The sequence below is a fragment of the Gossypium hirsutum genome, chromosome A13 (genome assembly GCF_007990345.1).
Source record: "Gossypium hirsutum isolate 1008001.06 chromosome A13, Gossypium_hirsutum_v2.1, whole genome shotgun sequence".
NCBI classification, from domain to species: Eukaryota; Viridiplantae; Streptophyta; class Magnoliopsida; order Malvales; family Malvaceae; genus Gossypium; species Gossypium hirsutum.
In genome coordinates, this window is record NC_053436.1 from 3,384,682 (window position 1) to 3,441,463 (window position 56,782).

Sequence of the window (56,782 nt, forward strand, 5' to 3'; positions counted from 1 at the left end):
GAATCTGTTGAAACAATAAATTTAGGAACTGAAGAAAAGAAGCAAGAAGTGAAGATTGGGACCTCCATTTCAGAGAACACCAGGCATAATTTGATTGCTTTGCTCCGCGAGTACAAAGATGTATTCGCATGGTCATATCAAGACATGCCAGGATTAGATGAAGATGTAGTGGTTCATAAGCTCCCATTAAAGCCAGAATGCAAACTCATTCAGCAAAAGCTAAGACGGATGAGACCTGAAATGCTGTTGAAGATAAAAGAAGAAGTCAAGAAGCAATTCGATGCGGGTTTCTTACAAGCTTTCAAATATCCTGAATGGGTGGCTAATATCGTCCCAGTACCAAAAAAGGATGGCAAAGTACGAAGATGTGTGGATTATCGTGACCTGAATCGAGTAAGTCCTAAAGATAATTTCCCCTTACCGCACATTGATACATTGGTGGATAACACGGCAAAACATTCGTTATTTTCCTTCATGGACGGATTCTCGGGGTACAGTCAGATAAAAATAGCCCCGGAAGATATGGAGAAAACTACCTTCATAATGATGTGGGGAACGTTCTGCTACAAAGTGATGCAATTTGGGTTAAAGAATGCTGGGGCAACACATCAGAGGGCTATGGTGACGTTATTCCATGACATGATGCATAAAGAAATAGAGGTCTACGTTGACGATATGATTGCTAAATCCCGAGGGGAAGAAGAACATGTAGTGAACCTCAAGAAGTTGTTCGGAAGGCTGAGAAAGTTTCAGCTAAAGATTAATCCAGCCAAATATACGTTTGGGGCTACCTCGGGAAAGTTGCTAGGCTTTATTGTCAGTGAAAGAGGTATCGATGTTGATCTAGATAAAATAAAAACCATTCAAGAGTTACCACCTACGCGCACGCAAAAGGAAGTCAGAGGATTTTTAGGGAGGTTAAACTACATCGCCCGATTCATCGCTCAACTTACAAACCAATATGACCCAATCTTTCGGCTTCTTCGAAAACATAACCCGAGAGAATGGGATGAGAAATGCCAGGTGGCCTTTGATAAGATAAAGCAATATTTGTCTAGTCCTCTAGTGCTAGTACCACTAACTCCAGGAAAACCATTGATATTGTATATGACTGTGTTCGAAAATTCGATGGGTCGCGTACTGGGGCAACACGACGAGTCAGGAAAGAAAGAAAAGGTGATCTACTACCTCAGTAAAAAGTTAACTGAATATGCGGCAAAGTATTCGTCCATTGAAAAATACTGTTGCGCTCTGGTTTGGGTAGCTCGGAGACTCAGGCAATACATGTTGTATCATACGACCTGGTTAATTTCAAAACTGGATCCAATAAAATACATGATGGAATCACCTGCACTCTCAGGAAGAATGGCACGATGGCAGATCTTACTATCGGAGTATGACATCGTCTATGTGAGTCAAAAGTCGATAAAAGGAAGTGCAATAGTTGACTTTTTAGTGACTCGAACAACGGAGAAATACGAACCATTGAGGTTTGATTTCCTTGATTAAGACTTGATATGCATTACAGAAAAAGAGGGCGAGTCATCAAAAGAAAAGCCATGAAAGATGAGTTTTGATGGTGCATCGAACGCATTCGGGCATTGGATTGGAGCAGTCTTAGTATCACCAGAAGGGAACCATTACCCACTCACTGCTAGGCTGAACTTCTTCTGTACCAACAACATAGTGGAATACGAGGCCTGTATTATGGGACTTTGTGCAACTATTGAACGAAACGTCAAAACTTTAGAAGTATACGGAGACTCAGCGTTGGTGATATACCAAATCCGTGGAGATTGGGAAGTGAGAGATTTGAAACTGGTTAAATACAGTGATCTAGTGGCAGAGATGATTAAAGAATTCGAAGAAATAACTTTTAATTACCTCCAACGAGAAGAAAACCAATTGGCTTTTGCCCTGGCCACTTTGGCTTCAATGTTCAAAGCAAACAGAGAAATAGAAATAATGCCTCTTCAAATGAGCATATATAAAGTCCCTGCACATTGTTTTAGCATTGAAAAAGAGCCAGATGGACGGCCATGGTCCCATGATATCTTAGAATATGTCAAGCACCAAAAGTATCCCGAACAAGAAAATGAGAACGACAAACGAACAATCAGAAGAATGGCAGCGGGATTTGTTCTTGATGGGAACATCCTGTACAAAAGAGGAAAAGATCAAGTGCTCTTGAGATGCGTGGATGCTGTTGAAGCCAGAAAAATACTTGAAGATGTCCATGAGGGAATTTGTAGGACACATGCTAATGGTTTCACTATGGCCAGGAAGATTATAAAACTCGGTTATACTGGCTGACGATGGAAAGTGATTGCATTAGTTTTGCACGAAAATGCCACAAATGTCAAATTTATGGTGATAAAATTCATGTAGCCCCTTCACCTCTGCATGTCATGACTTCTCCGTGGCCTTTTTCTATGTGGGGCATGGATGTTATAGGGCTAATTTCCCCAAAAGCTTCTAATGGACACCGATTCATTTTTATGGTTATTGATTACTTCACAAAATGGATAGAAGCCGCTTCGTTTGCCAATGTGACGAAGACTGCAGTTTGCAGGTTTTTGAAAAAGGAAATTATTTGCCGATATGGCTTGCCTGAAAGAATCATTTCAGATAACGCTTTGAATCTGAACAACAAGATGATGAAGGAAGTGTGTGAGCAATTTCAAATAAAGTATCATAACTCATCGCCCTATCGTCCGAAAATGAATGGAGCTGTTGAAGCGGCCAACAAGAATATTAAGAAGATTATTGGGAAAATGACCGAGACATATAAAGACTGGTATGAGAAGCTACCATTTGCTTTGTATGCATATCGCACATTTGTACGGGCATCTACGGGAGCAACTCCTTTCTCTCTGGTCTATGGAATGGAAGCTGTGCTACCTATCGAAGTTGAGATCCCATCTCTACGAGTCTTAATAGAGTCAAAACTAGAGGAAGCAGAATGGGTTTGAGCTCGATATGACCAGTTAAACCTCATTGAAGAAAAATGTTTAAAGGCAATTTGTCACGGACAGATGTACCAAAAGAGAATGATCGCGGCCCATGACAAGAAAGTACGACCAAGAGAATTCCACGAAGGAGAACTCGTGTTGAAAAAGATTCTTCCAATACAAAAAGACCTGCGAGGAAAATAGGCACCAAATTGGGAAGGACCATATGTCGTAAAGAAGGCTTTCTCAGGAAGAGCTTTGATTCTCACTGAGATGGATGGGAATGAGTTACCGAATCCAGTGAATTCAGATGCTGTGAAGAAATATTATGCTTAAAAAAAAAGATCAAGATGAAAACCCGAAAAGGGCGTTTTAATTAACACAAAAGGTTAGGATGAAAACCCGAAAGGGCGTTCTAATGAAGCAAGCACTGGCTTAAAAAGCAAGGCGTTTTGAATGGTGGGTCAAACAGAGAGACTACAGTATTTGAAGCATTTCTGAAAGCTCGAAATCTTCTACGCAAGGAGCCATGCTCGAAAAGATTCTTGATTGAAGAACGTGGAAGAGTTCATGCGTTGAATATCTAGAGCATTTGTATTTGTTGAAATGCGATCCCCTTTCTCTTTATGACATTTTTTTTTTACTATCATTGATTAACTTTCTTTGTTTGCTACATTTGAAATGAATAAATGTGAGGTATCCTTTTGTCCCTACCTGACCATTTTCATGCATCTCATTATGTGGTTCATTTACATGATAAATAGTGAAATGACATACTCTAAACAAAAGAAATGTTAAGCATTACCCGGATAAGAATTTGATAAATACAAGAGTCTCAAGGTAAGGACAAAGTTCAACCGGGGGCATCTGAGAAACGTTGATTACTTGTAAAGCTTGAGGATGGGTACAGGGCCTAAAGAGAAAGTCAAGAGCCAAAGTAATGAATGCGGATCATCACAAAAATCGTGACGAAGAAGGACATACGACAAACATGCCTAAGGCGCATAGCATAATCATGTAGGCATAAAGGCATTTAAGACAAACATATGCATATCATGATAACATCATGCATGACATATACAGATACTCCAGTAGAGTAAGAGGATGTGATGATAGCTGTACTGAATCAAAGAAAAAGACACATGAGTTCCACCAGATGACAGGTTTTGGTATTTTGATGTTTTTTTTTCCGTTTTCAAAAATCAACTCATATTGCAAGAGGTGAGTTGAGCCTCAAGACATGTTAAGTATTTTCAATTTTTGTCTTTCAAAAAAATCAACTCATATTGTGAGAAATGAGTTGAGCCTAAAGACACGTTGAGGTATTTTCAATTTCTGTCTTTCAAAAAAATCAACTCATATTGCGAGAAATGAGTTGAGCCTCAAGACACGTTGAGGTATTTTTAATTTTTGTCTTTCAAAAAAATCAACTCATATTGCGAGAGGTGAGTTGAGCCTCAAGACACGTTAAGGTATTTTCAATTTCTGTCTTTCAAAAAAATCAACTCATATTGCGAGAAATGAGTTGAGCCTCAAGACACGTTGAGGTAATTTTAATTTCTGTTTTCAAAATTCAACTCATATTGCGAGAAATGAGTTGAGCCTCAAGACACGTTGAGGTATTTTCAATTTCTGTCTTTCAAAAAATCAACTCATATTGCGAGAGGTAAGTTGAGCCTTAGGACACGCTGAGGTAATTTCAATTTCTGTTGTAAAAACAAATCAACTCGTATTGCGAAAGGTGAGTTGAGTCTCGGGCCACACACCGAGGTCTTTTCAAATTTCATTTTCAATTTCTGCTTTTTCAATTTATGCTTTTCAAAAATCAACTCATATTGCGAGAGGTGAGTTGAGTCTCGGGCCACATGTCGAGGTCTTTTCAAATTCTGTTTTTAGTTTCTATTTTTTAATTTCTGTGTTTTAAAAAAATCAACTCATATTGCGAGAGGTGAGTTGAGCCTTAGTTCACGTGCTGAGCTATTTTCAATTTCTGTTTTTAATGTCTAGTTTTAAAGAGTCAATTCATATTGTGAGAAACGAGTTGAGTCTCAGGCCACATGCTGAGGTCTTTTTAAATTCTGTTTTTAGTTTCTGTTTTTTAATTTCTATGTTTTAAAAAAATCAACTCATATTGCGAGAGGTGAGTTGAGCCTTGGCTCACATGCTGAGCTATTTTCAATTTCTGTTTTTAATGTCTAGTTTTAAAGAGTCAATTCATATTGCGAGAAATGAGTTGAGCTCAGGATCACATGCCGAGTAAAGAATAAAGATTAGAATTAATTGAAGACACAGATTTTATATCCCTGAAGTTACAGTGAAGCTAATTGAAGTTGCAGTGGAGCTGATCGAGGATATCAAATCTTGCCTTTCTAAAAGTTGCCGAAGAGAAGACCACAAACCTTATCTGACTAAAGCGATGGAAGAGCAGATTGAAGCTGTAGATCTTATCTTTTTAAAGTCACATTGGAGTAGATCGAAGCTACAAGGCATATATCAGAAGATGCAGTGGATTTGATCAAGACAACAAGATACAATGGATTGGAAAAAGACTACCCGAACAAGAAGAGTACCAATGAAGTCAAGACTCGGCAAAACGGGGCAAAATTGGCCTTTCATTATGTCTTTTCTCTATTCCCGTTACACGACAATGAGCAAAGAGGGGCAGCTGTTGCAGGCCAATTTTGGGCTACCACAAATTAAACCCATTTACAAAAAGAAAAAAACCAAAACCCATCTAAATTAACCCACACTTAGACCCACATTTAACCCTAGCCCTAACCCAAAAAAAAATCAAGAAACCCTAGCCACCTAGCCACTTTCCCACTTGCCCCACTTTCCTCCCATTTTTGATATCCATTGTCTGCCACTTGCTCCTCCACTTGCTCCATCTTGCAAAAAGAAAAGATAGCAAATAATAAAAAAATGTTGTAACAAGGCTATAAAAGCCATCATAAAACCAAATGTAAAGGGGAAGATTTTTGGGGGGAGAAAGTTATTGTAAAGGATTTTTTGGAGAGGTTTCTTTTGAGAGTAATCAAGGAGAAGAGTTATTGTAAAGGCTAGTTTTTGGAGAAGCTAGTTTTTTTGGAGATTAATCAAATATCAAAGCAAAAGAGGTTTCTTTGTCTATTCTCGTTTTAAGTTATTTGTTTGCTTATTGTTTTCCTTTCAATCTTATTTTGTTTCTTTTATACGAAAGTAAAAAAATAAAAAGAGGAAGCTTACCTATTTTTACCGGAAAAGTTTTTTTTTGAGGTCCGGCCGCTGTGTTCAGTGGCGCTGACGGTGGCCGACGGCAGTAAACCTTGTGGCCGGAAATCACCCACCCCCTCCCTCTCTCTCTCTCTCTCTCTCTCTCTCTTTTTGTTATTATTATATTTCTTAATATTATATTATATATTCTTTTAATATATTAGGTATATTCTAAATTCTATATTACGTATATATATTTTCTATACTATTTTATGTATATATATCTTTAATACTATATTATTTATATATATTTTTCTACATGTTATCTTATATATATATTTTAACTATATTATGTATGTATTTTTAACACTATATTATGTACATATTTTTAATATTATCACGTATTTATTTTTTATATATGTACATGTTTATGTAGTATTATTAATAGTATTGTTTTTAAACATCATTATTATTTCTAATATATATATATTATGTACACTTTTTTATTTCTATTTTATTTTTATTTGTCAATATTAATTATTCTTATTCTAATATTTTGATATTTTAATATTTTATATTTTATATATTTTGTTATTCACATCATTATTCGCATATTTTTTACAATAATATTCTTAGATTTTTTTACTATCATTTTAGAAACTTTTACATTTTAATTTTAAGAATAAGGCAATGTACCGATTTTAACATTAAGTCATCGATTTCATCGCTATGTTGGGTGAAATTAGTCGGCTCGTGTTAAAAACGGGACGTCCTTCTAAAAAACTAAAAAAATTTGCAACTTCTCATTTCCTTCAATCGGATCACACTTAGATGTCAAATTGAATTCGTATTTTTGAAAATCAAGACAACACGTGTTTAATAAGATACCAATTTTGGGCATCGCGAGGGTGCTAACACCTTCCTCGCGCGTAACCGACTCCCGAACCCAACTTTACTTTGGCTTTTGACGTAGATCTAAATTCGGCCTTCATTTTTTTACAAGAATAAGTTTTCTTTTCTAAAAAAGATGATTTATTAGGTGTCCGGTCACACCTAGAAAAAAGATCGGTGGCGACTCCCTTTTTTAATAAAATCGAAAGTCGGTTTTTAAATTTTCAAATAATCGCCTTAATTAGCGACTGAAAGCAAAAGAAAGCGAAATTTTTACGTCGCTACACTTAGTTTTTGTTATGTATGTATTAATTAAATACTCAAGCCTCATATTATATTTTAATCACTTATGTTTAAAATATTACGTTTTAGTTATTTACGTTATCGTTTTGTTATGAAGTAGTCACTCCGCCGTTAAGCTCCATTACCTCCCTAACAAAAATCCTACATGACAGTCCAAATAGATTTTAAATGCCAACTTGAATGTCTAATTGAGACGAGAATATGTTTTTAATTAATTGAAACTTTTAAATTAATTGAGGGGGTAAAGTGCAATTTTATCATAGATTAACTTATAATTTTATTATTTATAAAAGCACTCATTGGTGACAGATATGATTCAAAGCTGAATCCATTTGCTTGATTATAGTAGAAATCCCATAGTTCGAAGCATATCCACAAGGTAGATGTCATATTCCTGTAGGCAATACTTCAAAGCCTGCATTAGAAGAAAAAAAAATGATGAGCTACAGCATACAGTTGGAGACTAGAGCAACGGCTGAAAGTAACATTAGCAAATGATCAACATACTGATGGAAGGATATTTCAGTTTTATCGGCATCAGGATTGGCTATGGCAGCAAAAGCTTCTTGGGATAAATCAATGGTGCCTTGACAACCAGATGGGCAATAATAAACTATTTTCACAACCATATAATCCTGTCCTCTACATGGATTAGGGTCACCTTGGTTGGTTGCTCCTCTGCATTCAACTTTGTAATTTCTTCCGCAAGCTGATCCCCCAGCCCAAAAAGCATCACTGGCAGCAGCAATCATCACTCTATCATTTTGGTATCCATTACAAGCAGACGCTGCAAATTTCCAACCCCCAAAATATTCATTAGTCATCATACAATCAGCTTGCCGCTCTTAGATACATAGCTATTGAATTATTTTAAAGAATGAAAGTGAATGCAAAGGGGGACTTAAGAACGTATGGAGGAGTGTAAAAGGTGGCAGTCCCTGTATCTGCAACAACTTCCCAGGAAGAGAATGTGAGGATAAATGCAAGGGCTATGCAGAAAAGGATGCTAAGTTTCCTCATTTTTGTTAGAAAGGGCAGAATTAAGTTTAATGAAAGGAATGATGGGCAATGGTGAAAGAAAGGAGAGGTATAAATAGCCGGTTTGGGAAAATTAATTTATACATAATGAATAATAGTATTGTTGCCGATTCAGCCTTAATTCGATTAGCATCGTCATTATTGTCCGTGTAGGAGGATGTAAGTTCGAGTACACTGAAATGATTATCCTCCTATTTTAAACCATAATGTAGACAATTTTAAACCATAATCTTTTTTTATCATTGGGTAGGATAATGAAATTATTTGGGATCGAACTCAAATTCTTATGCATACAATATAATGCTTTTACAATTGGATCGAGAAATTATTTAAAAGTTATAATTACATAACTATTTTATTCAAATAAATAACAAAATTTGTCATACTAATTACATCTTTATTTTCAAAAGTAAGTATTAAGTATTGGGAAAGCATTGTATGAAACAGTGACGCTACGTCATCTGTATTTCTTTCCAATAGTTTTATGCTACATCAGTACTCTTATCCTGAATTTCAAGATTTTATCCTGAAAAAAAAATCAAATCCAAATTAAAATACTAAAATTCAGGAGAAAATCTTGAAATTCAGGATAAGAATACTGATGTGGCATAAAACTATTAAAAAATGATACAGATGACGTATCGTCACTGTTTCATACAATCCTTTCTCAGTGCGCTAAAGCACATTATCTTCTTATTTAAAGATTAAAGAGGGACTATGGGTAGTTTTAGACATTGTATCAAAAAATATATATTTGTTAGTCTTAAATGAGGTGCATTTCTAAAAAGCTAAAGGGCAATAGCCCCATCTATCCCTTGTATCTGCCAATGCACATATGGATGTATGTATATATTTTTGTGTATTTGAATTCTTTAAATATATTATATGTGTATATATAAATATATACACAGTTTTAATCATTTTTAAAAGTTTTCATGATTGTTTATAATTTCCTCTATTTTTGTATACTTTTTAAGAAATCACTCGTAACAACAATTATTTTATGTAAGTTTTTATATTTTTATAATTATTTAAAAAATCACATTTAGAATGAACATATACTAATGGTTGTCGATGTTTTGGGTTTTAGATTCATTTGTCTGTATTCATCATGAATGTAGTTTTTTGAATAATTATAAAAAAAATTATTTAAAAATTTTTAGTTTTTAAAAAATAGTTATATTAGTATGAGGCACATGTAGCATGTGGCATGTGGCATATCACATGTCACTATTTAGTTGCTTTATGAATCATGTCAACATTTGACAATAAAAATAGATGAAATTTTTAATAGAAATGTCAATTTTCTCTTTGCCCTTACGTAAAAGGTGTAATTTGCTTAGTTTTTAGTAGAGGGACAAAATGCAATCTGACTCCTAGTATAAGGACTTTCATGGTACTTTTATTTTTTTTTTGTTCAAATAAAAAAATAATGCCAATGTGGATATTGCCCCCTTATCATCATTTAATGCTGAATTTTTAATAAAATAATTGATTTGTATTATTTTTAATGTATAAAAGTTAATTTGTTCATTTTTAAATAAAAGAAAAAGATTGTAATTCGACACCTAAAATAAGTGCCTCACCGTGAGAAATTACATCCAACAGCATCCAGCCAGTTTTAAGAGACAGTATTCTCCTCCAACTGGGACGGTACAGTCATGGGTGTACTCTCCTCCGACTCTCAAAGTCATGGGCTGAAGAGCCCAGTGAAGCTTGATGCTGGACCAGAAATTATACCCAAGCTAATTGTGATACCTTACATTAAAGCTGCTACACCAAACAAAACTAGTTGGAAGAAATACGAAATGCTATTGCCTTGAACCGATATGGGTGTGTAATAAACATAGCAACTTCAAATGAAGATCCTCTTTATTAATTGTTGAATTGTTATACAGTTAAGTGGAAACTGCATAAGATTCAATTCATTATTTTTCAATATGTTCATCATTTATCATCCACATACATAGGATTCACTTCGAAAGTTAAAGATGCTAATGAGACCCACTGCCATATTTCGACCCATATCCGCAAGGGAGATGTCATGTTCCTGCAGGCAATACTTCAGACCCTACATTGGAAAACATGGATAAGTTACAATCTAAAGTTGGAGATAAACCTGAATGCTTAAATTGATTATGAGATTAACATACTGATGAAAGGAAATTTTAATTTTCCCGGCATCTGGATCGGCTATGGAAGCGAAAGCTTCTTGCGATAAATCAATGGTGCTTTCACAACCAGATGGGCAATAATCAACTACTTTCACAACCACATACTTCTTTCCTCTACATGGATGAGGGGATTGGTTGGTTGCCCCTGTGCATTTAACTTTGTATTTTCTCCCGCAAGCTGCTCCATCGTCCCAAATTGCATCACTGGCAGCAGCAATCATCACCCCATCATGTTGGTATCCATTACAAGCAGACGCTGCAATTTTTCAACGTCAAAATATTAACTAGTAATCATACATTAATTTAGCCAGCTATTTAGGTTAAATGCATCCGAAATTTTAGGTCTGCATAACCATTGGATTACTGCAAAGAGTAAAAATTAAGGCAAAGGGGCTTACGAACGTATGGGGGAGTGTAGAAGGTGGCCGTCCCTGTGTGTGCAACAACTTCCTTCAAGGTGAAGCTGAGCATAAATGCAATGGCTATGCACAAAAGGATGCTCAGCTTCGCCATTCCTTACTTGCTAGCAAAGGTGGAATTGATTTTAATAAAGCGAAGGGATGGGCAAATGCTGAAAGAAAGAAGAGCCTTAAATAGCGGCTTCGGAGAATTACTGTACGTGAAGCCATAAACAACTGTGTTCTCGGATTTTACGTACAATACATTCTAAGGTACATTCTCTGTAATTTTCTTTCTGTTTGATCCTAGCAACCAATCAACAAAGTTTCGCGATTTCGTAATATTAGATTTTGTCACACTCACTAAATCAACGATATTATTAATTTTAGATTTTATCTAAAAAAATTAAAATTTATTCAATAATAAATATAGATGGAGTAATAATAAATTTATATTTTTTTATCTTTATATTTACAATTTATAATTATTTTTATTTAAAGATGATATAAAAGTACAAAAAAGATAATTATAAAAATTTGTTTTGTTACAAACTTGGTTGTTATAATGAAATATTGTTATAGAAATGATTGATTGCAATTTGTCGATTAAGCTTTAACTCAATTAGCATTGTTGCTATTACAACAAGAAGGACGTGGCCTTGAGTGTGCTTAAGCATGTTTTTCCTCTGGTTTAAGGAGGTTAAGAGTAGAAGAAGTAGGGGAGAGATCCACTTATACCAGTATAAAACTAGAGTGATTTTATACTCTTCCATAACTTTTCATACTACTAACATTTTAACAATTCAACCATTGAATTTATTAATATATTTTTATTTGTCATGCATAAATTAATGAAAAGATTCTATATTCCTATCATATCAATCTAAAATATAATCTATAATAATCTATATTTAATGGTTGAAAGTTTTTTTTTTTTTTGCATAAAATGAATAGTTAGAATTTTTTAATTTATGACAAACTCGACAGGCATAATCTACATGAATAAAACATAAAATATTTATAGTATAAAAAATTATGAAATGAAGTAAAACCACTTTAAAAACTTACACCTACATTGTCATTCCAAAAAAATATATGTTAGAGATTGTGTGACCCGAATCATGTCACTTGTTGAAGAAATAAATACAACGGAAAAATAAATAGATCTGCGGGGCGAAAGGCCGAGGGTCATATAGTACAAGAAATTCGTATAGAACTATTATTCTTCTATATGACTTTAATTAGAACAGGGTTTTTCAACCCTTAAATAGATGTAGTCGAAACTCCTCTTGTATCATTCGTTTTTCAATATTAGTGAATTTTTTCTCTTCTACCCATGATTTTTTTCCCAAAAGGGCTTTCACATAAAATCTGTTTGTTATTATTTTTCTTTTCTTATTACTTTGAGATCGTTCTACTGCCATTATCAACGTTTGCATAAAAATTACAATTGGGAATTAAAATGGATTTAAAATTCAATGGCTATATTTACACAAGACAACATAAATGTTAAAAGAAAAAAGAATATTATTGAATAGTTAACTAGAAATTCAATTTGGTGACAAGAAAGATGAAGTTTAGAAGTGATCGATGTAAATGACACAGGAGAGGAAGGCACTTGGGCCATGAAGTTGACAAAATGCATTTGTTTTAGGTATGATATTCATATTTTTATTCTTTTCTTGCCGTCTCATTGGTTAAATTCATTAACTAAATTAATGGACAGAGAAACACTGGTTGTGTTCGGATGCTATAATTGGACCATTTCGGTGCATTTTATGTGCAATATTTACCCATATACTCATCTATTTATACTTAAGTATGTGCATATAGTCCGAGTGAATGATTTATGAAGTGATTAATTAAAATAAAATAGATTAATTAATAAATTATTTGGTGTAATGGTAAAGCACATTATATTCTCAGATTTTCGGTTTGAATTTTGAAGATGATATTATTAAGAGAAGCAACCATAAACTCCGAACATAATCTGTGAAATGAATATGAAAAATTTTAAAGGTATAAAATTATATATGTTAAAATAAGGCTGTAATTCCAAGGTGAATAGCAATAAAAGTCAATGGAACGAAAATCCAATGCAAAGGACAATAAATAAGGTAAATCTTTATTGGTGACAAAACTTCAATATTAATTAATTAAATTACTTTCTTGCTAAAGATAGAAATTGCTTAACCCAAATTGAAATCAAGGACTTAAGTATAAGGAATACAAAATTGGGAATAACAAAAGGTTAATACCTAGGCTCATATATTAGTTCAATTGGTAAGATCTATCTAAGTGTGAGCTTAAAATTTCTTAAAAGATGAAAATATAAAGAAATAAAAAAAAACAATTAAGGTTTGAAGTAGTGGCAGAGACTGAAAACTTTTTTTAGGGTCGGAATTAAATTGTATATTCTTATAGTAGTAAAAATAAAATTTCATCATTTTAATAACATATATCTTTATAATTTTTAAAGGATTGAATTGAAATTTTATCATTTTTACCATTTTAAGAGGGACCATGACCCTTTAGGTCTCCACTATGCTCCGCCACTAGTATAAAAGGTCTCATTTAGCCATGACTAAGTTCACATGAAAAGAAGAATCCTAATCAACCATGGCATTATTGGCTTTGATAAATAAAGCCTTCATCATCTTATTTATTTGAAGTGCACATCAGTTGTTCTTTTTGTGATGATTATATATCAACATCAACTCAATTGATGTTCCCACTTATCACTTAGGGCAACATTAATCTAAAAGAAACCTTTCATATAGAATGCACTTAGATAGTGCACAAATATATGTTCATATGAGGGATTTTTTTGAGTATTTTTGTTCATGATTAGATAAATTATTTTTTAGAGAATTTACTTTAAATATAAAAGAATGAGGATGTAATTATTCGAGAGTTACGATAGATTAAGCTTAAATAATTTTTTGGGTTATAAATTTAAGTATGATGGGCTTTTTTTTCTCCATGGCCCAATAACTCAATTCCAATCCAAGAGGGCCAACAGTTGGTGACAAGCAATCTTCAAGAAAAACAATTTGAAGATTCAAAAAGCCAGACTTTATGAAGCCCAAAAATGCAAGCCCAAGAGAGCATTTTGGATGGAAGGTTCTAATAAACTTCCAATGGTCTAATTTGATACATCCTAATTACATAAATCTCATATATCTATATCATCAGTGAATAATAACATAATATATCATCATTAGCTTAAATAAAATAAATTATAAAAGACTTATAAATAAATGTTAATAATTTTATTTTAGCATAATTAAACATTAATTGAACGGTCATAAATAAATATTAATGAGTCTTAGATTTAGGATCTTGAGTTTAAGATTTTAGCATAATTAAACATCGTAATATGATGATAAATTTATATTTTAACTCATTTATAAATTAATAGTCTAGAGTAAAAAGTCGAAGTAATAAATGTAAATGAAACAATTTAGTTAGAGATTTGAATATAGTCATTGAAATTTAAATCAAAACCCCCTTAATAAATCACACAGTTTATCAATGGTTAGTAATAGAGGTGAGCGTTTGATCGAATTGAGACGAATCGAATAAAAAAATTTCGAGTTAATCGAGTTCACGAGTCCTATTTTATCATTCTAATTTAATTTGAAAATTTTTTAAATCGAGTCGAGTCTAGTCGAATTGAGTGAAATTGTTCGAGTTCAATTAAAAAAATTAAACATGCCAAATAAAAATATTGTTACAGTATAACTACTTCAATGTTAGAGCACATAAATTTGAAACCATATATATTTAAAAATTGTCAAACAAAAATAATCAAAAAAATAAATACTTGAGTATGGTAAATTTAAATAATTAATTAGGACTCAAAATTATTATTTTAGAAAAATTTTAAAATTTTAACTTTTTTTACTTATTTTTTATAATTTTTATTATTTTTTAAAAATATAATTTTTAAATGTTTATAAATATTTTGAATTTTAAAATTTATTTTGAATTATTTTGTATTTTTTATTGAGAGAAACCAATTTGTTTATTTTTAAAGTTGTCAGGGACCGAAAGGGTACTTACACCAATATGTTATTCAAATCATTCAAGTTATTTGTGAAAATCAACTCGACTCGAACTTGAAACTCGAATTGAGTTATTCGAGTTGACTCGAATAATTTGAATTAGCTCAATTCGATTAACTCAAAATTTAAATTTTTTTGCTGAAGTTGATCTTTTTTGTCACCAAATTGAATTTCTAGTTAACTATTCAATAATATTATTTTTTCTTTAACATTAATTTAGTTCAAACAGTATTATATCAACATGAAATACATGTGCATATAAGATAAACAGTATTATATCAACATGAAATACATGTGTATTACCACACGAGTTACTACACAAACATTATTAAAAGAAATTAATGTTTTAGGATTTCGGGAAAATCCAAATATTGAGTCAATAATAAGAAGCGTATGCAATTTTTAGCAGTGAATCCTCTGAAATAAATGTAAACATCTTTTGATTAGTCTTAACTATTTATAGAATTTTCTTTAATATATATATTCAAAACCCCACGTAAAGAACTTCAATCATATTTCATATCAACAATGGCAGCAGCAACCAAGTTCATGGCTATTCGTTTGGCCTTCCTTTTACTGCTCTTCACCTCTCTTCCAGCTTTTCATGAATGTACGTATACTGATTTTTAGTTTACTCTGGTTTGATCTTCTCATATTTTATCAACTTTTCATACATTGAAATGATTCTAACTTTTCATACATTGAAATGATTCTTTCTTTAATGGAAAATTTCATTTGAATTGCAGGTAGTAGAAGCAGCAGCATCCATGGCAATGAACTTGACCCAGGCAGCAAAATAACACTAGGACCATGCAGTCATAAACCTTGTCCTACATTGGGGCCAGCTTCTGGCGATGGCATATTCCGTAGCTGTTGGTGCTGCATATCAAGAAAATCAGAGTGTTATACTGTGAGAGCCGATTGCGAAAAGAATTGCCCCCTCGGACCACCTCCTGATCTTCCATTTCCATAACTAGACTTAGCTTAGCTTTTGATATATTTCAAATAATCATGAATAAGATCGGCCACAAAATGTGGGAGTTTTAAAATGAAAACTATATATTGCAGAGCAGACTGTTTTATACTTGTTAGCTACCTCTTTCTGATATTTGAAACTCAATAACAAAAGGTTTACAGCAAAATTTAGAAGAAAAAAAAACATGGCACAAAGGCCTATTCCAAAGAAAGTTCCAAAGTTTAGAGAGAATGAGATTTACACCTTTCGACTCTAATATGAAGATCTATACAAACAGTCGGGGATGGAGTCATTGTGGTGGTATACATGTACTAAGATACTAATCAGGTTAAAAATTGAAGTTGGTTAGAAATGAATGCCAGAACATGCATGTTTTTTCTATTGGAGAGGTCAAGAATCCTCAGAAATCCAAGCAAACCATTCAGTGATTAAACCCAAATGCACCAGCAGGACGGGGAAAATTGCTGGCGATGTCCAACCAGCATATAATTCACGGTTTTGCTTTTGGATGATGTAGGAGGTGTTGCTATGAGTCCGAGATGGGTTTCGTTTTGAAGAACTTTGCTACAGCCAGGTAAAGGTTTTCCTCCTCAAAGGGCTTTGAGACGTATCCATCCATCCCACATTTCAGGCACTCGTCATAGGTGGCGTGAATTACATCAGCTGTCATGGCTAATATCGGGATATGCCACTCACCAGTCCTGATAGACCCTTCTTCTGTCCCTCCGTTCATCTGTTCATTTGCCTGACTCTCCATCATTCGAATTCGACGAGTTGCCTCAAACCTGAAATAATAGTTCATGATATTAAAATTCACACCCTATCTTTACAAAATGATTAATATTGATATATATTTGTATATGATTTAAAGGAGGATTATCTGACGATCAATAATCACAAGCTAACCATGGGCAGCATTTAAATAATACACTACAACAAAATAATGATTATCAAGTTCTCGCTTAAATGAGAAATTTGGTATCTAGTGGAGACAAAACCATAAGGCTGACCAAAGGAATTTGGTCCATAAATGAAGTGTAACTGTGAAGAAATAATGTGCCAACAGCCCTGTGATGTTTAGACCGGACCGGACCATAGATATGTCTAAAAACAACATATAGACTTTGCTTTTCTTTTTCCTGTATTTGGTGTTTAGATTGTCAATTGCCCGATGTTAAAGATATGGTATACATACCCATCCATTTCGGGCATCTGAATATCCATGAAGCAAGCGTCAAAACTGTGTGGAAGTTGAAGCAATTTAAGTGCAGCTTTTCCACTTTCAGCACATTCTACGGCAGCTCCAAACTTTTTCAATGCACCAGCAGCAACTCTCCGGTTTACCATATTGTCATCAACTACTAATATTTTCTTTCCACAAAGAAGACTCCCAAGGACAGACGATCCATTCAGCATGCCTCTTCCAGGCTGCCTCTTCTTCCCTGTCCCAAGCACCTGCTGAAGACATGCAGCCACCATACTTGCCCTCAAAGGTTTCATAATTGTAGTATCTGCAAAACCTGCTGCCTTTGCTTTCTCGAGTTCAGCATTAGTAATATTTGTCGCAAGAAGAATCATCTTTGGCGACTTCAACACGTGTCCGTTTTGCTGCCTGTCCAACGTTCGTAAGCTCAAACCACCATCCTCACCAGAAAGCCATGAATCCTTCTCAACAAGAACTATATCCGGTTGAGTTTTACTTCTGCAATGTTCAAAGATATAATTCAACAAAGTTAACATCATAAGATGAATAGAAAGCACAAATGGTCATTTTTCCCCAGTGATCATAACAAAGGCATTAGAAAAGGTACTGAAGAAACTACAAATTGTGTTAAAAATGAGTAATTGTTGACAAGATCTTGTCAAATGTGATTAAATCATCAACCAAACATAGGGAAAATTCCGCAAATGCAAAATATATACTGAATTTACTATCTCTCAAATATGATAATTCTAAACTAAAACGTACCCGCATGAAGAACCATTTTTACCACAAGCAGAAGCAGCTATTTTGACACTATTTGCAAATTCAACCAGCATGCCAAGCCTCTTCAAGTGGTATCGAGTTACAGCAGCTCTAACTGGTTTTCCATCAACTACCACAGCTTTCAATCCTCTGAAACCAGATGGAAGATCTTCAGCATTGGGTTTTTTTGTATCACTAAATGAAGCTCTTTTACACCTCCCAAAGACCGTGGTGAATGAGAATGTGCTTCCAACTTGTGGTCTGCTGATGAAGCTTATGTGACCACCCATTAGCTCAACCAAACACTTAGTAATGCTCAGGCCTATGCCAGTCCCACCATAATTTCTAGAGGTTGAGCTATCCGCCTGCATAAAGGGCATGAAAACCCTGTCCTGGGCGATCAAAGGGATCCCAATGCCAGTATCTTCCACAGATACCATCAAAGTGACACTCTGAGAAGCTTCATCAGCAGCTTTCATTTTTACTGAGGCATCATATCGCAATTCTTCATCAGCAACTAAATGCTTTAAGGAATCCCAACTGTTCCGCTCATCAGCAGCTTCATAACCACTCAAGGTTTTAAACTGGCGAGCACCTGATACCAATGCATCTTCATCTGACCCTCCATTCAAACAAGTTTCAGCTTTAGGACCTTCCATAGGCTTCGGGTTTTCAGCTAGATGGACTTTGACAAATATGTGCCCCCGTTCTGTGAACTGTCAAACACTCATTTTTAAGTCACTATCAATTTATTAAATGAAACTTTATATACAATAATCAGTCAAATAGCAGAAACTAAACTCAATAATGCAATCTACTAATAAGATCAAAACTTCCATCAATTAAGTAGATAGCAATCTACCTACAAAATTGACAAAAGGAGAGAAGGTTGAGCACCCACTTACTTTAACAGAGTTCCCAACAAGATTCGTAATTATCTGTCTAAATCTCCCTGGATCCCCCATCACCATTTCTGGAACTTTATCAGAAACAAACACTGCTAGCTTCAGTTCCCAAACAATTACAACGAGTTTGAGTCGTTGTAATGTATCACAAGTAACACCATTTATTGACATCAACAACGCCACCGAGACATGGAAAGGAAAAGGGAAAAAGGAAGGCAAATTAGTTCAAGCATTATAGGAACCGTCTAAAATGAAGAAGCATATTGAACAATGCACTGTGTTTTCTATTAATTTTATCCAGACTTACCTCAACACCTTTGTTTCTAGACTTCTCAGAAAATAAAGAGAGCACATCATCTAGGATAGACCGAAGGTCAAAGGGGACAGTTTCCAGCTCCAACTTTCCAGCTTCAATTTTAGCACGGTCAAGCACCTCATTTATCAATGTTATCAGTGCCTTTCCACAGACTTGAGCAGTTTGAGCATAATCCCTTTGTGTTGAACTTAAATCAGTATCTAAAAGCAAAGCAAGCATCCCTGCAACCATTCAAGATTTCATCAGAACATTGCTGATTAAAATTATTTGATGTCCTTGAATGTATATTTCACATAGAAAACCTTAAGGAGCAATCTGGAACATACCAAGGATGCCATTCATGGGAGTCCTGATTTCATGAGAAACTGTTGCCAAAAACTGCAACAAGAACTCATCATAATTAGTATTAGATTGGAAGTGGGTGGTAAACCATGTGTTGATAGATATATCCTGAAATACATACCTGTGATTTGGCCACATCAGCAGCTTCTGCTCGAACCTTAAGCTCTTCCATTTCATGGAAATCATCTTCAACTTTAACAATGTGTATTGCTGCACCATATAAGATATAGCCAACCAATAAGCAGATCACGAAGAATAAGAAGGCCGTGGTCAGCGCAGTCCATGATGTGGGTGCCTTCTGATGATATCTGCTCAGAAGGCCAAATAGTAAGTGCTTGCAAAATAAATGCAGTCATCCCATCAACCTTGTGAATATGTAGCCAGTTATACACTTACCTACATATCATCTGATGCTTCCTGAATGGATCTCCAAAATCAAGCTTGCTTTCATGCAATAAAGCCAGGTCACCATCTTGATTTTGGTGACCATACATGATCAAGTGATCAGAAGAATTAGTAATATCATATACATTCACTAGAATTGCCTGATTTCCAGCAAGTTGCCCAAGTAAATTCTCCACAAGTGACTCCACATCAAATGCTCCACCAAGGTATCTGTGTTTATTTAAAAGTTTTTTTATGCATAAGAAAATCTAAGATGCAAAAATAAAGAAGTGTAGTAACTGAAGCAATCCCCCCCCCCTTGGGGTGCATCTCTAGCCATTGTAATAACCGGAAGTCTAGTAGAAAGAAAAATAGTAGCACAAAGAAAATGTTATGAATGTCAAACACAAATTTACGGAGAAAATAGAAATGTCCACTGCCAGGAACAAGAGATGTAAAGATGGTAAAGGTGCTTATGTAGAAGTGCTGGCAACTGTATCTGGTCAAGGAGCACCAAATTGCTGGTGTTGATCACAATGAAACAATAAATGTCAGTGGAAGCAAAAATGGTGATATCAGCAGCATAACCATGATTAGGTCATAGAGTAGCAAATACCCTAGAAATATGTTGAGGTGGTCGTATGAGTCACTTTGGACCATCTGGTGTCAATGGTCTTGCTCTCCAGACTCTCAATGGGAAAAAGGAGATGAAGGTTTCTGATTGTCTACTAAATGAAGAATAGAATCTTTTCGGCTAACTTATATACGATCAAATAAACTTCAACAGAAATCACATAAAAGTCTAAACCTTTTTCCCCTTGACATGTGCACTCTAATACAACTGCAGTTGCTATTAGACTGCAAACTCTCATCATCAACACTCTCAAACTATCTAGTGCCGAATACGTTTGCTAACTTTCAAAAGCAAAAGCTTAAAAGAAAAGACCAAGCACAAAAAGGGTTTCAAACAAAAAAAACACTTGGATTTCCAATTAGAAAGACAAGGTGGAGTACTTACCCAGCAGTTGCTTCAATGCGCTCTTGCTCAGTCGGACTCGGCGGGAGCTTGGATTTGTAAACAGGGAATGTCAACACAACACCAAGATGATGAGAGCCCAGTAACCTGAAGGGGCTAGTTAGGACAGCTTTCCCAGTAGCCCTAGCCCTTAATATGTTTTCTCGATCCTCCTGCACATTGGAACGTGGATATTACCACTCCAATCTAATCCTGAACCAAATATCAGACCAAAGGTAAAGATAAAACTTATAAGCAGATTGTAGGTAACAGCATACCTCCCCCGACATCATGTCAAGCGATTCGATGTAAGAAACAGTTTCTTGAGAGAAAATCACGGGGGCATATTCATCTCGAATAGGAGAAGGTTCCCTCTTCATTGTCTTTATTGTCCACCCATGCTGCCTCTCAAATTTCTCCCTCTCAGAATGAACTACTCTTTCTGCATAGGCCACCCCACTAAGCAATGGCCTCTCAAATGCAGTTCTAGCAGTGTACTCCGCAAAAGTCTCCTGCATTTCTTGCAAAGAACAAAAATAGCCCAAAGTGCACAATCAGAAACTCACACAAAAGATGAACAAGAAAAATATTTCACCATTGGATGTCAACATCAACCAAACTCAGATTTTCAGAGGCTATATGTCTAACTAAAAAACAACAAATGTAAAACTTTAAATTAAATAGAAATTTCAAAATATCAGGACTCCATAAATTCCACAGAAAATAAGGAAAACAAGATCAGGAACAACCTGATCAATAGCAGATGGATCCTTGTAGTAATGAAAAGTGGAGACAAGAATGGCCAGGGCATGAACATGGTTAACACTAACACTGAATTGATCCTGCAACATCCTTGCCCTTTGATCACACATGCTACTCAACACCTCCTTCCTCCTTACTTTGTTGTCAGCATCCATCTTTTTGTAGATCCAAGTGCTGAGAAAAGCCATCACCATTACCCAAAGCAACAAAAATTTTGGTAACCAAGCCCTGTTAGCTTGAATAAATGTGTACCCTCTTTTGGTCCCCATTTGTTCATTCACTTTCAGAGTCACTGAGTGGTGGTAGCTCTGTTGCAACTTAAGACCCATCAGCAAAAGAACAAGATCGGCTCAACTTGTTTCTCCATGTCTTCTTACTTTTCTTCTTTCTATGATACTACCCCCTTCATATCTGAGCAAGAAAAAATCCCCCAAGAAAACACGCATACACCATAACTAAGGTAACTTTCTTGTAAGTACAGGCAATTTCAACAAATACCCTTTTTTCCTGCACTGGAACATGATGAGCTAAAACTTCAAGTTCTATGTATCATCATAGCATTGTTTTGCGTGATAAAGAACCAAAAAGTTGGAAAAATAATTACAAGGTAGCACGAAGAAATGGACCAAAGAAATAAAATTTTCACATCACAAGAAGAAGAGAAGAAAATGAGAAGGGAGACTCAGAACTCAAGAAAGAGAAAAACTTTTCAACTCTCAAGAGACAAGAAAGGCTCTCAAAAGATGTAAAACAGCTCAAATTCCCAAGATATCTCACTATCTCCCTCTACAAAAAATTGGCTTCTTTTCTCTGTTTTATCTCTTGCCATATAAAAAAATTGGAAATTTCACGGAGAAAAAACACACTAATCATTTTCTCTTCAAAGCGTGAGAGTGTTGTTTTAGTTTAAGACTCGAAAGACAAAGAAGAGCACGTTCACTGTTTTCCCCCCATATTAAAATCACATTCTGCAGATTGACCAGCAAACACTCACTCACTCTCACAGCAAAGCACAACAAGGCAAAGACCAAATACATTAAAACCCAAAAAATAAAGAACAAAAAAAGTAAGATCTTTGGAGTGAGAAATTGGGTTATTTGAAAGAGAACAATATTTACCTAAAGTAAGATCTTTGGAGTGAGAAATTGGGTTATTTGAAAGCGAACAATATTTACCTACACACCTAGTACATAAATCTTTTTTTTTCTTTAAAAAAAATACAGGACCAATGCTATTCTTTGGTCCTCCTTTGATCTATGCTTTTCTTTTAATTTATTATTGTTGTAATGGTAATGAAATTTTTCAAAGTTTTCAACTTTCTTCTTTTCTTTTTAAAGTGAAGTGAATCCAAGTTCTAGGATTTTTGCACATATGCTGCTGTCTCCCTCTACACTAAACCCACATTAGCTACAACACTTACTCAAAATTCTTTTTTATTCAAGGTATTCATTAAAGCGAATTCAAAAATTAATCTTTCATATTCGATAAACTCAATAATAATTTTTCATTTAATCAAAGTAAGAGTTTTTAACCTTTTATTTTATTTTTTAAAATATTTATTGAAGTAAGTCTAGTAATTAATTCTCTGTATTTAGTAAATTCATTAAGAGATAGATATTGATCAAAAATTTTAAAGTTACCTTATACCCGAGAAAAAAATTAAACTATTAATCACTGATTAAGATAAAAAAGACCACCAACATCTCACATAACTCCCGTTATTTAAAGAAACTTTTATATTACTAATAAAATAATCTACCTTATCCTAAACTTTATATTAAAAAAAAATTTGGTGAAATGGGATTTACTTTATAGGGAAGTCCAAAGGGTTTCATTCAACTTGCGATATGATTTTGTTTTTGATTCCTTTTTATGGGTTTACTTTTCTCCTTTAGCCTATGTGAAAGAAGGAAAATAATATTAGAGAAAATCAAGAAAAATAATAATTTAATAATTTTAAAAAATATACTAAAAAGATATTATAATAATTAATATATTAAATTTTGTTATAAATATAGAATATTTTAAATTATTACATTACAAAAAAAAATAAAAGTACATTAACTATATATTTAGAAATAAATATAAAAAATATAAATAAGTGTAGTAAAAAAATTAAAAAGAATATGAGGGAGAGGGTCCAAAAATCACAATCACATATCTTAGAGATAATGACATGGCGACAAGCCAAAGGATCTCCCTTTCCTTTTTTCTTTTCTTTTTTTTTTCATTCACGTCCAAATAAAAATAGATTAAATATCTTAAATTTTTATAATACCTGAATTTAAATTAGCATATTTTTCATATTAAATCTTTTTATTATTGCCTAAATCCAATTTAAATAATATTAATCACTTAATTTAATATCCATTATCATCCAATTTCCTCTTCTCAGTTATCAATTTTGCTCAAAAAACTACTTGAAAATGAAAAAATATACCAATTAAGTCTTAGTTCGATTGGCATAGGCATTATTGTCAATGCAGAAGGATACAAGTTTGACTGCGTTGAAACATATTATCCTCTAATTCTAAATATTGTGCCAAAAAGGACAATATAATCAGAACTTGTTAAAAAAAATGAAATGAAAGAATACTAAAAATGTTAAATTATATTTTAAAACTTGTTATTTGATCATCGTCGCTAAAGCATAGTTAAATTATTTTAAAACTTTAATTTAGTTATTTTTAGTCCTCATATTTTTAATTTTTAAAAATTTTAGTTTTCACCAAATAGTGGAGACTAAATTGATTAAGTTACTGCTATTTTTAAAATCTGAAGCGACAGATATACTATCGCACATGTAATATCGTGTCAGCTTCTTATTTTCACATATTACTCGCAATAAAATCAGTTAATAGATTTAATTATTATCATTTGTATTAAGATTAAAATTTCAAATTTTGGAAAATATACAACTAAAAATAATCTAGTTGGGGAATATAAACTAAATTTAAAACTTTATGCATGATAGAAGACTAACAGCAAAATTAAACCAAATAAATTTAACTACTACCATTGGGTCAGGATTAAAATTTCAAAATTCGAAAAATATAAGGACTAAAATTGACCAATTCGGAAAGTATAAAACTTAAAATTAATCAAATTAAAGTACAGATACTAAATTCACCACTTAGGCAAAGTTAAGGATTTAATAACAAAATTTGACCTATTTTTAATTTTTTACATTTATCTTTACTCATATGAAGCGATAATTAAAATTTTTATTAGACACTCATTTGAGACAAGTTCAAACCGTTTATCTCAACCTCATCCTAATATAAAATAAAATAAAAATATCACTAATACATTTAACAAAATAAAATAATACAAAATTCACACATGTTTTTTTTTTAATTTTGATATTTAAAATTATATTATTTGAAATACTACTTTATTTTTGTTAGCTGTACCTAAAACCCCATTTTCCAAAGAATCAAATATACATGCTAAGCTGGCTTTGATTTCACATGTATTAAGCAAGATTTGGTTTTAATCATGACCATATTTAGGACAAATTTCTTAATTATATGTTATATCGATGCTTGTCACATAGCATGTTTGCTCTCTGTGCTTTTCTTTTTTTTCTGTTCATATAATTTCTGGTTGGATAAAGTAGAAAAGAAGAAAATATTCTGGTGAAGAGAGAGATAAAAAGTATCATTCCTCAAGAGCCGACCTTTGGGTTTTTAGAAATGTGTATAGTGACTTCTTTCAAATCGAATTGGATCCCGGATTGAGTTAAAATATATTTTATTCAATAAATTTTTAATTTTATAAACTTTTTATTCAACTAGTCCAATGCTGACTTTTATTGAATATCAAAACTCAATGAGCTGCATCATGTCACATTTTATACAGCTCAAGAAGATGGCAATAAAAGATAGTGGAATAGGGAAGAAATTTACAATAAATGAAGTACAAGAAGTTTAGTTTTCCATAGTCAAATCTTAATTAAGCACATTTATGAAACTGCTTTGGATAAGATTGGCTTAGGTATAGTCAAATAACCCATAGTTTGCCATGTACCTCCTTAACTATATCTTAATTATCATTTAAAATATTGATTACTTTTTTGGTAAAAATTGACAGTCTTTAGGCGACTACACTATTATTCAAAACATTACCTCAATATAGACTTATTACCATTATTTAATAACACACTTTGCACAAAATTCAAAAGTGCATCAAACAATTGTAAAGTCACAAGTCTCGTATTCGTATATTTAACCATACGTACTCGTACTCTCCAGCTACACCTTAACTATTGATGTAAGTATTAAAAAATTTATCATTTAAAATTTTAATTATTTTTTGTTTTAATTTTCACATGATTAAATATTAAATAAATTGAAATGAATGATAAGTAATTAATGATCCTATGTTACAAAAATTTGACTGGGCAGTGAAAGGTGTGGGTGAGTAGCATGTGGGGCTGGGTGGGTAGTGAATAGAGAATCCCCACAAAAACCCATCACTTTGCATGAGAGAGAGAGAGAGAAAGGAGGTATATATTTGGTTGAATAAATGAATGAAAATGATGATAATACTCACATGGGCCAGGTGGTTGCTTCCTCCAACAGCATCCCTGGGGTCTGTACATCACCTCTGCCTAATTGGTTGAATTTGGATTTTGCAATGCAATTGGTCTTCCCCTGCCCCTGCCCCTGCCCTGCCCTGCTCTGCTCTGCACCCTATTCATCTTATGCTCTCTGATGTGGTCCCAATATTTCCTTTTCTTTGCCTTTCATTCAACCAAGTGATGCTCCTCTCATGTGGAAATATATTTCCCCCACTCCCTCCCTTCATTAATTATCTTTTCACTCCTATTGTTACTTTACTCTAATTAATATTCCATGATTTTGTATTCACAAATAATTTCATGAGTTGGATTAAGTTTGGATCTAGCAATTATACATCATTATTATAATTTAAAGTTACGATTGTATCATTAAACACAATTTATAAAAAATAGATTAATTTTTTTGAAAGAACTGATATTTTCTGATGTTTAAATAATTTTATATAAAATATTTCTCGTTGTTTGATAATTTAAAAATAAACATAAAATATATATAATTGGTGAGTTAATTTCACAAGAAAAAAAGGCAAATAATTGTTTTATAAAATAAATTATTTTATATAAAATAAATTAATATTTTTCCATTACTAAAACCCAAAACTTCTTATTTTTTTAACACTCATCCCTTTTCACCCAAATTTCTCTTATTCTCTAACACACACTTTCTAAAATTTTTATAAGTGATCAATCTTTCAATACTTTCAAGTAGATTTCCCTAATTTAGTAACAATTCTTCTTTTCTTTTTAGTTTTCTTAATTAATCTCTAGAAAATTAGGATTATGACTAACCCCTAAAAAAAATAAAACTGTGGGTTTTTTTTTTTGGTAATAGATTAAGAATTTTTATGCAAATTTTAGTTTTTTAATTTATTGAATAAGTTTGGGATATTAATTTTGCACGTTATTCCTAACATCTTGAGTGGGTAATAGCTTTTAGAAATCATTGAAAAAATAGGATTGATTGTAGTTATAGTCTTGAATTTCTCAATGTTGATTAAAAATTTAACATTTTTATTTAGAAATAGTAGTTGCCAATGTGATTATTGTGAATCATATATTCAAAAATTTGACATATTGCATTCTCATTACATTGTAGTTTTTATTTTTGAAAAAAAATTACTTGTATACTGGCTTCGTGAAAACCCTTGTGCTTAAAGCTTAGATTTGTTTGTTTTAAATTTTTTGTTTTCGTTGATTTCGTTAGTTTCAAGTGTGAAAATAATTTTTTTTTAGCAACTGAAATTGTGAGAAATTGTTTTAGGAATCAAATTGGAGATCAATGGATGAGTAATTATTTGATTACATATGTTGAGAAAGATATTTTTAACAACATTGACGAGAAAAAGATAATTCAATAATTTTAACATATGAGAAAATTGTTTGAAGGTTAAATTGAAGATCAATGGATGAGCGTTTGCCTTTAGTCATATCGCACCGCATCTAATTTCGCCGCTATACCATATATAAACATACAACCCATCTAAAAATAGCGTCAGCCACACAATTAAAAAAGAAAAGGGAAGAAAATCCCACCGTCCTAGTGTTGGAATAGCTTGAAAATCATGTGTTTAAAACTCCCACAATATATATGGGGATTGGTTTGGCATTGGGCGTCTGAACACGACATAGTTGTGTGTTATTCTAGTCTTAATAATCTCGAGAATGTCAAAAAGCAATCTTAATCAAATCTTGGGTGTAATCTCCTCTACTATCTAACATATCTATAATGTTTGATGTAATGGTCAACTTTTCCATACCCAATGCGTATTTAAGTTTCCCAAACTCTTTAAATTTTCATTACCAACGCTACGAAAAGGAATCATGTCTATGTCATACCCACACCCTCTTCCATTTCTATTCTTAATTCAATGCTACATCTTTTCCCCTCATCCACTTGCATTCCACATTTATCATTGCTGCTTTTTCCCTTTTGAAAACATAATTTCATCAACATTTGGTATTAATTAAATTAAAGCATTCTATTGACTCATTCAACTCTTCTTCAATATATAAAAATGTGTGTAACTTTTTTGGATTATAATGAAATGACTAAACCTTTATAGGAGAAACTTTAAACATTTGAATGACTCAATATCCTATTCTTGATAAAAGCTGGTGAATTTTTTTAACCAAAGTTGAATCCGGATCATTATAAGTCTAGTCTTGAATTATTAAGACTGCCTCCATGCTATCAGTCTGAATTATCACATTGTCATAACTTCACTCCAAAAGAAGTGATAATCCATCCATAATGCCCCACAACTCAGTCTCAATAACAAAACAAAATCCCAAATACCGATTATAACTTGGGATCTATTTTTCATTTCGATCCTGCAAAACTCCCCAACTTATTGACAAAGCATGCAAAATCTTCTAAACCCCAAATGCAACAAATTAAAGATATGATGACCATTTTGTAATCAATCCATTCCTTAGATTATCATTATCCTTTTTCACTCTTTCCTCCAAGGGCTACAACAATGGAAGGACCTTTTTTCCAAACTCCCCTTTTTTGACTCTAAAATCATTTTTTTTCACCTTTTAGCCGCTACCAAATTCTCAATAACCAACCAAGTGAGCCTTGACTTTAAACAAATTGATATTTTTTTTAATTTAATCTTTTAAAATAGTAAAATTATATTTTAATTCTCGTAAAAACATACAATTTAATTATCATCCTCGGATCAAATATACATGTGGGTCTAGTGTGAAAACCAAGTTGGGAAGATGGAATAAATAATGTTGTGGCAAAAGGGAATGGGTCCAAGCCCAAAAATGACAAGGTTTTTTAACCTCATATAATTGCACCTTTCAACTTTTTTATTTCACTCATTGGAAACCCTTTTCTCTGTTCTTATGAACTTTATTCTTTAAATTACAAGCATCCATTTCTTTAATCTTGCAAGTTGAAAACTTAATAATTAATGGTGAGACTTATAATTGAATTTTGCAATGGACTTTTACCACTTACCAAGATTCCCTATATCTTCCTAATCATTGCCCATACTTGGGTTCATGAATTTTTCTACTGGTTTTTTCTTCTTCTTGAGACATGGAAGATGACTTTGTTAAGACTTTAACATAGAAATTTGGGGTTAGGGTTTGTAAGTGAGTAGGTAAAACAAAAGCATGTGTGGTTGGAGCTGAGGCATACAGTTCCCAAATTGTTGAAGGTGACACAACAGTTGGGACAACCCAGAAATATTATGTTACCAGTCTACCAGTTTGGTAGAAACAATGATAACATATTTGAACCCATAGATCAAATCATTTATACTTTGTACTTTAGCAGAATAAGTTGTGTGAGTTCCATTATTACAAAAAAAGAAGAACAGATGACAGGACAGAGAAGATATATGTTCCATTTGGACATTATCTTAGATCAATGTACCAAATTGAAATAGATGAGATAGAACCCAAGCAATGCAACTGGATCCGTGGACCAGATAATGGGCTAAATCCTAAACCATTGATGGAGCCACCCTTCTGTTCTATTCTAAAGGAATTTCCATGAAGAAAAGTTAAAATATCCTGCGGACGATGGGCCAAAGATAAGACCGGAATTCCTTATTTATCTCCTTTCTGTTTTCTTTTATATAGAATTTAATTTATTAATAATTTTAGGATAAATATGAAAATTATAAATAAATTTGGGTTAAATTTAAAATTTTTGTGTTTTTATATACATCAAATTTTAATTTAATTTAATCTAATCTAATTTTTTCGTATCACTAATACTATTATCTATGTAAGGCTCTTTTCCATTAAGTACCGTGAAAAATAATAATTTAGTATTTTAATAAAGTAAAAGATAAATTAATAAAATTGTGTCATGTAAACACAAACTAACAATGTTAGTGTAGTTGAAATTGTAAAGTTGAGATGTTAAAAGATTATAATGTTTCGGGTTTGAATCTCATCATGTGCAAATATTTTTCTGGACTTTTACGAAAAGAAAAAACTGACATCAAAATAATATCTATTGCTTTGTAAAAATAAAGGGCTTTTTGTAACTTTACGACTAAGTTGGAATCCAGTTGACGGCTGATACAAACTGTGACAGTCCTAATTTGACCCTAGTCGGGAAGTGGTTTCGAGACCACAAAATTGAGTCACAAAAATAATTAAATGTTATATTCTGTGATTATTACATGTGAAAGTGTATGTGTGAAAATTTCATGCTTTGATTTTGTTATTTAAATGTGAAATTAATTAAAAAGGACTTATGTGAAAAATATTGAAATTGTGATAGATAGAAGTGTAGTGGTCAAATATTGCATGGCTTAAAATATGGGGATTTGCATGTCAAATTCCCCATTTTTAAGTAAGTGGCCGGCCATGTTGATGGTGGAATAGCCATATATGCCTTACATATTAATATTATAATAGTTAATGGGTAAGGTGAATGAATTAAAAAAAAAAGAAAAGAAAAAGGGACCATACATCCTTGCCTGTTCTTGCCGAATGTGGGAAAAAGAAAGAGGAAAGATATTTTGAGGATTTCGACCAAGGAGAAAACTCAGAATCTAAGGTAGAAAAAAAAGGGCTCTTTGATATTTGGCCTTGGTGATTCTAATTGAAGGTATGTTTAATTTTATTTCTTGATAATTTATGTGAAATTGAGTTAATTACTAAGCTCCTTTTATAGCCCATGACTCAATTTTTGTTATTGGTTTGAAGTGATGCATTCGGGTATGGGTTGTAGAGTGTCTTGGTCGGTGTTTTGATATTTTTGTGATAAGGCATGAAGATGGTTGATTTTGAGTGTTTAATAAAAAGGATTGGATGTGAATGTGTGTGAAATAGCAAATGATGAGTCTCGGTAACTTCATGAAGTGTTCGGCTATTGTGTTTATGTGAATATATATATGCTGAATGTAGTCCTGGATAAGTAAATTTTGATGTATTAGATTGGTAACACGGTTATGCCGATTGTGAAAATATGATAAAGGTGCCAAGAAATATTTGTAAAGATGTATAGTGCCGAATGTGTTCATGAATGAATAAGTTATGTGGGTTGTTTAAATGAAAGGAATGGATAAGTTAAGGTATAATTGAGCATGATGTATTGTATTGAGATTATGGGTAAGTGAAAGTATAGATATGTGATGAAATTGATTGGTGATATACATGTTTAAATAATATGAATGCAAGGTATGTGTGAAAGAGTGAATTGGTAATAAATCTGCTTGGGACAGCAGCAGTAATGTGATTTTGGAAAATCACCATAAATTGTGGGAGATGATTTAGAAGCTGAATAAATTATGTAATTAAAGCTTAATGAGCCTAGTTTCTTATAAAAGAAACCGTGAAAGCAAATGAATTTCTGATAATGAGATCTTTGAAGTGGTGTGGGATAGAGTCAAATGACTCCGGGGTCCCCTATTCCTTTTATTTAGAAAATCATTATAATTTGTACAAAAATGGTTATAAGATAAAGTTTATATGCTTAGACTCCTTAATGATTCTAGTTTCAAATGAAATCAACGAGAACATATTTTGAATTCTGTACAATGAGAAATTTGATTTGTAGTGAAGAGTGGTCAGATTAGTCAAATAGTGAAACAGGGGAAACTTTAAGAAAAATCTGGTATTGATTGGCTAAACCAAAAATTCTGAAAATTTTATGCATAGAATGTATATGAGTCTATTTTCAGGGAAAATTAACGAAAATTGATTTGGAGTTTCGTAGCTCCAGTTATAAATGATTTAGTGACTGTTGCTCAGGAAGAAAGCTTGCAGTGAAATTATGATTATGTGGTAAACATTGACAAAAATTTGTTAATGAGTTGCTTATTGATTTCTTATAAGCTTACTGTGATCTGTATGTGTGAAAGTCGAATATATATATATTATATTCTGAAAGTGATGCTTGAATAGTCTAATAATGACTAAGTTTAAAATTGTTGAATTTAAGCTCAAGAGCATAGAGAGGCAAATTCGGATAAGGGAAAAGAGAAAGTAATCGAATAGCCGTTGTAATCGTTCGGTAACATTCGAGGTAAGTTCTTAAGTGTTTAAGCTTGATTCCATTTTATATGCCTAAGAGTTAAATTAATATGACAAAGAGAATGTAAATTTTATTTAGTTAATGTGCCGAATATGTAATGATTTAAGGCTATAAGCCGATTATGGCTATTATGCTTAAGTTGAATTGGACTTGGAAATTTGATGCACTAAATGAGTGTTACAATGAATAAACTATGCCGTATATGTGTTGGTAGAGATATCACGATTCGTGATTATTAAATATCTAAAGGAAACCATGACGTGTATAAAATTATTATTATTAGTCCTTTGTGGTAGCCGAATATGGCTTGGCACTAAAGTGATTAATTGTGAACTTCGATGAGGTGAACTATTAAAAGTGTGGTGTTATAAGACTATGGGCTAATACGATATGTGGATTCGTTCCGTAAAGTAAATTATTTAGGTACGAACAACCTAATTATGTACATGTGAATTAAATGAAAATGATGATTGATGTGAATCGAACCTATAAGAAATGGTTTCATGTTTAGGTTCAACTATGAGACCTTGTGTTAAATCGACAATTGAATCCATTCAATACATTAAGTTGGCCAAGTATGCGATATGTACTTATGCATGTTAAATTGATTGGAATTGAATCATGAATGTGAATTGAGAAGCATAGGTAAAAATGTTGTATATGTGAGTAAGGGTAAAACCATCGTAAATTATCGATAAGGATGGGCTATGTGCGGAACCATCTTATAATTGCTAATTTGAAAGGTTGTGTGCGAATCAGTGAGCAATATGTATATATTAGATGAATTGTGACCTTTTGGTTCTACTTGAATTAAGTATGAATGGTGAAATGGATATGTGATATTTATGTATGACTTTTGAACCGAAATGTAAATGATGGTGTTCATATGAAGCTTATATCCGATTGCAGTAAATGACTACTAATGTGATATGTTGAATGAGATGTGTTAATAGATGATTAAATATGCATGATATTTGATGTGTATCCGGGTTAAATCCCGCAGGCCTAGTGCCGGTATTATATCTGAGTTTAAAGTCCCGTAGGTTTCGTGCTGGTGTTATGTTCGAGTTTTATACCTCGCAGGCCAAGTGTTAGTGAATTTGATAAAGTATATGACTACGAGATCCTACGCTATGATGATAAATTGAACTCCTATTACACATTAAGTGATTCAGGTATGTGATATATATTATATGCGAGATTGATTTGACGGGAATTAAGAATGTGTAATGAGTAACATAAGAAAAGATGTTGTAAATTCATATGTATATTTGTATATGTGTGTATTCAGTTATTATGCAAAGTTACAAGATAGTTTTCGATATGCCATTTAACTATGAATTTTGAAAGTAAGTGTGGGTAAGAAATGATACACTAGTGAAATTTGAAAAAATTAAAGTTAATCCGAAAGCTTGTAAATACTATGTTTATATGAGTTTGAGTATAAACGGAGTAAAATGATATGTGTTTGTGCATAATCAGTCAAATAGTATTGTACTCAGAAAGTGTTATGTGATTTCGAGTATTTGGTTTGTTTTTAAGTTCAACTGTTTAAATTGCTTAAGACTTACTAAGCTTATGAAAGCTTACTTTGAATGTTTTGTTTCTCTGTTTATTTTTGTAGATCGTTGACTCTTACTATTAGCTCGGGGATCGTCAGTACTTCTTCACGCTATCTACTATTGTAGTAATCATGTGATTTGGACTTAGCTTATGGCATGTATAGGATAAACTATAAGTAGAATGATATTTTGACTATTGTATATAAGCCATGCGAATATGGCATCTTATGGAAGTTTACTTTTATAAGTTTTAAATTCGATCTTTGTTTGTGTCTATTAGTTATATAAATAAATGATCTTTTATTTAAGAAAAGGTTCAAAATTTTACTGTTCTGATCCGATTCTTAAATTCTGTTAACGCCTCGTCCTATTCCGGCGACAGTTACGGGATAGGGGTGTTACACAAACTCGATTAAAATATTAAATACGATACTAGATTATGACACACCTACCCATGTGGGTGAAAAACACAATAATGTAACAAATATACTTTTACAAAATTAATATAAATAAAAAATGAAACTTTGGTTTGATGGAAAAGTATAAATGTTGAAAATATAGAGTTTTGGGTTCCAACTTTATTACATGTATAGGTTTTGTTTTTTTGTTTTTTTTTTGGTAAAAGATATAAAATGACAAGAACATACTCAAAATAATACAAATTTGACACCAATTCCGTCAAGTGTTACGAAGGAGGGATCCACAAAGTAACTTTACACCCTTAATATCTTTTTATACAATTAATATTTTGACAATCCAACTATCATATTTTATATTCCATTCATATGGATCACGTATGTCAAATTTGAGTAAATTAAAATTTTCTTACTAGTTTTATGTAAGCCGCTTTCAATCGTTTAATATATATACATATATAGTATTTTAGATCTCTATGATAAAGATATCAGTTCAGTTCGAAATTTACATGCATGACATATATAATTATATTGATAAATTCAACGTTTGAATTGTTAAAATTTTAATTGTATAAAAATATACAAAATTACACCATTATGTAAGTGGATCCCTCCCCATATCTATATATCCATACTATATATTAAGGGGCTAACTAAGTTGGTGTCACCCTTCAATTGGTCCACAACTTAGTTAAGAAATTACCAAAAGTTTATTTATTTTACAAAGTAACAAATACTATTTTGAGGGTGTTTATGTCTTCTTATATTTTGATAAATCTGTAGTATACATTAAGGGATTGACTGGATTGGTGTCAGTCTTTACTCTGGTCTCAACTCAATTAGGAAATTACCAAAAATTCATTTATTTTATAAAGTAATAAATATTATTTTGAGATCATTTATATCTTTTTATATTTTGAAAATTTCAGAAATATTATATATATATATATAAGAATCATAAGATTTAAAGCCGTGATATCGTGTTTTTCATTATATCAACTTTGCCATTTCAACCAAAACTACTTTTATTTTTATAATAATATTTTATAAATTTGTTACATAAATATTTTCACCCACATCATTGGTGCAACAAAATCTAGTTATATTTAAGCCTCTAACTGAGTTAGTGTCACGAGTCAATCGAACACCAACTCAATAGGAAAATGATTAAATTTTTTTTCATAGTAACAAAATATTTCTATAATGTTGTTTTTTTTTTCTTTTATATTTTTATATAAAATCTATAAAAATAAATTTAAATCCAAAATAAAATTTAAAACATATTTACACCTGATCAAACTTAACTTACTAGGATTTTCAAATCCTCAACTTTACGATTTCAACCAAATCTTATTTATTTTTTACATAATTTTTTTTATCCATGAGCCATATCTTTTAAATAATTAGTTTTAGTTTAATTTTGTAAAATATCTTATAATTTATTTACTAACACAATTTTAGTATATATAATATATATTGAGGTAATGTGTGCTGAATGAGTTGAGTGGCACTCAACAGTGTTCATTACAGACTGCCATTCAGGTAGTGAGATTATTTGTTATATTTGATTTGATAATTTAATAAAAAAAATCTTTGGATTAGTTAATGTGTTGTCATTTTGAAGATATTATGGTCTATATATGAAAACCAATCCTTGGCTATTGAAGATTGGGATTGGATTTGAGTGGATCAATTCAATCCTTGAAATGTGAAAATTCGATCGAGATTGTATTGCTGCTTTTTGGAGATCATATCTTCGATTGATTATGCTTTAAATGCTTATGTTGTAATAGCTATTTTCAAGGAGTTGCTTTGTATTCGCTTAAATTCTATGTTAGCAAACCCGAATTTGATATGTACTTTGAGACTTGTTTAGGTTATGTAATGAAAGCTTATTGAAAGCACTTGTATATGTTCATTGAGGAACTATTTTGTTAGTAAGTGCAAATTGAATTATAAACATCCAGCGTTTATTGTTCAAGTTCTCAAGGAGAGGATTTGGAGGTGAGTGTTCTAATTTTTAAATATAAATGTGAGATCTTTTTATTTAGGGAGTGATAAAGTGCACATCATTTGTTATATTTGTGATTAAAGATAATGTAATTACTCACTGAGCTAGACTCCGTAAACGTAGAGAAACCGAATTGCGTATATAAACTTTTAGTGTTCTAACTTTCATTATACATATATAAAATATAATTAACATTTGCAATCTTTATCTAATTTATTAAAAATAAATAGATACTTTGAAAGGGTAAAAATATAATTCTAAAATGTGAGGTTGGATCAAGTGGAAGAAGCATATACCAAAACTATCCTGCTCCATCACTCACCTCCAATTTTTTTATTTTTATTTTTTGGATTTCATTCGAAGTGAATCAATGCAAAATCTATCAATAGGTTGAGTTTGATATCATTAATTTATTCATCCTAAATGATTATAAAGTGGTACAATTTTATCAATTTTTTAAATAATTTTATTATAAATTATGATATTATATCTGTTATTTTATATATACAATATTTAGAATTATTTTTAGCTCATCCTCAACTCATAAATAAAAAGATAATATACTTCTACACGCTCGAACACAGTCTTTCTATAATAACAATAATATCAATACCAATCGAGTTAAGACTCAATCTACTATTTTATTCCTTTTTAAATGAGAAAAAAGAAAAAGAAAACAATATATACTTTGACAACTACACAACGTATCCCATCAAAAGAAAAAGAAAAATATACAACGTAGACATAAAAATTGAATATATACATATGAAAAAGGGTATGGAATATAATTAAAGAAAATGGGAATGGACCATCTTCATTTCTTTTAGCAGCAACACATGAATTGAGATGGTGACGAGACCAGATAATATTTAAAAGGAAGTCAAGGTGACACGTACGTACTATAGTACTTCAATATCATACCAAAAATATTTAAAATTATAGATATATAATCTTAATGCCTATTTATATATTGGGTTATCTGAAGTGTGATGACTTATTTAAAATGTGAGATGATTTAGATATAAGTACGAGGATAAAAAAATAGGATTAAGTAAAATAATAGAAGTAGACTTATAATAAATTTAAGTTAATCAACATGTGAGTAAGTTTGGAAAAAATTTAGGTATGTATTTTAGGTCAGGTTAGATCTGGACAAACCTAAATATAATAATATGTCACATAGATTCGGCTTAGCTGATAAACACCTTTAGTCATAAGTCATAACCCAAATAATAATAGTTAAATTTGCTAGGTCAAATTCCCATACTATGTATAACTTATAGATTTAGTCTTTGTTCTCTAATCAAATAATTTTTAGTTTCTACACTTTTCAATTTTTAAAATTTTAATCTTAACTCAAACGAGTAATTGTTAAATCTATTAGCTAAAATGATGTGTATTTTTTTTTCCTTTGTGAATATTACGTGGATATATCAAGTTGGCGTGGCATTCCCCATACCATAAAACATTTTTTATATAAGATTTTAAAAATAGTAAAATTTAGCTTTATGAATTTAATAACACTATTTAATCAGGATTAAATTTCAAAAATAAAATTAAAAAGTACAATAATTAAAAACAATTAAATTAAAGTATAGAAATTAAGTACACACTGATATATAGTGCAAGGACTAACATCAAATTTTGACGTATGAAATTTCTTTTGATATACTGTTATTGAAATATTTTAGATTTTACAATCAAGTATTAAAAAGAGGCACGTATCCCATTTAGAGTAAAATAAAACATAAGTATATTATATATTAAAAATAAAACACATGACAAAATCAATTTACAATAATGACGTGTATCAAATAGTAAGGGTGGGTTTAAATAGGCTGTAGGGTTTAGTTATTTTTTATCTCATGGCATAATATTTAATTTCACCGCTATCACTATCTTTACACTAATCACAAGTAAACGTATCGCCCATCTAAACTCACTCTAATTCTTTTTATATATAAATATATATATAAAATAATAAGTTAGTGAAGTTTGACTCATTTACTTTATAGCACAACAATGATTATAATTGGAATCCAACTCAATTCAACTTACGTAGATAATATCTGTTTTATGTATTAGTGGGATCTTTTGATAGATGTTAATTTTTTAAATTTAGTGATCACAAATTTACTTTTTTTAATAATATAAAAAAAATATATTCCATTTTTATCCTAGTTTTGGATCACCATATTTTCAAATTGCAGGTTTAATTCATGTTAATTTTGTTTTTTTCTATTATATTTTTCAAAATTTGAAATTCCAGTTATGACTAAATAATAATTGTTAAATTCGTTAAGATGGTTATTTTTAGTCTCTATTTTTTCAAAATTGTGAAATTCCAATCATGACCAAACGATATTTTCAAAATTACATGTGTAATACAATGTCGGCTTATTATTTTCATATAATACTCATAGAAAGGTCATATTATTTTAGTTAATAGATTTAATGGCTATTGTTTTATTTAGGATTGAATTTTCAAAATTTAAAAAATACAAAGACTTAAAATGATCAAATTGATAAATCGACAACTTATGAAACCAATTGCAGAATTCGACATAATGGATTTAGCTATTACCGTTTGGTTCAAGATTAAAATCTCAATCGAAAAGTATAGATACTAAAATTGATCAAATTACAGTAAAATGATTAAATCCACAATTTATGTATAGTAAAATAAATATATACAATTAAGAAATAAATAGGCTTAATGGTTAAGAGATAGCTTCCCTCCTTTGTGATCCCAAGTTTGAACTCCTCCTTTCCTTTTTATTTTATAATTCCACAAAAAAATGCCCCCAAAACAATCTATATGATTAAGCGTAAAAAATAAACGAGAAATGAATAATAGGCTTAATGGTTAAGGCATTAATTCTCCTAGGAGTCCTAGGTATAAACCCCATTTCTTTACCTTTTATTTTTAACAACTTCGGATAAAAACCACAACAAAACATATACTGTCAGGAATAAAAGCTAATAAGAAATAGGCGACAACCAAATGGTTAACCACTAATTTCCCAATTGAGAATTCGAGTTTGAGCCTCCTCTTCCTCCCTTTTTATTTTAATTTCAAATTTCGGTAAAATATTGAAAAAATACAAGTGCAGCCCCTAGGGTTCACAAACCCTAGGAATTGACCCAATTCTTTCCTAATTAAAATTCATATATTGCCCTTCCTCAAAATTTAAATAGAATTAGAATTCTATCATCTTTTTCTCTTCTTTTCCTAAATAGATTTTCATATTACCCCATTTCAAATCTTAATAGAATTTGCTCTCCATCTTTTTTATTTATTCTCTATTTATTTTCTTTTCCTTTTCTTTACACTATATTTTCATCTTCATTATTGATAATTATTTTGCTTTCTCGAATCAAATCGTCCTTCATACGGTTATTCTTTCTATCAGTTTTGGTACTTGCAGTTGTTGAATAGGACATCTGCACAAGGAGAAAGAAACTCAAAACAACATTTAAAAATAAGAGATAGTAAAAAGGTTTCTAAGAGTAATCTTATCAAACAAATTATGGACACAAATAAGCTATAGTATATTTGGAAAAAAATTGATTCATCTTATTCAACTAAAGATCAGCCTCTTATATAGGCTTTACACAATAACAAATCTCAATGGGAAAAATCTGGCACTAAATCATATCTCAACAAAAACAAAAAAATAAGGAAAAAATAAACTGAGCACAACCCAACCAAATCTAAATTTAGAAAAACTAATTTTGAATCATTCTCCAACACTCCCCCTTGATTCAAACTTGCACACACCAAGTAAGGATCTAAAATAACAAAACTTCTCTTTTGACAATGACTTGGTCAGTACATCTGCCAGCTGATCTTGAGTGCTGCAATATTCCAATGTTATCTCCTCCTTTGCAACCAGATCGCGTATAAAATGATAGTGAATGTCTATATGTTTCGTTCTACCATGGAATGTTAGATTTTTTGTCATGATAATAGTTGATTTGTTGTCACAAAATATTTTCGTTGCTCCTTTTTGCTCATATTGAAGATCTGCTAACACTCTTCTTAGCCAAATGGCTTGGCAAACTGCTGAGGGTGCTGCTATATACTCAGCTTCAGAAGTTGACAGTGCTGCTGTAGCTTGTTTTTTCGAACTCTAAGTGATCACTACCGAACCTAGAGTGAAAACATTTGCTGACATACTTCATCTATCATCCAACGAACTTGCCCAATCACTGTTTGTGGACCTATACAATTTGAAATTTGAAGTTTTGGAGTAACAAACACCATACTCTAAAGTTCCTGCAAGATAATGCAAGACTCTTTTTTGTTGCTCCATAATGAACTGTTAAAGGGTGTTGCATAAACTTAGAAATAACACTAACAGGGAATGCAATATCGGACCTGGTGTGCGTCAAGTAAATTAAACCACCTACCAAGCTTTTGAGCCTTTTTGCATCTGTCTTTTCTCCTTTATATTCTTACTGCAATTTCTTATTGATATTCATGGGTGTAGTTGCAGACTTGCAATTAAGCATGCCAAACTTACTAAGAAGGTCTTTGGCATATTTTCTTTGTGAGATAAAAATACCATCTTTAGCCTAATGAACTTCAAGACCAAGGAAATAATGCAGTAGACCCATATCCGACATCTCAAATTCATTCATCATTTGAGATTTAAACTTATCCACAAGAAAGGTAGAATAACTAGTATAAATGATATCATCAACATAAAGACAGACAATGATGAAATCATTACCTTTCTTTTTCACATATAAGGTGGGCTCATTCTCACTTCTCACGTACCCTTTTTTCTGGAAATACCCATCAATCTTGTTGTACCATGCTCGAGGGGCTTACTTCAGTCCGTATAACGCCTTTTTCAACTTGTACACCTTTATTTTATTGCCCTTCTTTATGAGATCTTCTGGCTGTGCTACATAAACCTCTTCTTGTAGATCTCCATTAAGGAATGCTGACTTGACATCAAATTGTTAAATAGGACATTGCAATTGTGCAGCCAATGCTAGAATAAGCTTTCAAACCGAACTACCGAAGAGAAAGTTTCTTCTAAATTAACACCATGTTGTTGTGCATAACCTTTCACCACAAGACGAGCTTTGTGTTTCTGTAATCTTCCATCAGCAGCAAACTTTGTTTTGAATACCCACTTCAAGCCAATTGCACTCTTGTCTTTCAGTAAGTATCATTTCTCATGTTCCATTCTTCTCAATAGCTTTTATCTCTTCCTCCATTGCCTTCTGCCACTCTTCTTTTTTGGTAGCTTCTTCATAGTATATAGGATCTGAAACAGTAAGAGCAAACTGACAAGATGCATAAGTGTCATCAACATATTTCGGATTCGGTTTTCTGGCTATTGTCGATCTTCTAAGTGGGAGTTGCTCAGCTAAAGGCTATTCAGGAATTGTAGCTCTTGATGAGTTAGGAGGTGAACTTGCTGAATTTAACTCTTGTCTTTCATCTTGTGAAACCTCAATGGGCATAGAAATTTGCTAATGTACCCACTCTCCATTCCAATCCCAGCTTGCATTTTCATCAAAAACAGCATTCCTGCTAATAATCACTTTGCCACTCAAAGGGTTGTAAAGCCTATATGCTTTGGATTGAGAGCAATAACCAACAAAGATGCATTTTACAGACTTTTTATCAACCTTGCTTCGATTGTGTGAATCTACCAAAGAATAGGCAATACAACCAAATATTTTCAAATGGCTTACCGAAGGTTTCCTAGCACTCCACACTTCATAAGTTTTTTGGTTAAGAACCACCCTTGTTGGAGACAAATTCAGCAAATAAACAGCAACAACAACACTCTTAGCCCAAAACTTATCTGGCACCCCTTAGATCTCAGCAAACTTCTTGTCATTTCGACAATTATTTGGTTCTTACGTTCAGCTACACCGTTTTGATGTGTGTAAAAGGTGCTGTCAACTCTCCATGTATGCCCTGCTCTTCACAAAACTGGTTAAATTTATTAGAAAAAAAATTTCCTCCTCGATCAGTGCACAAAGCCTTGATACTTCTTCCACTTTGCTTTTCAACGAGCACCTTGAACTTGTTAAAAGTCTCGAATGCTTCTGATTTGGAGTGAAGAAAATATACCCAACTCATATGGCTGCAATCATCTGTAAATAGAAAAAAATAACGACTTCTACTTAAGGATTCTGTCTTCATGGGACCACAAATGTTAACATGTACAAGCTCAAGACACTCAGACGCCCTTCTAGAGTTTCCTACAGGAAATGGTTTTTTACATTGTTTCCCAAATATACACCCTTCGCACAAATCTAAAGACTCAATTTTTGGCAGTCCGAACACTATTTCCTTTTGACTCAACAATTTTAGACCATTTACATTTAAGTGCCCATACCATAAATGCTATAACTTAGACTTACTTTTCTCTTTAACAACAAGAGCCTGACTTTCTACATTAGAGACTTCAAGAGGAAAGAGCTTATTTGGTGCCATCTGAACATCAACAATAATTTTTCCTGATTTTTTTCTCTAATCACACAAGACATATCATCAAACATGACAGCATATCCACTACCCATAAACTACCCAATGCTCAATAAATTTGAGATAAAGTAGGAATAAAATAGACATTATAAAGGAGCTTTATGTTACCATGACCATTGCTTATCGCCACAGTGCCTTTGCCCTCAACTTATATCTACTTATCATCACTAAGTCTCACATTCATCTTGTATAACTCATTCAGCTCTTTGAATAAAGATTTTATCCCTGTCATATGATTTGAACAACCGCTATCCAAAAACCATATGTCTTTTGAAGCTATAACGTCATCTTGATAAGCCATGAACAACTTAATCTCTTCGTCACCTTCTGCATAGTTGGCTTGTCTTTCCCTTTTCCAGTAATCCGCCTTCACATGCCCATATTTCTTGCAATAATAGCATTGAACATTGCTCCTGTATTGCCTCTATTTTTCTGTCATCTACTTTGTTCATCATGTCCAGCACATCTACCTCTGCCTCGACCTCCTCTACCACAATAACCACCTTTGCCACGATAACCACCTCTGTATGTGGCCTTTCTTAGATCGTCTTGCTGCTTGGGAGGCTCCCCCATCACTTGGAATGCCTTTTCATCAGACTTTTCATTTGTGCGGTTCAATCTCGTTTCGTGGGACTGCAAAGATCCTTGTAGTTCATTAAATGAGTAAGTAGCTAAGTCTTTAGATTCCTCAATAACTGCAACGATATGATCAAACTTTAGAGTCAAACCGCGCAACACTTTTTCAATAGTAGTTTGATCCGTAACTTGCTCTCCATAGGACTTCATTTGATTGACAACCGCTGTTGCCCTTGTAAGATAATCTTGTACGGATTCTCCAATTTTCATTTGCAGTGTCTCAAAGTCACGACGAATAGTCTGAAGCTTCACTGTACCAACTTTCGAAGTGCCTTGATACGCCATGTGCAATGTTGTCCAAGCAACAGCTTGCTGAATGAAGAATAATGCTTTGTTGTCTCTTTTCTGGTTTTCTCTCAACTTAGTCTCCCCATCGTCATCAGGATACCCATTCTCAACTAAGTCCCACAATTCTTGAGACTTAAACAGTATTTTCATTTTGGTGCTCCAAAACTCATAGTTGTCACCATTGAAAACGGGAATTACTGGTTGAGAAACACTCACGATATTGTTATTTATCGTCGTGAGAAATACACCTAATAACAATTGAACCTTACACTGATACCAAAGAATGTTGAAGAAGACAACTGCACAAAGAGAAAAAAACTCAAAACAACCTTTAAAAATAAGAGATAGTAAAAAGGTTTCTAAGAGTAATCTTATCAAACAGGTTATAGACACAAATAAGTTATAGTATATTTGGGAAAAATTGATGCATCTTATTCAACTAAAGATCAACCTCTTATATAGGCTTTACACAGCAACAAATCTCAATGGGAAAAATCTGGCACTAAATCATATCTCAACAAAAACAGAAAAATAAGGAAAAAATAAACTAAGCACAACCCAACCAAATCCAAATTTAGAAAAACTAATTTTGAATCATTCTCCAACAGTAGTCAATAGCATCTCTATTCTTGCTATGAATCAATAAACATATCTCGTTCTTGATATTTAGATCCTGATTTTTTGTAGAATTTCTATCTGACGATAATCTTTAAATTCAATTACTCAATCTTTTACGGTTCTTGACAAATCTTTCGATAATCTTGATAAATCTTGAAATCAATCATTAATACATGTGTAAATGTCGTTTGAATGACCTAATTTAGGTGCGTCAGACCAAAATCGAGCATAAGGAACGTCAATCAAACTCTCTGTTAAAGGTGTATGTTCTTTTACAAGTGAATCTGGACAAACTGTGTCTAGAATTAGGGCCATACAATCATGTGGACCACATGACCCTCCACACAACCATGTACCCTATAAACCTTAGGCTAGTTCGAATCTAACACGGCTAAGAACCCTTCGCACGGCCTGCCACACAGTTGTGTCTCTCTTATAGGTTAATTTTTGCATTTGCCACACAATCACAGTATGTTATAGGGCTTGGCCACATGACCGTGTGACCATTGTTTTACAATTTTCCCTATAATTTTGTGAATTGTTTAGTTTAGTCCTTATATAATCCCTAAACTATTTTTAGAAATTTTATTCACCCAATTGAGTCCCTAATATTATGAACATGCTAGATTATGTGATTTGATGATTGAACTGCTACTGTTTAATGTTGATATGTGAATATTTCATGTCTACTGTCACTGCCATTCTAATGAACTGATATTGTTATTCTTACCACTGTAGGTTGCATGTCTACCGTTATTGTTAAACTGAATACATGTTAAACATGCCTACTGTTACTATTGAACTAAATACATGATAAGCATACCTATTGTTAATGTTAATTTGATTCATACTAAGCATGTCTACTGTTTCTAGACTGTACTGTACTATTACTAGCATGTCATACTACATTACATGGGGTGGGACACTTTGAAAGGAGGAAGTATTGGCAATTTATCTGCAAACACTGGTGGTTTATCCACAAACTTACTGGCAACTTTTATATACAAACCCGTTGTGTATTCATAACTACTGGTAGTGTATTAACCTACAACACTGGTAGTTCATCCATGATGTTTACTGGCAGATTTTGTCTACAAACCCATTGTGTGTTCACAAATACTGGCAGCGTATTAACTTGGAACACTTGTGGTTCATTCATAAACTGGAGTGTCCGGGATATAAGAGTTTTGGGAAACTCTTACTATGAAGTGTAGCGATATGATAGGACCTTTCTTTTCTGTTAAACTGAAATTGCATTGCATTGATACTCATAAGCATGCTCGAATGAACTGTCAAATTTTTGGTATACTATAAGATTATCATTGTACTGAAAACTATTATTATGAATGCTTGGTTTATTATTTTGCACTGATTCTCTTGTGATAGAACTCACACTGAGCTTCATAGCCCACCCCCTTAATTTCCATCCTTATAGATAACCCACCAAGTTAGGACGCGGATATGACATCTGGAGGGTCTCGGCTCAGTTTTGTTTATTAAGATATTTTAGGTTCATTCTTTGATATTTTTATTATTTGGAGACTATATTATTTTATTTTGAAATGTGACATGAGACATAGGATTTGAGTATTTATTTATTTATTTATAGCTTGCATGATATTTAATTTGATTTAGGATATCGAATTATGAATATTAATTAGTTATGCAAGAACTCCGATTTTTATTAAAAATATAAATAGATATCAATTTTCTGTTGCTAAACTATAATTGAAACATTGGGTAATAAGTAAATTGGTAATTAACTAGGTTTCAAAAAATAGTCGCCATTACATAGGTTAATTAAATCTGAATCGGTAAATCTGAATCGGTTGTTGACAACTCGTAATTTTTTCTAAAAATAGACTAAGTTTTCTTCTAGAATAAACAAATGTTTTAAAATGACCGTTTCAAAAGCTCCGATAACTTACTAGGCTATTTTGATGATTGATGTAATCTTCTGAATTCGAGTCAATGTTTAGGCTGAGTTGGAGAGATTACAACAAAATCAAGTAAATTAAGTATGAATTTGCCTGTAGGCGTGTAAACCAATAACTTTAAATAAATCATTTAAAATTAAAATTAAAATTAATAAAATATATTTTTGATACATAAATATTACAAATACATAATTTATAGTTTAATAATAAAATGATATTTTTTTAACTTTTTCTTAAGGGGTTCAAAAAATAAAAAATAAAAAATAAAAAGCAAAACTATTAGCAAGTTACCATGCACCGATATCTTAATTTAAATACATGTTTTAGAAATAAAAAATTAATAAAAGAATCGGATTAAACCATGCCTCAATCTAACCCCCTTAAAATGCAAAATTTCATACAAATTGAAATAAATTCAATAAACGTTTCAAAAATTAGCTTCTAGGGATTTTTTTTCCAGTAAATCACATTAGCAGTCACTCAATTATAAATAAATTTCTTAGTCACTCAACTATGAAAAATTATAAAATGGTCGCTCAATTATTAATAAATTTCTTTTTTTGTCATCAAATTATGAAAAGTTACAAATTGATTACACACCTATTTATTTTTATCTTTTTTGGTCAAATAATATAAAAATGAAACCACCCAAAAGTCTAAAATAGTGGGGTAATAAAAAATGACAAAAATAAATAATTAAGCAACTATTTTGTAACTTTTCATAGTTGAATTACTAAAAAAGAAATTTACCAATAGTTGAATGACTACTAATGTAATTTACTCTTTTTTATAGTATATGTATATATATATTACTATTTATAAATATTTTAATAATAAAAATCAATATCTATTTAAGGATAAATATTTGGTATATTGGCAGCGAAAATTTTAACTCTATAAATAAATTGAGATTTTACCATACATTTCACAAAATATTGTGGAATAAAAAATTTGTAAAAGTTACCTTTTGTGTTAAATCATACTTAATTTCATTTATCATTTTGAATTCCAATATATCACTATTATATATAATTTTAAATTAAAATTTATTTAGGCACTATTTATTATTTTCATTATAAAATAAATTTCATCTACTAATTTTATGATAAATATAAATTATGTTGTATTATTTTACTAAAAATGAATTTTTTTATCAAATAACGTAAAATATTTCATATAGAAACATCCAACACAAAAAAAAAATTAATTTTTTTAATGAAACAAATATAGTTAAAAAAAGTAGATATTGTAACCATTGAAGCCACACAGACATGATATTGTGCTTTAAATATTTTACTGAAAATTGGCTAAAAATTATTTATTGAAAGAAAAAAAAATTAAAAGAGAAAGTATGGGCCCAACTTACCACTTGCTTTGCAAATGAGCTCTTGTTCTGGTCCTTGTGCCCCACTGCTGAATGGCAACATCAAGCAACCTCAAATTATTATCTTATAGATTTGATTCATTCCAATCTGATTAATGATTCACACACACATATATTATATGCCCCTTCCATAAACAAAGGATATAATATTGTTAATTTCTTTACAACCCCTCATTGACTCTTTTACCATTCAATTTTAGTCCATATTGCTGCAATTCATATATATAGATAACCCTTTTTTTATTTTCTGGGTATAAAAGTTGAAGCAGGAGATAAGCATAAAGGTATAAAGGCAAATGTATGGGCTAGATTGGTATGATAAGCTCAAGTCCATGCAAATTCCATAAGTGAGCATGGGAATGAATCTGACAAATGTTGTTGAGTAATATTGGAAAGAAGAATCTGACCACAACCACCTTTCTAAAGGTCGAAAATTGTTTTTACAATAAAGTTTAAAGGATGATATGTAAACTATTTATAAAATTAATATCATATTTGGTAAGTGTGGTAGTCTATTATGATGATAATATATAGTATTATATGCAGGTTGAGGAGCAAAGAGACAAAGCACTTGAACAGTATCTTTTGATGTTACTGTGGGACTTACAGTAAGTACTATTTGCTTGCCTCTTTGTGTCCTTTAATGGTATCTCTCCCTTTCTCTCTCCACTCATTAATTTGTAGCTATTGAAACACCGGAAGAGCCCAAAATTCAACAAACACTTGTTACTGTATTATCTTTTTCTTGCTTTTTTGGTTTGCTGAATTCTCTGACTTTGCACCCTCATACCCATCTCTCAAAACCTCTGCTTTCCCATAATTGTACACCTCCACTTCCATCTTATCTCCTCCTTTTTCATCTTTAACACTCGCTGTACTATTTGTGGTAGAAAAATAGCAGAAAAACACAAAAACACCCACAGGTTTATATACTTCTTTGTCTCTTCATACTTCATCTCATAGCTTACAGAAGTATTAAACCACTCAAAACTTTTGTTTGTTGCTTCGAAAGATATTCCAAGTAAGAATCTTTTTCACTATCTTATATAGTTTATGGATTTGGTTTTTCTTTTTTTGTTAGCTTTTGTTTTGTGTTACTGATTTGAAGCTGCTGTTTTTGCACTGTTGTGTTAAGCCTTTTTGAATTTTCAGCTTGATTTGGTTTGATCTTCTTTTTTGTTTTTTAATGACTTTTGGAGTGATTTTGGTTGCATTTTCCATGTTAATTTTAGCTGCTATTAGTTTGTGAAAAATGGTTCTTTCATTCCAGTGTTTCTGATAGAGATTTGGAGATGAAATTAACTTAACATGAATCTGATGAAGTACTTTGAACACACTTTTAGGGTTATGAAAAAAAGCACTTTCTTAGGCAATTCTGAATAGCTTTCATCAGTTTCATGCATGTCAGCTGATTCCTCAAACTCTCATCTCTTTAGTATCTGAATTTGACAGCTATTTGGTCATATATGAACAGCTATTTATACTTTAATCATGATTTTGAGCCAAAAAGTGAAAAGAAAATAAATTTTGAGTAAAAGTAGAAGGAAATGAAAATGAGAGAGATGGCTATTTCAATGCATGAAACTTAATGAGAGAAAAATAGTGGAAAAAAGTTACCAAGCACACCAATACAAATCCTTATTAGACAGCTAGTTCTAAGATTAGCTTGAACCCATTGTATTAATGTAGCTTACCGGAAAATTCTAAATCCAGTTTCATTCAATGTCATGCACTAGAAAGGAATGGATATCATGTCAATTTTGTTTCTTCCTTAATGCTTACTCTTAGCACCGTGATTGGTTCTCTTTTTTTTCAATTCCATTAGCTTGAAGATCAACAGTTTTGTTGCTCGTTGATCCGTTAGTGGATAATTGGATCCTTTTTGTCCTCATTTATAGGATTTTCTCATTTCAAATAAGAGAAGTTGGAGATAAATCATAGATAGCCTTCATCATGTTAGCTGGAAGTAAGACCTATTTACCATTGGTTAGCATTATGAACTTTTATGGCTGCACGATGCGTGTGATTGTTTAAAGTTTACGGACTTGTATTTGTGGAGATTATTACATGCATCACTTAGTTAAACCATACTGTCCATGTTTCTTAGGTTGGATTTTTTTTTTCAAATGGAAGTTAGCATGCTCATCATGACGGATTGCATATGACAAACTTGAGAGACCAGAATATACTGTTAAAATGATGTGTTATCGCAAACACATCGGTTAAATCTTGAATTGCTTGTTGTCTTATAATCAAATTGGGTTTTTCAACCAATTTGAATTGATGTTAAATTATGCATGTTACTCATGTCTATTACTCCGCCGTGCTTGCCGTTAAATCCTGGATTGCTTATGGTTTTATGTTTGAGTTCGGTCTCTGCACCTATTTCTATTTGACTTTACATTGAATGCTTAACATATAGTACGTGCCTGACAACTTCGGCCAATTGCATCTTTCTTGCTCACTTAAACTTTAGCCAATGATCCATTTCTTTTGGCATGTGCAGGTGTTGAAGAGCTATATAATTAGTACTGCAGCAATCCGTACCGGGTATCAAAAGGAACAAGCACAAAACTTACTGCTTTACCGAGAATGACACTGCCGAATCTTGGGTTAGAATCTGAAAACGATTCTGAAGCAAGTAGCCAAGTGGCTTCCAACATATCTGCACATGAGGCATCCCCTGATCCCTCGAAGGATACCACAACCACTACTTCATGCCTCTCGAATCCTGGAATGGTTCAACCAGATTCAGTGTCTGTTTCCCTTGACCTGACTCTGCACTTCAGTGCCAATGATGCTGAGATGAAGGGTGCCACTGGTGAGACTATGGGGACCAACAGTTTGTCAACACCGAGGGTTTTCTCTTGTAATTACTGCAGGCGCAAGTTCTATAGTTCACAAGCACTGGGTGGACACCAGAATGCTCACAAGAGGGAGAGAACAATGGCAAAGCGTGCAATGCGGATGGGGTTATTATCCGATAGGTATACAAGCTTAGCATCTCTGCCTCTCCATGGTTCAGCATTTCGGTCCCTTGGGATCAAAGCTCATTCCGCAATGCACCAAGGAATGTTGCCATCATCCCAAAGACCGGGAGATACAAGAAGTGGGGCACGGTTCGATCAAGGGTGTTTCGGGATGCCGATATTCATGGAAGATGAGGAGGTAGACTTGTATTGGCCAGGGAGTTTCAGGCAGGTGAATGAAGAAAGAGTTGGGAGTAACCAAGCTATGGATTTGGGTCAAAATCCAACTCAAAATTCAAATATAGGTTTTATAGCAATGGCAACACCACCAAGAACAGATGCATCATCTCCACTGGATCTCACTTTGAAGCTCTAATAATTTTTGAAGTTTACTTGTCAATTTCATCCGAACCTGATACTGATTATGTTAGCTCACTCTTGTACAGTGAGGTGCATTAGCAATAGCTGCTACCTCCTATCATTATTTTTGCTAGATTCCTTTAATTTAATAACTTTTTTCTTTTTTAAACCTTTATCTGTGCCCATGTTCGCTGCCGATCAGCTAAGTTTGGTTATGAAATGAAAGCTATAGCCTTTCCCTGTAGCATCATTTTACTATTCTGACAAGGTGAAATTACTTACCCCAACACTCCAACCCTTGCATTAGCAAAGTAGAGACTAAATTAGATGAAATGAACTGATTGACCAAATCGGATTTTCAAACATTGAATGGTTCAACTTAGATTGAATTTCCTGTTTTTTCAAATTATTGAAATTCAACTTGTATGACTTGAAACGTTGAACATTGCTTAAAGACGAAGGTTGGATGAATGATGACTCGGTGTTGGGTATCTAAGATAGCTTTTGCATGGACAGTGCTTTTACTTCTTGTAAGGTTAAAAACAACGGTTACTCTGAGATTAGTTAATATAATTGTGAGGTAAAAGATTTCACAGCATGTGAAGGCACTTACCCTAAAAGTGATTTAAGTGTAGTTTTTTATGTATTATTATAATGTTTTTGACATAAATTAAAAAATTAAGTGTTGAATTTAAGTTAAAAAATATGTTTGATAAAAGGATAATATAATCTAAAATAAAAACAATTGAACGTATTAACTATTAAGTAATAGTAGGTCTGTATCTACTTACCATTTTTCTATACTTTTTTGTAAAAAGAAAATCTATTTAATTGTTTTCATTGTGGGTTATCAAAGGTGTTTTTAAATTAGTAAAAATATTAATTTAGGCCATCAACATTTAAAAAAAGTTGAATTTAGCCGTCAACCTTTCAAAAAAAGAATTATTATTTTTTTAACAAAAATATTAACTAAAAAGTTAAATTTTTAAACATGTCAGCCCCCATGGAAATACTCATGTACTTCATGCTAAATTCCTTTTTTTTAATTTTTATCTCTTTAAATTTTTGAATATTTATTGACGTGACATATGAGGCATATAATGACATGTCAATATAAAATTTACATATATTGCCACGCGGATTCTCATGCCGACATTATAAAAAAGAGCTATGTTTTAGTCAACATTTTATTTTTAAAAAAATAATTTAATTCTTTTTAAAAAGTTAATAGTAAAATCTAACTCAAAAAAATAAAGGTTAAATGACAAAAAAAAAGTTTGAAGGATAAATTTATCATCCTACAATTAATTATAAGATTATAATAATTTGATTTTTTTTTTAAAAATTAAAATTATAAAAAAAAATTAATCTATTCGTATCATCAACTATTTCAAAAAACCGTAAATAGGATTATTTCACTTCTCTTTATTCCTATATTTTCTTCAATTAATTAATTATTTTAATTCTTTATATTATCTATAATATTTTAAAGAAAAATATTTATAATTTCAGTCACGGGCTGAGTATGCACAAGAGAATGCAATTTGATATAAAAAAATGAAAAATAAAACTCTTAAATCACGAGATATTGATTTTATGGATTGAGCCAATATATATCATTCAAAATTACACCTTAGAAATATGTAAATACTTTTAAGGTCAATTGCCAACTTGTTGCAGCAATGTAACAACAATAACGTGTTGACAGTTCACATTTATATTTCTTGGATTTTGATGAGTAATACGTTTATCTGTGATTAATATTAAAATATGTGATTAGTATTAAAATAGCGGTGAATGCGAGATTAGATACTATAGTGAAACTGTAACATGAGGTAAAAAGTAAGCTAAACATACCATACTACACCTTACCGCATATCCAAATCCACCCTTAAATTCTTAAACAAAACCAGGTTATTTGTTCATAATATATATATACACTACACCTTACCGCATATCCAAACCCACCCTTAATTCTTAAACAAAACCAGGTTATTTGTTCATATATATATATATGGAGGTACCTCTTAATAATATCTAAATTTCTTTTAGACTTAATAGATACTTAAATTTAGAAAGAATAAGTTAATTTGGTAATTTTTTAAGAACTTAATTAATATCGTTAAAATACATTGATATAGCACTGACGATTAATATTATGGTGACTAATGGGCGTCGAAACCACCAAATAGAATAATTCCTACAATAAAATAACTTTGAACAGTAGTAAAGAGTAGTTGGATCAAGTCCACAGGGATTGAATATTATGATCAACTTCTGTGTTTTTCTTGTGAACAAAATTTACAAAATTTGGTCAAGCTGATAATCGTGGCAAAAGTCGTGCCCACGACTCTAAATGGACCTGCTGAAAAATAAATAAAATAAATTAGGGGAGTTGGAAATGTCTAGAAATTAAATAATTGAGATAGCAAAAATAAGCAATTAAAGAAATCGAAAATAAAATTAACTTAGAAAATGAATTTGGATTTTGCAAACAGAATTATAAAGCCTTAGCCTTAGACTATGTGAAGTCTGGTTTCTGAATCGATCCTCAAAAATTAATTTTCTTTTCTAAACAATAAGTTGCTTATAGCGGCTAATAACGTCCTAACCGCCAATTCTTCCTATCGTAGTTGATTCTGGTACAATCTGCAAACCAACCCTTACTGATTATCTAACTGCGATACTCGTGTTCGCAATTCAAGACTCCAGTAGCCTTGCTTTCTGAAGAACAAACTCCAATTAACGGCCTCAATCGCGCAGGTAGTTTAAATCCTATCATTATCTCCCTTGACGAAAATCCCACTAGTATGACCCCGCTAGGACACGCCAATTTATTCGCAATAATCCAAACATAGCACGGTCGACTTGTCTTCCCAACTATAAGCTAAAATGTCTCCAACCCAATGCGCGCTTTGTGTTAAAATCGAGTTAACTTTAAAGGATGAATTTGTCAATCCCAATATTCTGGAGAGGTAATGAATATCATTATAAAAGATTTTTAGTACGGATACATTTCTCACGATTCTTAATTGAAAAGAATACCAACCTAAAGCTAAGTAAAGATTTAGTGAAGTATGAAATCAGTCATGCTTTTGTTGGTTTATGGAAATGGTTTTTAAGAAAATGGTGAAAGTTGAAAAGGGAAGAGACTTGGAAAGAAACAAAGAAATGGAATGACAGTATGCTACTCACGCATGAAATTGAAAGGGAAAAAGAATGATTCTATTCAATTCCAAGTGAATTCAAACGTGTCTTTTCAAGTGTACCATACCACTTATTTACGCATAAACCATATACTAAATTTAGGCTAATCCCACCTACCAACTAATTACATGAAAAATATAATATTTTATTTTCTAAATTTGGCTTTTACAAAGTCAAAAAAATCTTATCAGCCCTTTAATATCTCCAAATTTCTAATTTGGCCTCTCTTCTATTGTTCATGCTCCAATTGAATCCTTTTCTACTCGTTTTTTGCGTTAAAGTATTCGAATTTCATTCCTGACAAGATTTAAACATAAAATTCACCAATTAGCAAGAATTAATTCAAGAACAAGTTGATTTGAGCACGTAAAATATGCAAAATAAACATGCTATCAATGACACATAGCATCCTCACATTTTAACATGTGGTAAAAATAAAAATAATTAAAATTTTAAAAAAATATTTTGTTATACATGGGGAATGAACTTAGACAAATGGTTGTCCAGATTCAAATGAACTAGACAACCATCGGTCCAAGTCCATTTTAGATATATATATTTTAAATTTTTTATAACATAACAAAAAAAATTATACTTGATTGAGTTTTAGCTTAATTGGTATTGGTAAATGTTACCAATGAAAGAGGATATGAATTCAAATGCGTTGAAATGTGTTTATCTTCTTATTTATCAATTTTTATTACAATATTATTATTTTAAATTTTAAAATATATAAAAAATAAAAAAATAGAAATTTATAAAAAATTAGAAATGTTATTTCACCCATTTATAATATAAACACCAAATTTAAACCAATTTTTTTAATAAATATCAATTTTTTTCCATTTGAATAAAGTTACATCAACTTAAGGAGAACTTAATTCAATTATAGGCTACAAAGAAATTATTTTCTTTTATTCGAAAATTTAATTAATTTAAACCCAATTTAAATTTATTATATTAGTGCTAGATAGTTCAAATAGAACTCTAGTTACAACTTAGTTTGTATCTGATAAATTAATGTAATTTGTTATATTTGGATGGCATCTTTTAGCTAAAACTATTGGATTCTTAAAAGCACATGTTTGAGGATTTTTAGTAGCACTCTAACCAAGTAAAATCGTAGAGAAAATTAAGCTAATCAATGATATTTTGAAGAATTTTAAATTTGTTGTGTTTTCTTGTTTAAAGTTACGAGTTTTAAAACTGCTTGGATGGAGTGGTTAAGGGAGTTTGTTTTAAAACACTTGCGATAGTTTCCTTCAAGCACTTGGATAATAGATAAACAAATATGAGACACAAGGTCTGTTTACACAATTCAATTTCCTTATGTTTAAGGAGCTTAACTCATTGAGATATGTTTACTATCTTCCACGCTTACAATAAGTAATCCTAAATGTATCACATTCTTGTGACAATTTCTTTACTTTTGCACCTTGAAGACTAATACTTTAACTACAATATTTACCCTTTTGAATTTAGCAACTAAAACCGCAACACAATAGGTTTTGCTATCACAATGCACTCATAAAATAAAGCTCCTCACTTGAACAAATTAAATGTTATCTCTCTCTATACAATAACTTATACAAGTCTCTCAATTATATAGAATATTTCGAGACTTACATAAAGAAGATCTATTACAATCCCAATAAAATAACAATAAGATAAGCGGGATATAATAAAATAATATAAACAAGGCAAATATGGACTCTTGGTAGCTAAGAATGCAACATTCAATTCATTCCAATATCCACGATCCAAGCGATTAGATAAGGGTGATCTGATCCGATTCACTCTTCCAAATATATTTCCTCAAGTGATATGATCTTTAATGATGGGATAAATGCAATCCACATAATCAACATAACCCATAATTTCGATTTAATAAATTGCCAACAACACAAATATGAAGACTACACACGATGTCGCAATTATTCAAGGAGTGGGCACTCCCTCAAGCACTCCTTTATGCTTTCCATATTTTTCAACAGAAGATATTTAATTTGTCTAGGATATTATATAGAAAATATCTTTGATGATTCGCCCTACGTTGAAGACTTCTATTGAGTTGAATTCAATGAATTAGAGATTTACATTAATTGTAATTGAGAGAGCACTTATTTGTTTTAGTGACGAATTTGTTTTTTGTGCAAAATTAGTGTAAGCAAGTTGTTCGTGTTCTTCAGTTTGTAACTAAGCTTTAAAGGGAGAAAGTCTTAGCGGGAGAGTAATCTAGATTTTATATAAGAGTGAGATTGTAACTTGGCGAGTAAATTAAATTTATATAAAATTTTTGAAAAATATCTTTATATAAAATTTTTAAATTATTTTACTAATTTAAATATAAAATATTTAATTTTACATTCCGCCCTAAAAAGTACAATTGATTGTGCAAAGAATATTAATTAATTTTTGGTTTTAGGGCTTTTCGAGGAAGTTTACGAATTTAGAGGAAAAGCAATGTAATACTTTACAACAAAGCACACTTTGTCACAAGATTCCCGTTTTATATGATGCTTTTCTTCACGAATATATATATAATTAATATCATATTATACTTTCATTACAATATTCAATAAGTAATCCTTGTTCATTGGTGGAA

General features: G+C 31.9%; 5 protein-coding genes and 1 long non-coding RNA gene across 7 annotated transcripts; 3 read left to right on the plus strand and 3 right to left on the minus strand.

The window, feature by feature from the left end:
• Positions 1 to 7,780: 7,780 nt before the first annotated feature.
• Positions 7,781 to 8,357, minus strand: LOC107911160 (EG45-like domain containing protein). The gene is made up of 2 exons (XM_016839044.1): positions 8,243 to 8,357; positions 7,781 to 8,124 (listed from the first exon to the last, which is right to left on the minus strand). The coding sequence occupies exons 1-2, from the start codon at positions 8,355 to 8,357 to the stop codon at positions 7,781 to 7,783; spliced, it is 459 nt and encodes a 152-aa protein (XP_016694533.1).
• A 1,859-nt stretch (positions 8,358 to 10,216) lies between these two features.
• On the minus strand, positions 10,217 to 11,120 carry LOC107911425 (EG45-like domain containing protein). Its single transcript, XM_016839252.1, has 3 exons — positions 10,948 to 11,120; positions 10,529 to 10,805; positions 10,217 to 10,446 (listed from the first exon to the last, which is right to left on the minus strand). The coding sequence occupies exons 1-3, from the start codon at positions 11,060 to 11,062 to the stop codon at positions 10,440 to 10,442; spliced, it is 399 nt and encodes a 132-aa protein (XP_016694741.1). The 5' UTR covers positions 11,063 to 11,120; the 3' UTR covers positions 10,217 to 10,439.
• Positions 11,121 to 15,493: 4,373 nt separating this feature from the next.
• Positions 15,494 to 16,201, plus strand: LOC107913520 (uncharacterized). Its single transcript, XM_016842133.2, has 2 exons — positions 15,494 to 15,624; positions 15,761 to 16,201. Exons 1-2 carry the CDS (start codon positions 15,543 to 15,545, stop codon positions 15,985 to 15,987), a joined length of 309 nt encoding a protein of 102 aa, XP_016697622.1. The 5' UTR covers positions 15,494 to 15,542; the 3' UTR covers positions 15,988 to 16,201.
• Positions 16,097 to 22,979, minus strand: LOC107913518 (histidine kinase 4). Its single transcript, XM_016842132.2, has 11 exons — positions 21,668 to 22,979; positions 21,197 to 21,430; positions 20,922 to 21,091; positions 19,916 to 20,134; positions 19,641 to 19,827; positions 19,504 to 19,555; positions 19,169 to 19,398; positions 18,862 to 18,960; positions 17,960 to 18,672; positions 17,186 to 17,692; positions 16,097 to 16,775 (listed from the first exon to the last, which is right to left on the minus strand). The coding sequence occupies exons 1-11, from the start codon at positions 22,007 to 22,009 to the stop codon at positions 16,517 to 16,519; spliced, it is 3,012 nt and encodes a 1,003-aa protein (XP_016697621.2). The 5' UTR covers positions 22,010 to 22,979; the 3' UTR covers positions 16,097 to 16,516.
• A 7,673-nt stretch (positions 22,980 to 30,652) lies between these two features.
• On the plus strand, positions 30,653 to 34,122 carry LOC107911426 (uncharacterized). The gene is made up of 3 exons (XR_001687880.2): positions 30,653 to 30,844; positions 32,180 to 32,263; positions 33,897 to 34,122. It is a non-coding gene; the product is annotated as an uncharacterized lncRNA (long non-coding RNA).
• Positions 34,123 to 48,294: 14,172 nt separating this feature from the next.
• LOC107913521 (zinc finger protein 4) lies at positions 48,295 to 51,214 on the plus strand. Of its 2 annotated transcripts, none has more exons than XM_016842134.2 (2): positions 48,295 to 48,662; positions 50,148 to 51,214. In XM_016842134.2, exon 2 carries the CDS (start codon positions 50,234 to 50,236, stop codon positions 50,984 to 50,986), a length of 753 nt encoding a protein of 250 aa, XP_016697623.1. In that variant the 5' UTR covers positions 48,295 to 48,662; positions 50,148 to 50,233; the 3' UTR covers positions 50,987 to 51,214. The 2 variants fall into 2 exon arrangements, with proteins under 2 accessions (XP_016697623.1, XP_016697624.1); XM_016842135.2 differs by lacking the exon at positions 48,295 to 48,662 and adding an exon at positions 48,719 to 48,802.
• Positions 51,215 to 56,782: the final 5,568 nt, after the last annotated feature.

Bases quoted from the DNA above. Each gene is read 5' to 3' on its own strand.
- LOC107911160 (XM_016839044.1), bottom strand. From the start codon at position 8,357: ATGAGGAAACTTAGCATCCTTTTCTGCATAGCCCTTGCATTTATCCTC. The intron at 8,125-8,242 runs TTAAGTCCCCCT...GGAAATTTGCAG, and splicing joins TTACACTCCTCCATACGTTC to CGTCTGCTTGTAATGGATAC.
- LOC107911425 (XM_016839252.1), bottom strand. From the start codon at position 11,062: ATGGCGAAGCTGAGCATCCTTTTGTGCATAGCCATTGCATTTATGCTC. The intron at 10,806-10,947 runs GTAAGCCCCTTT...GAAAAATTGCAG, and splicing joins CTACACTCCCCCATACGTTC to CGTCTGCTTGTAATGGATAC.
- LOC107913520 (XM_016842133.2), top strand. From the start codon at position 15,543: ATGGCAGCAGCAACCAAGTTCATGGCTATTCGTTTGGCCTTCCTTTTA. The intron at 15,625-15,760 runs GTACGTATACTG...TTTGAATTGCAG, and splicing joins TCTTCCAGCTTTTCATGAAT to GTAGTAGAAGCAGCAGCATC.
- LOC107913518 (XM_016842132.2), bottom strand. From the start codon at position 22,009: ATGGGTCTTAAGTTGCAACAGAGCTACCACCACTCAGTGACTCTGAAA. The intron at 20,135-20,921 runs GTAAGTACTCCA...AAATAAACACAG, and splicing joins CGCATTGAAGCAACTGCTGG to ATACCTTGGTGGAGCATTTG. The intron at 19,399-19,503 runs GTATGTTCCAGA...GAATGGTTGCAG, and splicing joins TCCCATGAATGGCATCCTTG to GGATGCTTGCTTTGCTTTTA.
- LOC107913521 (XM_016842134.2), top strand. From the start codon at position 50,234: ATGACACTGCCGAATCTTGGGTTAGAATCTGAAAACGATTCTGAAGCA.